The sequence below is a fragment of the Pseudopipra pipra genome, chromosome 14 (genome assembly GCF_036250125.1).
Source record: "Pseudopipra pipra isolate bDixPip1 chromosome 14, bDixPip1.hap1, whole genome shotgun sequence".
Lineage (NCBI taxonomy): Eukaryota > Metazoa > Chordata > Aves > Passeriformes > Pipridae > Pseudopipra > Pseudopipra pipra.
Window position 1 is genome coordinate 13,176,755 of NC_087562.1, and position 72,089 is coordinate 13,248,843.

A 72,089-nucleotide genomic window follows, 5' to 3' on the forward strand; every position below is an offset into this window, starting at 1 on the left:
GTGTGTCTTTTGGAGGTCAAGCTCCACAAGATACGTGTCAACAGGCAAGAAAAGCACAGCTTTATTTCAGCCTCTGGGTAGACAAAGTATGTAGAAAATATAAGACAAAAAGAGCATGAGTAATTTAATATGTAAAGTTACTTGAGATACACCAATTATGTTAAATTCATTTATAACTAGGCATACTTCTGCATTTGGGGTCTATTTAAAACCTTATTAAGAGCACAGGACACAGAAGAAACAGTCTGTTTGATCTGTTTTGAAGCTATGGTAATAGGAAACAAGTTTTCCTGCAACGTCTCTCAGGACCATCAAACAGTCCTTTTTTTTTTTTTTGACAAGAATAAATACAGAGCCATATTTGAAACCCTTAACCTAATGCTCACAAAGAAATCTCCCTTGTAGACACAGTTGTTTATTAAGACTAACCCTAGTTCATTTTCCAGTCATATTTCAGAGATAAGCAAAAATTAAAGAAATAAAAATGTCTAGCAGGTAGTTTCATTTGCCTCTTTTATTACAAATCCATATTCAGATATGTTAATATAAAGATGTACAATATTACATAAAGGGCACAAAACCTGACATCATGACACTGGTGGCTGAACAGCTCGCTTATTGTAGCCGCTCTTATTCAGCTATTTTCTAGTGCTCTCATCAGTCTTTTGTGTGAAAGTCTTTGGTGAGAGTCAAGTCTGAACTGATAAGGCCTTGGAGACATAATCACTGGCCCTCATTTTCCATTGACAGCCCCACACAGCCAATTCACAAACATTTTCATATTAATATTGAGCAATTTCCCTACATTCTAATCCATCAAAGTAGGCTATTAATCCTTCCCCCTTGCTCTTCTCTATTCAAATGCTAACAATTTTCTTCTCACAAGCTAAAACATTCGTCCTACAGCCCCTCACACAAAGACACTGTATTGTCAGCAGTGATTGATCAGAGTATTAATATGAGGGATGCGATGTACATTGTATCAATGATACCACACGGATGTTGGGAAAAAGGTCTTTTTTAAAGGATAAATCAAATGCAAAATGTAATAATTTCTCAAGGAATGCTTTAAAGTGTTTTGCCTCGTGTATTTTATGGAAATTTATTAAGATTTTCAGAGGTGTAAAATGCTTTTGAGTTTGGAATGCAAAATAAATGTCAGGGATGCCTTGTGTGCAGGGACATGGTGGGGAACAGCCTGCAGCTGGGACTGGCTGGGGACAAACAGGCAAACAGCAGCAAAACTACCACAAGCCACTTGCTCTCCAATGCCATGTTTTATACAACTGGGGTGAGGAGGAAATAAAAAAAAAAAAAAAAAAAACCACCAAAATGAGGTGAGGATAACTCTTCAAAGAAAAAAACCTTTCATCTCTTGAGATGGAAAAACTAAAAAAGGCCAGAAAGCAGTTTCAGCCCTTGCCTTGTGGGTCCTCTGATACAGGGCCACCTGGAAATTCCCACATCCTCAAGGATGGCCAGGAGCTCTCCTCAGACGGTGGGAAAGAGAAAAGGCATCCGATGAATGATTTTTTGCACCCTAGTTTCAAATGATTTGGGGTTATTTACTAAAAGAGGGATGCTCAACCTTAAGATGCTTTATGTGAAGTCTTAACCTGCTTTAACCTTCCTTGTAAAAACACAACTCAACCAGCAGCTTCTGCTGCAACTGCAGGAGATGAGCCCAGAAAGCAGCGGCAAAAGGGGGACAGTCTGTACGAGATGCGGTTGTAGGAAGGCGAACGTGGTGCCTGCCACCAGAGCAGAGCCCCGGGCTCCTGGAGGTGGGAAAGAGGGAGGCTGTGGGTGCACAGAGCTCTTACATAGCTGATACACCCTGGCACAAATTAGAGCAATTTCAGGCAGGCTGTAATTTACGGCAGGTTACAGTGGTTCTTGGCACAGAGCTCAGCCCTCTGCAGACAGAGCCCCCCCACATCTAAACACGTGTCCTCCTCCTCACAGGGTGTGGGTGGAGGGAGAGACAGTGCCAGGTGCTGTCAGCAAGTCAAAGCCATCAAGTTCAGCCTCAAGCCCGCCCTAGGATCACTTAGCTGGAGCTGCACGAAGCAATTTAGAAGAACATGCAGCTGGACAACAGAGAAATCCAGACCTCCTCAGACATCCAGCATCCATTCATCCATAAAAACAAGCAATTTGCTCACTTCCAGTAGCACACACTATGGGGGGTGGGTGTGGGTGTGCACACATGTGGTTAAATAATCTCAAAATAAGATGAACAAACACAACTGCTTCATAAGCTGAAAAATTCAGCACATTTCAATGCAAGTTTGAGAATGTTTCATGCTGGAGGTATAAGAGATTGACTATATTTAAGCATGTGCAGATGACAGCTAAGCATCTAGTGATATTAAGAACCATAAACTTCAATTTATGTATATCATTCCACTAAACTTCATTTTAATTTCCTCTTATATGGTCTTTCCTTCCCTGAAGAAACAAAGCAAATCTAAAATTAGCAGAGATATAAACTCAGCCCAGCAATGCAATACCCTAGATAGGCAGAGTCTAATGACCATATGAAATTTTATCACTGGATTTAACCCACATCTCAAAGGAAACCATTCCAGCTCTGAGCACGCTGTGCCATCATACTGGCACCCACGTCTGAGCACCTGTGTGGCTCTTATGCACCAGGGAGATGGCACAAGGGGTCCCTGGTAGTTGTTAAAGTGATTAATTGACCTAAAAACCCAATTTGTTCAGCAACCTATGTAGAAAAGACAGAAAAATAACCAAACCAAAACAATTTGGAAAACAGCTCTTTTTTTTTCAGTATCTAAAATATGATGAACTCTCAGAGGCCTGAAAGCTACTATTGCTTCCCAGGATAAACTTGCTCTGGGCACAACCACAGCCCTTTTTAAAGAGCCTCAGTTTCTGTGCCACAACATCCTGTTTCTACACCACTTACCTTTGGTACATTATATCTTTACAATGAGTAATTAAAAATATTTGTACTTTGAAGCCACTTATGAGATCTTCCAATTACTTATATTAGCATTCTGGCAAACAGTCAAGCCTTTTTAATGTTGAGTCAGACCCCTGAGCCTGCATCAAAAAGCTCTCCAAAGAGCTATTTTGATTTTCTCTTCTTCCAGACAACTGAAAGGGCTACCTCATGCTCTCCTGCTGCCTCACCAGAATCTTTCCTGGGGGAGACGATGTTCAGGGCTAAAACTGCAAAGCACCATGTCCCACTTCCCAGCACCTATAAAAGGTCCTCAAGCCTAGGAGACAGGGCAAGAGGCTGAGGAAGGAAGATGTTCTCATTTATGCCTGAGGCCAGAAGATCCACAGGATAATACTGGAGAGGGGTCCAAGGAGCAACCCAACTGCCTGCACAGCAGAGCTGATGACTCAGTGCCTCAGCACTGCGGCAGCAGTGAGTCAGTGTCCCAGGGAGCAGGGAGGGTGTGTGCTGGATAGGCACTCTGTGGGATGAGTTCTGAAACAACAGCTCCGGCCATTTCGTGTTGTTGAACGTCTCACAGCAATTTTATATAAATAAGGGTGTTAACTCTACTTGAAATATGGCCAAGGCATCAAGGTTAAGCTTCCACTGATATAAATTAAATTGGATAAAGTATTAGTCATTTCCTGTCCCAAGCTGTTATGCATTGTGATGTACATTATGAAATAGCAATTTTAAACCCAGAAATAGATTGACTTCAGTTTTAATTGAAATAATCTTTATTTTGTAATTAAGCTATTATGTGCCAGAAGAATGATTTGCTTGGGGTTCACGCATGAGCGTTACAATCTTTATAAAATCCCAAGCTGGATAATGTTTGCTAAAGTTGTTCTCATGCAAAAAATAAAACCCAGAATTATATAATTATAAAATTAATTTGCTAACATATTAAACAGAAACAACTGAACTAACAGATACCATCTACTGAAGGGTTTATTTTCAAAACTAAGGCACATGCACAAATGCATCCACAGATCTAGTAACTCAGAGACCTTAAAATTTTAATGAATTTCACTTAGAAGGCCACATGAAGAACATGAAAACCTCGATCTAGGGATTTGTATTTGAAAACTTTCCCTCTGTGCCTTCCACCATCACCTCAGACAGCAGGACAGTTTTTCCTAACTGCTCTCCCCCATCCAACAGCAGGTCTCCACACCACACCGCCGTATCTCCTCCCTGGCAAGCTTTTGTCCAAGGTTAGCAAGTTTCAGATCATGCTCCAGACATTTCCTTAAACTAAACTTCCATCAAACACTGTTTTACTTGGTTTTTTTTTTTAAACACAGAACTGGTTCTATTTTAAACAGTTTAATGTGTTAAAAATTGTTTCCAGCTACACTGCAAGTGTTCTAAGCCAAAGCAAGTGGAATTTGCAATCATCTCTGGAGAAAGACTGCCATTAGGAATAAAGCATGGGTTTATCCATTTTTCATATGTAAGTCAGATTCACTTTGTCAGTCTTGAGATTTGACAGAGTATAATTCGGAACGATTCAAGCTCACCTTCCGCTGGACTGAGTAATCAGATCAGACGAGGGAACATACCCATGGCTCTCCAGAACTTACTGCAGTACTCCTTAGGAACCTCACAGCCTATGTGCCACTTTATTTCCTCGGTAATACACGGCTGTCATATATAATTGCGTATACAAGACCTACAGTAACATCTCACAAATTTCCAGGAGCAGAAACTTGCAATTTAGAAAGGGAAGCTGTTGAGTATTAACCTTGCTAGTGTTTCTAGAGGCCATGGAGTCGTTGCATGGGCTATGGAACAGCGAGTGGAGGTGTGCAGGGCTGTGTGAGTGCCCCAGCACACAGACAGCAGCTGGTGTCATCTTCCTTGACCCTTCTGTTGGCAGCATTGTTCCTAAAAGACACTGCCTCTAAGGTGATGTCTCAGCACTGCATTCTTAATTACTTGATTTTTTTGACAGTGGTGCTGCTTCTTAGATATAATACAGTAGATGAAAGACCTTTAAAGGTACTGTGTGTGACACGGTTTAATTTGGCTAAAAGATAAGAATTTTTAAAGAAAACTGACAAGCGTATGAATGCATTGAGTAGTATGGGAGGTAGAATGGCAATTAAAAACAAGTCAGAAAGAAAGCAAAGGTTTATTTTAAAGTTAAATTTCTTTGAAAAATATTCATATTCTCTTTTCTACAAGGATACCACCATAGATTTTAGCCTAAAAATTAGCATACTATGATGAGAGAATACAAATGCAATCCACTGCAAAGGAATACTCATGCACTGATATTTTTTGCCTGGATTTTTTTTTTTGTTTTCATTTGTACTTTTCCCTAAACCTATGTTCAAATGTATTTTTGCATCACACATTAAAATATGATAACCTTTCTGATAAAAAAGAACTATCCTCTTATGTGAGTTAATGTAATTCTGAGAAGAATGACTTTGACCAATTGGTGTAGTGGCTCACTGCACAAGTGAACAAGGGTTTCTGCATCCAGCGGTCCACAGTCTGAATGCTATGCAGGCTGAATAAGGAGATGAATTTCAAATGTGTAAATGACAAGTCTGAAACTTGACTGAGTCAGACAAAAGATGCTATATTTAACACTTCGCCTTCTAATTTTAGATCACTTTTTTTTTTTTAGTCAGTTGAACAGAATATTTACAAGTGACTTACAATTGTCCTCGAGCTGTTCAATTTTTCCTGGGTCTAAAACTGAAAACATTAAGAAGTGGGTGATGATAATTAAGATAAAAATATATTTAAATATACTGTAGGAAGATTCTTAATTAATGACAAGATAGAAAGGGTAAAAATTAATGGAACGAAGTTTTGAAGAACAGCATATGAAAATGTAATTTACACAATTTTATAGAAGGCTAATCAAATATTACTCAGTTTATCTTTGATCCTTCTGATATACTCCTTAGGGCCTGCTCAGTACAGTACATCAGTCACCTTCTTGCTTGACTAAGGGGGACTGTGGCCTTTTTATTTTATTTATATTTTAAAATATAGAAAATATCACACCACAATAAAGCAATCAACCAATAGCCTATATGCTCCAGTAGCTGGAAAAGATAGAAAGTCAGTGAGTAGATAATTATTCAAGGTCAAACCTTTCTAGTGTGGTGCCAGAAAAAAGCAAACAGTGAGGGTTAGCCAATACTTCACAAACACTTGTTTAAGGATTTCCTAATTACTATAAGTGGTTCCTCTGGCCCTGGCACTTAAAAAGGCAGCTGTGTATGCATGATGTCATCCCTTCTGCCCATTATCTCTGCAGTAAATTTAGAGGATTAAGAAGCAAGCAAGACTGAATAGTCAAAATAATGATGATTTTTCATGTTTCCTACCATTAAAATTAATTACAGAAAAAAAGACAAAGTAAAACATGGATGCATTTAACTACTAAAACATGTTTGAACATTTTTGTCCAAAAATTAAAAAAAAAAGTTTAAAGACCTCATGCGTACAGCATGGCCTCATCATAGCACAGTTACTGTTAACTTAGAGTATTAAAGATATAGAGATAATCACTATCTGATCAGCAAAAAATAAACTCAAGTGCTTTAAATGTCCTGGAGCAAACTGAACAGGTAATATTCACTGTCCTGGCACATCTGTGACAGTGCATGTTGCTGTTCATGGACTGGAATACAAAATCCACAGAGTTTGTAGCCAGGATGTTGTGAGAGATGCAACAAAGTCACTGTAATATTTGCTTACTGGGATGCTGAAATTAATACACCTGCTGACACAATCAGGGATTGTTCCTTCAAGTGGAAGCTGCCCCTGCCATGGCAGGGGGGGTAGGGTGGTGGAACTAGATGATCTTTAAGGTCCCTTCCAACCAAAAGCATTCTATGATTAACTCCCCTGTATGGCCCCTGATCAGTGGCATCATGCCAAAACAGATGACAAGTTTTGAGTGCCTCCACAGCAATCTGGCACTTCTGGTTAGTAATCTCAGTCCCCCTCTCCTTTATTTGCAACTCTGCCCTGCCCTTCTCCTTGAGATCATCAGACCAGACCTCTCATTCCTGGCGGGCGATTATCATTTCCGCGAGTTTCAGGATCCGCTCTTTACCCACTAGAATTTCCTCCCATATTCCATAGGTTCTATGTCATCTATGTGTGTGAGAATGTCCCCAGTGCTCAGACTGGATATGGGTCATGCTCAAGGCTCAGTCAGGTCACCTGTCAGCACACAAACTAATTTCTCCTTCATTTCTTTCTATGTGCTGGGGAACCTAACATGGGAGCTACTTCAAAGAACATGACCTGACGTAGGTATAGCACTGTATAAAACAGTATGTCCAATCAAATCACTGTTTGTAAGCTGTTCCATAATCAAAACACAGCTCCTCAAATATTTCCTTTCCTTTCTAGTTTCTAGGAATACTCATTAACATTTTTTACAATTTTTAAAAAATTATTTTATCAGGTGCCACAATGTAGAGCCCAGATATGGGTTCATCACACACAGTCACTCTCCAAGTCCTGCTCTCTGTCTGTGTGGGAAGTTCCAAAAAATTAACTTTTCTGCTACCATCCCTATCTCTTATTTTCTGTTAGTGGAAGCTGCTCCTCAGCACTGGTCATTTCTATGTTCACTTTCTATTTGCTCTTGAAAAGGGAGCCAGTGAAACAGTGGTCCTGATTTGATATTGTCAACTTAAGTCTTAGACAGCCTCGGTCTTTGGCATGATTATTGCACGGTCATTCTCTTCTTTATTTTTTTCCTCCTGTTTCCCCTCAATTGACAACTACATTCCAGGTTACCATTTCAGCCTGTTTCCCTGTTAAAATTCCTCTCCCACCTGTCCACTTCTAGCAGAAGTATCTGAATGCTGCCAAGAATACTCTGTTTTAATAACACATCAGAAGTTCATGTCAACATTATAAGTCAATTTATTATGCAGTGATGTCTAGCTCAAGCTGGATTTGTCCTGTTGTCTGAAGTTTCAGGTATCAATTTTATTTCTTTACTACGTTTCCTACCTAGAGAAAAAGCGCTGACTGTTACTCTTGGATCAAACTTATTTTACATCCTGAAACTAACAATATAATTTCCCAGTTGCCACTGTCTCCAAGCATAAGGACAGATCTGGGTAGCTTCTACCACAATCTCTTTTAAGCAGATCCCCTTCCACCTATCCACAGAAGTCCTGTGAGCACCCTCCACTGCAGCACAAAGAAGAGAAAAAGCAATGAAAGTTGTGGCTACATGTTTGCCAGATTCACTGAAGCCACTGGAATCTTTTCTGTTATCTTCCAGGAGTTATGGATCAAACTAGAAATTAATTTCTAAATATGAAAGAAATGAGACTCCTGGCTCAGGAGTAAGCTTTCAAAAACAACCCAAACAAGTCTGTCTTTATTCCTTCTTACAGTAAAAGCCATTTTGCTTCCCCAGATATCAGCACACACAACTTTTGCAAACCCCTGCCAACCACCCAAACACACTGCTGTGCACACAGTAACTTGGCAAAAAGGAAACAAAGGGAAATAAATGCTGCCATGTTTAGTATGAAAACTAAATGTCTTGCACAGATGCACATGCCATAAGGGAATGTTAGACCTAGTCTGACCTCCTGCACCAGAGAGACCATAAAACATCATCCAGTTTCCTTGTTCCCTGTTTTGATGAGATGCATGTACAAATCCAAATGGGAAAACACTTACATATAAGCTTTAGGACATGTTATGCACCGAAGGACTCCTGCTTTTTATGCTCTTTCAACATACGAAACTGTCTCTGCAAGAAAAAGTCATACTTCCTAAGCGGTCAGAAAACATATTTCTAATAGTAAATATTCTTCCTATGGAGAAGATGTAGGATATATGTATTTAACAGTTTCATGGTTCCAGTGCCCACCCAGTCTCCACCTTTGATGTCATTGCTGCTACTTCTCTGTCTCCAGGATCCCACTCTGGTCAGACAGCTCTGGAGGTAGACACTGCACTAGAAAAGGACCCTGTGCAGTTGCCGAGAACTAAAGGTGAATCAACAAACCCTTCCCCATTGTGGCAGGGTGGTGACAAACAGAAAACCGAAGGAGTAAGAGAGAAGGAGGCAGCGATCCCTGCTGAGCTCTGCTCAGAGAGCTGCAGCACAGGATCCTTGTATGTAGACAATGCCTGAAAAGTAAATACTGATGGAGAAAACAGAAAATACGGGGAAAATTGACGCAAGGGAAAGCCAGGCGTGCAAGAAGGAACAGGAGATGAAACAGCTTTGTGGATAAGAGAAACTTAACTGAAACTAAGCACAGGACATGGAAACTACTCCACATATAAAAAAGGGACAAGGGGGAAATGTGGTATCAATCAATATCGTCTATCCCTAAATAGACACATTTAGGGGATACAATTTCAGGTTGAACAACATAAGAACATTCAAGCACACAAAAATACAGAATAAGTTGTTCCTGCTCTAAGGAAAATACAAATTACTCAGTCTGGTGCAGTTCTGTTCAGACACATCTAAGGCAGAGGAAGGATCTACCCATGTACTACCCCTCACCACCTCTCTGCTCAATTCGTCCTTATACAACCATGATGGTCCTGCTAATGGAGTGAAACCTTGCCAAAAGCATTAACAGGTGAACAATAAGGGGGCAAAGCAAGCATATTAACACAGAGAGGTGGCATTAGGAAAAACCAGATCTTTCCCTGTGATTTGGTGTGGGTTATGCCTCAGAAAAAAGTAAGTTTCCTGGTGTATGGAACTGCTTTAGCCATCGCTCAGAGGTCAAGAACAGTGCAATCAAACACATAAACCAGCACAGCAAGGATGACTTTTATGGTGCATAAACAGAAAGACTAAGATTCCATGCCTCCTCACAGAGAATAAGAAAGAGAAAGTTTTATGCTATAATCAGCCTTTGCAAAGTGACATGTTTTCAATCCAAAATCCAAAATATTTAGCTTTTCCCATTGCCTTCCCTGGCTTTGGATCTCTGTGTTGTACTATCTCTAATATCTTAATGGATGCCTTTTTGGCAGAAAACAATTCACTCTGAAAAAATTCCTCACCAGCATTAGCTTAGCTGAAAAATAACCGCTTAAAAAAAAACCACATCACGTGAAATAAGCAGATTTTTAAATTATACAGTTCATGCTATAACAGCAATAAAATAGCAAAATTAAGGGCCTTTTTTTATTTATAAGTAACTGCTTTCTTCTACCTTTTATAATGTCCACCTCTTAGCATAACAAAGCTTTTCATAGCTTACTAATGGCTCCCTGTCACTAGTGCTGAGAACTATTATCACTGCTCTGCCCCTTCACATGGGCCTTTCAAACATCACTGTTTCACTTAATTCTTTCACCTCCTTCAGTTCAAATGCAATAAAAACCTTTCACTGGCTGACAACTAGAAAGGCAGAACAGCCTCCAACTGCTGTATAATTCAGGAGGGCTCTTTCTCATTTTAATTGGCTGCCTAATTGGAATGTTTATGGGTTCTGCGATAGCTTGGGATGAAAAGGCAGGGTGAGCAATTATGTGCTCAGCATTCCTATCTGGCAGAGTTAATAGTTTTTTTTTTAGAAAAAGCTAAAGTTCACTGGAATGCCATGTTTTTGTTCTCGAAGAAATACCTTGATTTGAAACAATGTAATCCCCAAGTCAGAAATTATGTCAAGCTGTGCTTATCCAGTAGCAAGTTGGAGCTTTTGGAAGCGTCTTTGCGCCTTTTTGATGTTAGCATAACATGAAGAACAGGAGGCTATCTGGTGGCTGTCAAGTTTTTAACTGCTTGCTCTCTCACTGGCTGGAGATAAGATGTAAGCAGAGCACTTGATGGACTTGATTAATTCTCTGGAACGAAGGTTTGTCTTTCTTGGCTCAATGAATGACTTCATTCTAGTAGATGAGGTCACCCAAGTCAAGGCAATAAAGTTTCTGATATTCACATGAAAGCTAGTTTTCAAAGCTGCCAGCCCCTAAGAAGAGAAGCACAAGTGTTTTCTCATTTACCTACACTCTAGTGGGAACATCCAGCCTGCTGCCCTATCTATCCTCTCCAGCACAGGACTGTGCTTCAGCTGGAGAGCAGTTCTAACACAAGACAAGATTTAAAGGAAAGAGAAAAAAAAAAAAAAGACACATTTAGTTTGAAGAAACAAAGATTTTTGTCAAGTGATTTGTCAAAATGCCAACAGGAAGAGAAAAATTACTTTCCAGCTTTTTAGCCTGACCAGTACAGTTTAATTTTCCTCCCCTCCCCTCCCACACCACGTCTGTGTCATTCCAGTTGCAAACCTCCGGGGCCAAAGAGCAGCTTTGTGGTCCCCTTACAGTGCACGGTGCAATTGCACTTAGTGTTTTAGAGCGAGAGAACCCAAGTGCTGCAAACACGAGGAGCAAACATGGAAGGAGGCTGTGCTCTTTGTGATACTCTTGCATGCTTTGAGCTCTAAGAGTGGGTTTATAGGCTGTCCTTCACGAAACAGACCAATTTTCTCTGTCTTTCCTTTCTCTCTTTTAATAAATACCATTTAGTTTAAAAATGGTGAAAATTTACAAATTGATTTGTAAATTTCCAAATTCTCACAACAGTTTATTCAAAGAGCTCTATTAATCTTGTACTTTTTGCTTTTCAAACCCATGCAAATGATAAGTAGTCTCTCCAGCACTCACTACAGCCTAGTAAATGTAGTAACAACCCATACAAGAGGATTCAGTCTAGTCTGATGCCTGGATTTGTTTTTTCAGATAAACTGAAAGTCCTTTGTATAGTACGAGGGACTCTAACTCATTCTATGCTCCTTCTTGCCGGTTAAAATCGTCCTTACCTCTAAGTAAAAGAGCACTCATAGTCCTGTGGATTATTAGGGCTGTTATTCTAGCATTTGAAACTTCTTTCTGGATCAGTCTCCTAACCTATACTTTAGTTCCTGTGCTGCAGTTCTCCAGCAAGTGCAGTTACACTTGGAGCATGGGGATGGACAGGAGCATCCATCTCTGGCACAAATGCAAACAAAATGCCAACCAAAGCAGATATGCCAGATTTCTGCCAGCTGGTGATACCACACAAGAAAAAGGGCTGCAAGCTACAGAGGTTTTGGGGCGCTGTGGTCTTTTTCTAAATGCTTTCATAGGTACCACAGAGAAATTAGAAGCGGTTCACATGTTCCCATTAAACTATGGAGGTAGAGTTTTACCCCAGCTTTTATTGCCATCTGGAGCCTGGAAACCTGTGGAAGCAGTGCCTTGTTTGGGAGGTCAGGAGCCTGTACCACATCAGAGAGCCCAGCTCTGCCTAGAACATACTTAGGAAATGTTGACTTGGCGCATGCCAGGAGGTATTTCTGGCCGCAATAGCTCCTCAGAAATTCTCTCCAAAAGACTCATTTTCAGATTCACATACATAAGTTTGGCATCCAAATGATACAAAAATAAAATATGACAAGTCATATCCTTGCCAGTATAGATGTAGTTAACCTGTAAGAAGCCAATATAGCAATTAAATAAAAACCACTTTTAAATAAGCTGTCGAATAAACAACACCCATTCTTAAACTAATGTTTGTTCACATTTACCTAAAGATTGTGACTTGCAGATATTAAGAATATCAGAGGAAAAATCTGATTGCTCAAGATGTCCATTTCATTTTATGGGCAAAGGCGATTCAGAAAAACCCATATGTTTGGTAAGTGTCCAAACATGTGGACGCTTATGCAAACCAACAATTCTTTGAAGTACACTGCTTTCTAAAGCCCAGGCTGAAACCTAAAATTTAATAATCAACAAAACAGGCAGAGCTAAGGCAGGAACTCTTTGCTAAACTCTGCAGGACTGGGATATGAGAGGAGGCGTCTCTCTGAAGTGACATTATAGGCCCAGATGCGTTGTAAGAGAATAAGAGTCTGTCTTAAGATGGCCTGTAGACCCTGTGAACTTCCTTGTTTCGTGACTTTAAAGCAAGAAGAAAAATAAATAATGAAACATATTAAAGTCATTATTGTAGCTGTGTGCGCCTTCTGAAGGTTTGGGTTTTTAAAAGCTCCAACCTTTGAAAAAAGTGCTCAGTGAAATTAAAGGCAGCAAATCTATACTGAAATGTATTTTTATATACTACCAAATTTACATGTGGAACTCATTGTCACAAGATATTATTAAAGCCAAGAGCTTAGCAGGATTCAAAAAGGCTTAGACATTTATGTGAATAATAAGAACATCTACAGTTAGACCAGAAAGGAAAAAGACATTTATAAGTGACATTAAAACTCAGACTTGAGGGCATAAGCCAATTCCTAGATGCATTGGGTTAGGGAGAAAATCCCCAATTGACACTTTTTCCATAGCTGTCCATTATAGGTTTCTTTGTACCTTTCTGTAAGCATCTGGTGCAGACCAATGTCAGAGAGTCCATCCAAATCTCAGCCAGTCCAGCAGGTGTTATGTTCTTAATGTAAAAGTCTTTTTAATGTAAAGCTGTCATGAAATATTTTGAAAAGACTGCTTATTCCTTGCCTAATCCTATAGCATTTGGCAGCTCTTAAAAAGGGTGATGGATATTCCACCGTACTTCATACAGCCACCAAGAAGAGAGCAGTTATTCACAATATTTTCTTATGTCTTGTGCCAGGACCTTTTCCCCTCTAAGTGGCATCAGACTACGTGGGTCTGTATGTACATTCCACCCCAAAAAAAACCCTCTTCTGCAAAACCTCCAGAGTTTCACAACACAACTGAAAGTACCACAATGCAGAGCATGACATGCCACTCCCAAATACCAACAGAGTCCAGAGAGTGGGATTGCTCAAGGAATCTGCAATTGTAAGCAAAGCTACGGATCAACACTACAAAAAAGGTCGAATGAGTGCTGTGAGGCAGTGAAATTATTCACTTTCCTCAATTAAACACCTGAGAGGTATTTATATTGCTAATGATCTGGAAATACATATTGACACAAATATAGCATTTGCTACTAGTAAGTGTGTGTGTGTTTGTAGGAAGAAAATTGTGGCCTCTCTCTTTTCTCCATAAACTTTGCCCGCCTTATTCTAGCCATCAGAGTTTGATCTTTGCTGATGTTTATTAAGTTTAATATCAAATAAAGTTATTTTTCTGCTTGGAATAAAATATCAGGAATGTGATAACATATTCAGAAGAAAAGTCAAAATGACCCTTAAAAAAGGAATGCATAAACTCCTAGGATTGAATTTATGCTACTTAGCATCACATTAAAAATATTCAAAATATAAATCAAAATTCAAGGGTATAACTTATATTCAATTTCAAATTTATGGCATTTTAAAATAGGATGATTTCCTTAAATGTGCAATAAATTTGGTTTTGTGGAATTGCACATGCCACCTTATCATGACAGTTGCTTTATCTACACAGTCCACTGAAGCCTAGTCACTTTATATAATCTGAATTCACAAATCAACTGTCGTCTTCACTTCACTGATTCATTGCTGATGGGCCTTTCACAAGGTAAAAAATCCTTTCCAAGTTGACAAGAGTAATAAATGGAGAGGTGAGAGCTGCCTCTCCATCCTGCTGTTCTATTGTGCTGCCGATAGTGACACATGGCAGAATAAGCTCATAAACCAACCTCATCTTTTGACCTCTGCAGAGCAAACGGAAACAGAGGGGCGTTTATGATGATGACTGTATTTAAAGACCAATAATGACTAGATAAACCTCTGAAATCTAACTAGCCCAAGCAAAGCTTGAAAAAATGTGATGGTTTTCTGTACTTAATATGATGAAAAAGTGCTGAAAATACAGCTATGAAACTTTTGGAATAACCTACAGTACAACTGAGCTGCCCCAGTTTATAAGATGCTTACAACAACCATATGCACACAAGAGCAATCTTGGAAAGATTAATGAAACTGTAATTGGACTTTTTAAAAAATGTTCCAGATTAAGGAGAAACAACACATAAACCAACAACTGAACCAGAACAGGATGGCATTCTAGGAATAACCAAACCATTTTAATTTATGAGACTTTTTTTGACCAATACTGCACAAGAGAGGAAGGACAGGTGAACTAAAAATGAATGTGGGGTTGTAGTATCTGTAGCAAGCACTGTAGTACTGAATTTTGATTTATTAAGGATATGCATTTTTAGGAAAAAACATTAGTGATTCAACTTCAACCTCATCATTTGCCTTCTCTTCCAAGGGCAGAAGTTTTGTGCAGTCTAACAAAGAACCTGTGGCAAAACTTGGGAGCTGTGAGCTCAGCCTGTGCTATTGCCTCCTCTGCAGTATCAGCTGGGTCCCCAGGTTAGAGAGTGCCAGCACTCTGGAAAGTAGTGTGATAACCCATCAGCAATGCCAATTTCAAGTCCTAGAATACATATAGTTCATCTTGACTCTACTTTTAGTAGTAGAAAACTTTTCACTCGTACGCAAAAATAAACAGTGATTCATTCCAGTCAAAACAATGAAGGCACACCATACCTGGGGCTCCTGGTTCCCCCAACTCACACTCCCCTGTCACACAGCCTGGCCACCAGGCCATTTTGTCCCCTCTTGGGATTGCATTGCACCCATGGGAGCACAAGAGTCCTTACAGGACTTCCATGAAGACAATGGCAAGCGTTACCTTTATTTAAGCATCAGAGGCAACAGAGGAACTACAGAACTGTGTTTCTGCACAGTTCAGCTACAGCCACATTCAAATCCAACATTTCTCTGAACAGTGGAGACCTTCCCTATTCCCAGCATGCAGGTTACTGGTAACAACCTCATTGCTCGAAATTAAAAATGCAGTACATTGTACTGTTTTGCTCATGCACTACTTTCCATTCCCAGAAACATTAAAATATTTAAACTAGGCGTCCACCCCCTCACTAGTAATGCATTTCTACACAAGACAAGAAAGTATCCTGGAAGGTGAAATGGTACAACTGGTCAAAGTCTACAGCATACATTTGTAGGACATGAGAAATTAATAAAAGACACATGCAGACTGAGTTTGCTGTGACATTGCAGAGTCAAGAATAAGCAGCTACACAAAGGGAGGTGGTTTGTCTCCCCAGGTATTGTATCCTAATCTTCTCTGGATCCAGTCAAATGCTATTGTATGAACCTGTGCAGACTTAGGGCAATACTTATAGCAGAAATTAAATTCAAAATTTTATATACATCAGGTTGCAAGTTGGTAAAGTGACCAGTGCTGTCTGTATTTGTTGGATAGCAGTACTGGAATTGCAAAACAAGATTCCTAACTCAGAGAAGCTGTTGGTATCACCTGTTCCACCCTGATTGTGCTGCATGATTTTGGGTATATATTTGATTATATTAAAGCATTACAAACTATAGTACCATCTGAACATGCCTGGGAATGCAGAAAAAACTGAATAAAATCTATTACACCTTATTTACTCAGCAACACTGACTTCTATTAGCATGTTATTACGGGGTGATGTGCTCCTCACGGAGTCCATCTCAAAAGCCTCACAAACACTACCACTTCTATTCTTATTTTGATAAAGGTCTGTAGAAGCTGTGTTTCGACCTGGCTCAGGTTTCTTGTAGAGCTCAGGGTCCGAGTTACAAGCAATATCCAGGCTAGAAGTCAGGCTCGAATTAGGTAGTTCTGAAAACCTCATGAACTCAGGACAGTGAATTACCAAACAAACCCCTGAATTCATGGTATTTTCACCGTCAACCGCAATTTCCCTATCATAATTTGTTGTGGCAAAGTTTAATTTCACCACCCAGCTCTGAGTTTTCCCTCATCAAATGCCACTATTTGCCACGCCAGGTCACTTCACAAGAAAGTTTGTAAGGTGAAGTCCTTTATAAGGAAAAAAAATAAAAAGGGAGAGATTGTTTTGTTTGGGGGGATTGGTTTTCCCCCCCCCAAAAAAGGCACTTGTCTTTACAGGAATATGTAAAAGTCAGTTGTTCATGCTGATTATCTCAGGCAGTATCAGTTGGCTTAGTTTGAAAGTCAGGTGTACTGTTTCATAATTAAATTATTCAACAAAACCTTGACTATAAAGCATTCTGCTAAAACCTAATTAAGACTATGATTTGATAAAAGCACATTCTGCAGTTTTAGTTTACATTCCCATATGAGTGGGAGCATCATTATTTCATGCTTTACACATTTTGGACTTCACAGGGTTGGTATTTTTGTTTGTTTGGGGTTTTTTTCTACCTTTCCATTTCCAAAGCTGATTTTGAATTATATAAAGAAGTACTCCAGTCTTAGATCATATCAATTCATTAACTGTTGGCAACATTCAGTTCTGATTAAAAGAAAAAAAAAAACAACAAAACAAAACAGAAAAAAACAGACAAACCCATAAAAAAAACCCCAAACAAACGAAAACCCCAACAAAATCAAAAAATCCACAGCACCCTGAAAAACACTCAACAAATAAACCTACCCTCAACAAAAGTAAAAGAAAGGTATCATGAAAAGAGCACTATTTCAAAAGTTGGCCCTTGTTCAAGCTGCATATGGTCACATAATCTTTTAAAACGCGCGATTCAAGTCTCAATTTAATTATGTAATAGCACAAATGGAATTACACTGCAGATGAAGTGCAGTATTTCAGCTCAAACACACACTGGAGTTGTGTGACTGACCCAAGCTTATTTCATTTGGCCATTGTATTAGAGGGCTTAATCTGAATGCAAGCACACGTAGCAAACAACAATTTCAATGCAACACCTCCTCCTCTTGATCTAAATTTTAATACTGGCTGGGCTGGGTTATAAAGATAATTTGTCAGGCAGTTTGCAAAGATTATGATGATCCAGTATTAGCAGGTATTTTTCTTGTTTTATTTGCCACATATACTCGTGTGTCTGCTTAAAAATGCAGATACACCTTTTGCCCATGTATGTATTTGTGTGTGTGTGACCCTTAAGTGGCAAACAGTTAGAGTAATGTCTTGGGGAGCAACTGGAAAAACAAGAATTTTCTCTTTCAACAAACTGGAAATGCAAAATCATAATTAGCCCATTCCTCAAGACTTGTATACTTTTTGTGCTGCAACAATGTGTACTTTTCCCACCCCTCAATACTGTATCCTCATTTCCCCTCCAAATGGTTTTGCTAGAGGCCTGTAAAAACTGTGGGTAGGAAGCAAGGATGGACTGATTCATCAGCACATGACACTATATTCTAAATTATGTCCCTCTTCAACAGAGAGTCTGAGTACAACCAGAGGTTTTCCACATTGGAAATCAACTCCATACTTGCCATATTCTCAGAAAATCCTTCTGACACTTTAACCCCTGCCCCAAATTTTATTGCAACCTACGAATTTTGAGAAAATTAGTATAATATTATAGAGCAAAACATTGCACCAATAACACTTCACATTTGTTTGGTAACTTTAGAAAACAACTATAGTCTCTGTAACTAATTGTTATTATAAAAAACCTAAACATAATCTTATTAGGCTTTTATGATGTACATGCACATCATAGCTTGCATAAGCATTCCTGCCAACCACATCAAGGTGAAAGACAAAGCAGCACAAGAGCTTGTTAGATTAAGAACCTGATTCTACACTGTATAAAGAAAGGTTCCTCTCATAGAGACAGCACAGTACAGATCTCAATAGACAGGGCACAGCAACCTCATCAGCAACACCGAGTGCTGACCTGGTCACTCATGTTCTGAAATAGGCTCCAACTAGAACAGCTGAGCAAGATCAAGAAAAAAGTCCAGAGTCAGAGAAGAACAAGGTTCTTCTTTTTTTAGGCTACCAAAACAGATCAGGGTGGATAGCATCTGTAAATACCAGTGGGGAGAGAGGTGTAAGCAGAAATGAGACTCTAGGGAGGAAAAAGAATCACTTAATTGAAAGAACCTAGTACAGATCAGCAATTAGAAATGCCAGGAAATTGGAAATTAGAAAAAGGTCATTAACCAGCAAAGCAGTGAGATCCTGAAACAGCTGCCAATGAAGATGGGCAGAGCACAAGAAATCAACCTGAGGTTCAAGTGGAACTTGAAAAAAAGAGGAGGGGATTACATCATTCTATGGCTTTCAAACATTCAGTCTTCTCATCTTGAACTTTTGAGATATGGATTTTATTTTTGGCTCTGTCCTTGACTCTAGGAAAAGCTCTTCTCTCTTTTGTAGAAACCTCTACTTTCTTTTAATATAATTATGCAACTTTTATAGATAAAGCTCTTTTATATCTATTGCAAATTAGAAGTAGATCTAAAATTGAAAAATATTACTTTTTAAAAAAATGCATATTTTTTGTTTTCATAGCAGAATGCATATATTGCTTCCCCAACATAGACCTGATTTGGCTCCCCTCTAGGGCCTTCAGGAAATCAGACATTGGAAAGATTATGCATTTGTTCAGGTTAGAAGAGGCCTTTAATGTCACGGAGCCCACCCACTAACCCAGCACTCCCAGTTCCACCACTAAACCATGTCCCTAAATGCCACATCTACACATCTTTTAAATACTTCCAGGGACTGATAACTCAACCACTTCCCTGGGCAGCCTGTTCCAACACTTGACCAGCCTTGATGAAATCTAGAGAAGTGACACAATATTAAGGATTATAATTACACAGGTGACAGAGCAGCCAAAAGTTTTTAGTTGGAGGCTTCTCAACACGTGTCTGCAAGGCAAGACTCCACAGTATGCAAACACAGGAAGATGAACACTGTCTGTTGTCACCTTCAAGTGTTTCTTGGTGTCTTAGATCAATCTAGCTAATTTTTTCTTACACCTCTCGTGCACTTTCTTTTAGTCCAAAAATTTTTAAGTAGGTAAGATGAGGCACAGTGGAGAAAAAGTGATTTGACTAATGGCAGACAGATGGTCATTAATAAAAGAAAGAGGAAATCTCCCAGGATTGCGAACCTCTCTCCCCCTTATGTTGATGAACGTGGCACTTCCCTCATCCATGGTTTCAAAGCCACATTTAGATGTGTCATCAACAAACATAGTCTCATCATACCATCCAGATATTTAATTTCCAGATCTAGAGCCTTAAATTGAAATACCCCAAAAAAATTCGTGTAATTGACCATTTATGTAAAATGTCAGTCACAGGGAAGTTAAACCTGGGCACAGTGTCCCAGCTGATGCTTCATACAGCTTGGTAAAATAAGTGCCACTGCAGCAAAGAAATTTAAAATAATGTTCTCAAAAACTGCAAATGAAAACAACTTATTCCTGTTCAGGAACATCAATACAATCGAGTTCTCTTTGATTAAATGGGATCCTGTAATCACAGCCCTCTAAGAAATTTTTTGGCTACTTTCAAAAATGTCTGAAATTTACTCTGCGAAATTAATGCACAGGATCTGAAAATTCTACCTTAGCAAATACAAAAGACCATTTGATTAGCTACAAATAAAAGCCCCTTGAGCTAAAATGAATAAGGTTTAAGCTACTTCAAATTATTTTCCCGCCTGATAAAGCCATTATCACATTTAGAGCGTTTACAATGCAGAACTACATTCCTTTGATCATCTTATAAAATTAATTGATCTTGCTTATCTATTGTACTATTTTAAATCATTTTAATTGAGGACATTAGGAGAAGTAATGGTAACAACCAATGCATTTATTAGCCACTGACGTTCAAGGCAGCAATGTCATTTTCATAATCTGAATTTCTCTATAACAAAATTCCATTCTTAATGGAATTTACATATAGATCACCCCCAGCCACAAATAATTTACTGTTACTTTAAGTCCTAAAGGACAGGCAGAAAAACTGTGAAAAATCACTCCAGCCATACTTAATTTTAATTATTCTTTAAAATCAGATAGAGACCCTGAAGTTAAATTTCTCATAATTAAATAGAAATTAAAAGTTTCTAAAAGCCTTATTTTCAACTCCAATTTTAAATGCAAATGAACACATAAGAAAATTGTCCCATGAAGAACTGAGTAATGTTCATCTACAATGTTTTGTTCCAGAGTCCCAAAACTCCTCCCTCACCTACAGTCCTGTGTAAGTCTTCGTTTAGTTAAAGGCTACAAAAGGCTGGGTGCAAGATTCCATTATTAATCAAAGTCCTGACTATTATCAGTGCTACTCTTGCCAGTGTCTGCAGAACTGCCTGGGTTACCTTAAAAGAGTCCTGATGTTTCCATGACGGACTACAGTTTGTATGCCACTGTGCCACAGAGATCAGTTGAACACTTTTGAAAGAGAAAGATTACTTTCCTTCCTAATAAGGGAACATTCCATCACCCATTTGGCTGAAATCATTATCAATAAAAGGCGAATTTTTCCTGAGCTAAAGATCCCCTGGAAAATATGCTTCACCTTCAGCCTTAAGTTATCTGCCTGACCTGCTGGCTTCTAAAATTAAAGAATGCACACTCATATAATCAAGTGAAATGTGATTTTCAGCAGCACAAAAGTGAAGTTTAGATGTGTTGCACAAATGCACGCACAAATGACTGTGCCAGCATGCCACTGCACGCTTGGCAAACAGGTTCAGCTCTCTTTGCTATGAAGCTGTTGCACTACTGCAGGTGAATCACTTAGGTCATGTCTATGTTAACAGTGGGAATCAAACCCCTTTCAGAACCACCAGCCTTCCCTGCTACCACCTCTTTTTGTCAACCACTGGAAACTGTTTGCTTTAGCCCCAAAATATCTGATCTTTGTGAAGAAGACATACTACCTTCTTCCTCCTACCTTGTCAGGTCAGTAATTCCTGTTCCCAGCTCCTAGTCTTGCTGTAGATTCATTTCTCCACTGCCTCAAAAAACCAATTCTAGATGGAAGACAAGACATTAGACTGTGGCTCAGAAAACTGACACAAACTAGCAGCATAATCTGGGTATCTTTGACACAGTCTACAAAATACTATAAAGCATGAGGAAGACTAGTCTTATGACTGTGCTGATTGAGGAAACTAAGATTAGGATGCATGCACTATTTTTCCTTCCATGCCTCCATTTCCAAATTATAAAATGAAGGCAATAACATTTTCTGGACTGTAAACACATTACATACCAAGCTTTAGGTGCTCAGCTACATTCTGATTTTGACCATCTTTGCAAAAGTAAAGAAGCATCTATATCTAGGTGGTTTATTGTGATGATTAATTAAAGTTAAGTTCTGTTGGGTAGATGTCCCTATGTGATAGGAGCGATGCGTGAGTCTGCTGCTGTGTGACAGTGCTGAGGTTGCTATAATGAGACACAGGAACATGCTGAAGGTTTGCTTCTACCATTTCTACCAAGAAGAAGAAAGGTCTGAATGTAACAGCTGCTTATACTTTGATGATATTAAAAAAAGGGAAAAAAAAAAAAAGAAGAAGAAGAAAAAATGAAAAGTTGGGTCAGCTAGCAGCAAGATGTAAATCTGCAACTAGGTTGGAATAAGCAAACCTTATTCATGCTGATAATTAGTCTACACCAGAGGAAACAGCTCAGTAATGATTCAAAAGTGGGCTCAGAAGAGAGAACTGAGGAACCTGGTTACAAGCTGAAGAGGTGGGCACACAAACAACAGCACTATAACGTTCACCCCTTTTGTCCTTGGCCAAGACTACAGACAGCAAATGCTGTGCTGTCCCCCTGGGACTCATCAAAGAGCAAGGGGAGGAAACAAAAAGAAAAAAGAAACTGCAATAAACACTGTAAAGAGAAACTGCCTTTACTTGTTCTGATGACTAGACTTTTTTGTTTCTCTTTACATGGTTTGTAGCGAGTACAAAGCACTGGCATTCCCCTTTATAGAACGGGAAAATGACAGTTAAAAGTAAACACTTGCATTTAAACATACACAATGCAAGGACATCACCTTAATTTTGCTACAACAGCAAGTTTCTCCTAACATTATTATGAGACTATTGACTCTGAAAACTAAACTTCTTACTCATTCACTGAAGTCTGCACATTTTTGAGATGAAGGCTTTGGTTTGTTGGGTTTGGTTTTTTTAAAATCTTATTTTGTGTTTTAGCTTCACCCCCAGAGAAATTCCTGATTCAACTCCTGAGTCCCATCATGCAAGTTCCAGTTTGGAGGAAAGGACCTGTTTGCTTTCAGTCCTACTCTGAGGCCATTTTTAATGCCCACAGTCTAAAGTTCTTGGTAGGAGAGGTAAACACAGGGTAAGCAGAGTTGGAAGGCAAAAGGACGAACAAGAATACAAACACGTTCAGTGGATATGTTCTGAGGAACTGAACAGATAAGGAAATTTGAGGCAGTTTTTAACACAGAAACCAAAACCAAAACTAAAATTAAACTAACTGTGCAGCTGAGCTCTTAGGCTGTGGGGTTTTCACTTTGCTGGTAACCTCCAGTGCACCTTTCTGTCACCTTTACAAACCCAGACCTGTATTCTCCCTCTATGGCTGTGGTGCATCTGGCACACTACAGTCTGCTTCTATTTCCAAAGAGCCCATTAATAACAACAGCATGAGCTTCCAGGCTGTCAGAACTGTTTTCATTTCAGACTTTTCTCTTGTTGTAACAGAAAAGAGTCTAAAACAATGCAGCTATGTCTCCCTCTAGTTTATGGTGTGTATAGTTTGAACAGCGTAGATATGGTTAACATTTTATTACTATAATCTAAGGCAATACAGCTCTGTGTTCAAAATTTCCCAGAGTAGGTATCATTAACAATGTCTTAACACATATATGTTAATATATATTATATATTATATATTAACAATATATTCCTGAAACAGAGATTGATAAAAAACTACCATACTTCTTCAGTTAGGGAAACTTAATGCATTGTAGCTCACTGTAAAAACATGGTCAAGATAAACTACCTGTATTTTATCCACCTAAATTAGGTGAGGTCCACCACAAGTGTGCAGGTGGGCACTGATCATGCTGAGCTCTTTTGTGGTAAGTAGTTCAATTATAAAATCCATTTAGGATTTCATGGCACAATAGCCATCGTTCCTGTATCACCTCCCTGGCAATGTCCTTGGGGTGGTCAGGACCTTTCTGCCCCAAGCACCTGGTTGCTCCTGAGTGTCAGCAGGTGAATTCTCCTCTTTGTCTCCAGCTGCCTTGCAAAGTGGCAATAAATGCCACCCTCCCCTTCAATGGCCCTCTCAAACACAAAACAACATTCAAAGGTTTTTTGTAAAGACTCCCAAAATCTTAAGACACCTGTTACTCAGTGTCAGTAACCTATTAAATTAATTAGGTCTATCAGCAACAGTTCTTCACCTCTTTGGTTTGATTCTTACAGGATCCAATCCTAGCAAAATGCATCCTGGAATACAAGTCATGAGTCAATATGACCAAGAGAAATGATTTTTTTGGTAAGATTTTAAGTAAATAACATAATTGTAAGATTTTGTAAGATTTTTTGAGCAATCCATGACAGAATGCTAGGCCTTTCATACAGAAAAATGAAATGCAATTAAGACAAAGTCTCCATCTTTGGATTCCTCTAGAATCTGGAAAAATGGTATGATGGTAAATGGGGCAGCCTAAAAATCCCCCTGATCTATGGCAGGAAGTTTTACAATGACACAACCCGTCCTGATGCCTGAAGTTTTGAACATCATGCTAGAAACCTCTAACACGAATGCTTAGTCTGGATTTTTAATAAAGTCAATTTTCCAGTGGGCTGCTCAACACTAAGTATAAAAGATTTTTTTTACCTGAGAAAAAATGTACAATGGAAAGACAGTTAGGGCAACTCTGACCGCAGACCTGGTCCTCCAACAGACCATTCCTGGATTTATGGCATTACTGGTTCTTAAGTGCACACAATGAAATCCATATCACAGTCCTGGCAAACTCCTGTGAAGAAATCAACCCCAGGCTAGTAACAGTCATGACACGCCTCCAGTGGAATGTGTCTTAACACAGCCCTGATGGGGTTTCAGGCTTGCAAAGAATTAATCCTCACATGAAAAGTAGTTAGGCAGCTATTAACACACAGTTCTCTCTGACATGGCTTGACCAAGAAGCGTGGTATCAACTGAAAAAAGTGAAAGCAAAAGAGGACAAATCTGAAGTGTCCTCTTAGAACACAATTTTCTAGTGAGAAGGTTTGCTGGGATGGATGCTAAGCTGGAGGTCAGGAATGGTAATGGCAGCACTAATAAATGTTTTAGTCCTTATCTATAGACTTAAATCTTCGATATGCACCTTTGTTACATATACCAAACATCCCATTTGCAAACTATTTACTAGATAATAATTTCATGAAATCTATGAACCATATCTCCATTTTAATTTTTATTTCTTTGCTTATAAAACCATCTACAGAGGCGTCAGTTCAAGGCCAATCACTTGGACTGGGTCTCAGTTTATTTACCAAACAGTAACTTTCACCTTAGCTCAGACTAGACTTGCATGTTTGAGTATCTAATTTGTCTCACTCTGCCACCCTCTCTAAGGGTCTAAATAACTAATGGTAAGTGTCAGCCAGCGTGGATGACAGTGCAGGATACTCACTGACATCCCCACAGAGTATTTGTACAATGTGGCAAATCAAGGAAATGCTCTATCCCTGTTATGGCTGCATGGACCTTCCTCATTTGTGAAGAAAAGAATTTGAAATGCTGGAGTACAGGCAAGGACAGCAGGAAACACACCTCAAACAGACCCCTCCATGGAAACTTCCAATGCCTTACAACATTGCTGTCTGGACAATTTGGAGAGCTTCAAGGCTCTCATTTGTGTCTCAGGAACAGAATGCAGCCTAGAGTCACAGCCCCCAGCAAACTACATTTGCCCCAACCTCTTCCATCCAGATCTGACATCACTGAAGTGTCAACCGAGGCCAACCAAGGGGGTCCTCCTCAGAGCTGATGTCTTGAGGAGACATCACAGAGCAGACTGTGTTTCCAGGGGATGGTGACACTCCCTGAAGGAAACCAGTGCCAAGCACATCAGTCAATAGCACACACCTTCCAGGCATACTTGTGGCACCCTGTTGAACTTGCTGCTCAACTCGTACATGGTAGTGAGAAAGAGGAATACAAATAGCCTGAGAAAGAAAACACAAGCGAAAAGGACAGTGACCTAAACAGAAACCTGTCTATGGAAATAAAAAAGGCATTGAGAAAGACAAAAATAGTCTGCCAAACAAATCCAAACTGCCTCAAGGTCTCACACTGCCTGTGACAGACTCTAAGGATATTTCCATCTTTTCCTCAACCACAGTAAAGGTTAAAAATGTTTCAGCTCTAAGGGGAAAAAAATCTCAAAACCCAAGAGCAGGGATGACTGAAGCTGAGCAGCAAAGCCTTAAGATCCTCAAACCTGGCAGAAGGGGAGGAGGTGCAGCAGGCTGCCTCCCCACATTCCTCTCCTGCCCACTGCCACCATACATGCAAACCTCTGAAAAATACCTGTATTACAGTACAGCTCTCACCTTTTCCTTTCCATGATTATTTGGGATGACGGGGGAGACAAAAAAAAAAAAGTGTCACATGGGTAACATGACACATGCAATTCAAAAATGATCTCCCGATGAAGGAACAGCATTGACTGATCCAAAGAGGAATGTCGTAGCAGGGAAAGCACACTGTGAAGTTGTGTAAATAAAAGGGTTCCATGGAGAGGCCTCCCATGTGTCCATATGGGAAAAACACTGGTGGGGCAAACACATTCATCTTCTATTGTGATGAAAAGGGGGAAGAAATTGCATGGCAGTGTAGTTCAAGTGGAGACACATACGTATAGCCCTCTGCCACCAACACAAGTGTGGTGTTTCTACAAACACAACTGCAAATTTTGTAATAAAATGAGACTAAGAATCATAAATTATATGTAAATTGCTTGTGTATAATTTACGAATACCTAGGGCTAGATATTATTATTCCCTGCATTGATAGTTTTCTGCCAAATGCTCAGATTGCTGCTTTGTAGCTTAGAATCCTCTCTTCTCCTCTGTGACCCCACAAGTGAAGACACATATTGTCAAAGAACAATATTTACTTATAACCAAAGGGGAGAAGATCCTTGTTATACTGCAAAGCTTATATTTACCATAGGAAATAATAATAAAAAAAATCTAAATTGCTTTCCTCATAAAAATACTAAAGCAGTATGATCTCTGCCTGCCTATGTTTAAGGGTGCTTTGTAAACAGATTGTTGTTCATTTTGTGATTCAGACACCACAATATTGCAGGATCAGGGTCTGTTTTAGTCTGAAAATATTTAGCAACCCTACAAGTTAAACATGATATCTATAAATAGAACTTTCTAATTAACATTTCTCTTTTGTCTGACACTTTATTTGCTGCCTTTTTTTTAATGGATAGCAAGCACAATGACAGCACAGTATTACTCTTGAAATAAACCTGCCAAGACAAAAGCATGTGTCTTGGATTTATTTTTAACAAAAAGAACAGAGGTAGCGTCTTTTCCTGGGGTTTGCTTTTGTTCTGTCTGTAGATTGTTCTGAGAGTAGGTTGATTGTTTCAGTAAAAAACAATAAGTAGAAAATATTTTTTCTGAAGAGATATTCAGTACTTTAACCTGCCCTCTAGACCTGAGATACATGGAAGATACTTAAGGGTCATCTGTGTTATTTGACAAGTGTTACATCTAGTATGACAGACAAAGATACAACCTTAACACTCATTCGAGGGTGCCATTTTGAACCTAACTCTGGTGGCAAAATGTTATTTTTTTTTTTTTAATACAAAATGTGATAGCTTAGTGCTGAAACATGGATTTCCAGGCAGAAGGTAATACCAAAGTGACCATTTGTGATGCCTGAAATCGTAACCTCCATGTAAGGCTCAAAGACTCATTCCACGCAAGGGATACATACGTAAAACACTGCAGTCATTTATGGATGCCCTTTAGCCCAGATGTCTAAAACTATTCCAGTGAAATACAGCAACCCAAACCCAGGTTTTTGACATTTTACTGAATGATTATATATGAAACTAAAATTAGATAGCTACATGGGTGCTCCAGTCACAAGCATAGCTTTCCTCAGCTGCTGCACAGACACTTCAGCTCCACACCACTTTTGAGAGGAAAGAAATGTGGCCTCTTCAGCTTTCCCTGCCTAAGTAGACACTAACAAATTTCTCCTCCTAATCCATCTCTAAGGTGCTTTCTAGACACAGAATGTAACCCAATAACTCCTCACAAAATCCTGTGTTTCACGACTTGCCCTCTGCTCTGTGACCCCAGTCCACAAACATAAGAAAAATTCTTTTTCATGACTGGACTGAAAAAACATCTCAACGCCTCAGGAACTGTCTCCCCACTCCTTACATATCTAAGGCAATAATTAATTTTAAAAGAGGTAGCCACATGTCTTCTTTCTAATACGCCTGAGCTACAAGAATTTTTGCACATGTTGCATAGCCACAGTGGAGTAAACATGGGGACAACCAAGGACAGCCAGGACAGAGGGAAAAAGGTGCATTGCAGCCTGTGCCTGCCTACATAGCTGTATTAAGCTAAGCCACAATCTTGCCTTTAAGCTAATTAATTAACTGCTTTCAACCATAGCTGTTTCTTCACAGCTTTCTTAGTCTGGCAGTGATAAATACACAGTAATGATGTTAACAGTTCGGATTTACACAGCTGGTGTAACATACAGAATGGCATTCATATTTATGGACTTGGCAAGGTCCCGAGCCACCCTGCACTAATGTATCACCACTGAAATCACAGCAACTGGGCAGATTTACACCACTGAGTGATCCAGTGACCTACTCGGCGTATCAACTCGTATGTGGGCATTAAGCCCAAAAGCAATATTTATATATTCATAAAAGTACATACTCACCAAACAAGCTAGAGGTACTACACTGGAAATCACCTCTCTTCAATTATTGCATGTAATTTTTAATGCTGTTCAAGTTTAATTACAGTGAAGTACTTAACTGGGTTGCAGCTGATTGATCATGTTCCTGACTACTTGTCTCCTTCTCCTCACAACTGCCAGATGGAGAGATCTAGATTAGTTTACACTACATAATGAGAGCTTACTGTTGAAATATGAATGAATATTGCACAGTTCATCTTGACCCGCTTTGACAAACTTTATGTATTAAAAAAAAACCACCTCTTGCTAATCAATTCTTTTTATTTGCCTTTCACACCTTGCCAGGAATTGCTATGCATTTAGGTGTTTTATTTAAAATGGAAATGAAATCATAATATATTAATTTAGAGTCAATAACCAAATGCATAAACCATGTCAGATTTAGGTTTTGTGGTTTTTTTCTTTTTAGTGTGACCCCATTTGCACATTGGTTTATGTTCTTTAAGTCTTTTTTTTTTTTTTTTTTTTGAGGAACTCTTGAGTTCCTCAGGATACATTCTACTACAGAAAGATTACTGTAGTTATAATGTTGCTCATTTGAAGCATCTGGGACAGAGTTCAAGGAACAAGGGGAGGGAAGACCATTAAAAAGAATATGTTTCTTTCAAGTCCTAGTATACATGCTCTTTTAAAAGTATTTTTTTCTCCTATATCCCCTCCATTCAAAAACATTAAGCAAACATGTCCTTGATTTCCTCACTTCTAATAACTTGGTCACAAATGCCCGAGACAGGGCAAAAAAAATTCTTTTCAGCCTGAGCTACAAATCAATTGTTAGTCTTCAACATAAGTATCAAGGTGAGACCTTCTGCCCTAGCTCAGGAGGAACAGACAGAGAGGGAATATAGTAGGGACATTCATGACTTGTATTTCTGCTGTGATTCCAGAAGCAACCTAGAGAGTTTTGCAAGGCATAAAGTGTTAACAGCTTGTACAGCTTGAGACAAGTCATGTTAGTTGTAACATGTTTGAAATAAATTAAAAGTTAACTTCTCATCTGCAGCAGCCTAAGTGCATTACACAAGCCTACGTACATGACTTTAGCTTTGGAAAGAGCTTCATAAATTCTGGATGAAGGAGCAAGAAAAAGGTAAGCGTGGAGCTTGCTGGGAAGGAGCCACAATGAAAAATACTGAATTTAGCCTGTGGTGGCAGAGGCATGGCCACAATCCACAGCATGGAATCACTATGGAAAAGCAGAGTTAGGATGGGTGCATACAAAGTGCTGTTCTGTAAGCAGAGCAAAGCCAAGAGTGTTAAGCTTCACACTGTTGTCCCATGAACACACAGGTGAACAAGACTCCCAGGCTGATCTTTGAAAACAGATTACCACATCATTACAAGCAATATTTGGAGGTGGTGCTCTGGCTCTTACTGAACACTGCTGAAGTAATTTCATTGTCTTTACTAACATGTGTGCAGATTAATTACCAATGTAAAATACAGAATGCCTGAAGAAATGCAGTTTCATTCTTGTGTTTCATTCTTGCACCTGGTGCAATCTGGTACACTGATGCCTCCCAGACTGTTGTGTTTTACTGGATGTAACAAAGGAGACTGTAAGCAAAATTATCATTGCAAAACCTTTCAACTGCTTGGAGAAAAGAACAGGAAAGCGGTCAGCACCAGTTTTCTCACACAGTTCAGTTGCATCAAAGCATTTATTGGGAATGACTTCTATGAGACAAAATTTTCAGGAGTATAAATGTGATTTTAAAAAAAAAATTCTACATGCATGGTTGTTTCTTCTGCAAACATTATTAAAAATGAATAACTGGAAAAAAGTTTATGCATTTTGCTATATAAAACAATCAACTGCAGAACTCCAAAATACTTATAAGGAAAGCAGATTTGGCATCTGCCTGTAATTACTCATTAAATAAATGAGTAATTAGAGTGGTTGCATAAAAAGCTTTTAAACTTGTATGAAACAATAGACTACAGATAATACTAGAATAGGAGGACAATTTTATAAGGTAGGCAAGTAATTGTTTGTATGAATGCCTGTGTCTATCTGTTAGCATAACTACTGTCTGCAGAACACATGAAACAAGCTAACAGCAATAATTATCTGGAATTAACAATGAACATAAACATTTCTTTGCAGTTGCTAAATAAACAGCAACTGGAGCCCAGTATTCACCAATGGTGCAACCACAGCACGGCATTTACCATGATGAAAGGGAGTAACTATTCCAAAGAAGGCTACAGAGAAGCGGAGTCTCTCCATCAATAACAAATAGGTAATTTGGAGCTTTAATTCCACTGCTTCTGAAGCTGCATGAAAAGACTGGACCACAGCCAAAATGCAATAATCACAATGTCTGCAAATCAAATAAATAGGCCATCAAGAAACTCAAGTCTTTCTGTACAATGTAATTATCAAATGGTATAAACCCTTCTCGCTATCTAAACTTTGAAAAAAAGATCTTGTCACAAGAAGCAGCAAATGGAGCAGGATCCTACAACTGGTGAACCCTCTCTGACTCCCACCACAGCCAGACAGACTTCAAGACTCAGTTTTCCTATGCTTATTTTTGCCATTTACTAAGAAGGACGTCTTTTATGTGGAAAAGGATGAAAATACAAGGTCTTTCGTGCCTTTCCTCTATTTGCTTTAGTTCCTTCTCTATGTGGAAGTAGAGAATGTCCTGATTTGGTTTTTTCTTTGCTACAGCTGCTTGCTTTGCATTTTGCATACTGCTTGCCTATCTGATTGGAGATGAGCAGGTGTGTGCTGCATTCTCTTCCAATTTACATTTTATGTTTTAAAACAAACCATAACTTGCCATGGGCATTTGGTTCTAGGACAGAATGCCAAATACAGAACAGGAAGGTTTGCTTCTTAATTGCCTAAGTAAATAAAACTTTCTTGTGAAATATGTTACTATATAAAACATTGATGAAATACCACAGGGTATTTCTACATTTTCCAATGCCTATCTTCACAAAAATGGTAACTACTGAATTTCCCACACTATCTTAATAGCTGCAGAAGTTCTCCCTTTTGGTCAGTTACAAGCATCATAATGACCAGGAACATTTCCTGTGGGTAGTCCATGTAGATTTTATTATTTCATTTGGGGGTAGTAGGGGCACACAGAAACATATTTTGATATGTTGCAATACGGAAATTAAATGATTCATTGCCTTGATTTTTTAGAAAGTTTGTTACTGCATTTGGGGAAATGAATACCCACCACGTACATCATGAATGCTCAATGGGCAATAACCTTTAGACATGCAGCATCAATCTGTGATGTTGCTCCTATGGCCTGGTATTGATTAGAAATCAAGGTCTGATTTGGATCCTATCTCACACCCATACACCTGAGGGACAGTAATGAAGACTGCCCAGGCTCCAAGGCAATAGCTTTAGCTAACTCTAAAAGTTTAATCCCTTAGTATGATTCTAAGGCCTGCAACTCGTATATTTTAGGAGTCATGGCACTATCTGGCTTCATATACTAGTTTGACTTCCTTGACTCTATCCGCCTTGACCTTTCTTATTAAGAAAAGGTCCATAAAATCTAAATTATGCTGAGCAATATTTATAGCACAGATTTCTTCAGACTCACCTGTTAACCTACATACAATCTTCCACAGGGTTTGGAAGGCAGCAGCAAACATTCCTCATCCTGCTCTCTGCCCAACACAGGTGTCTCAGAGCACAGTATCCCACTGCCAGCAGAAATCCACAGATGTTCTGAGGGTAAAATTAGCACAGCCCAATGAACTGTGCCATCTTACATTAGCCTGAGACATTGCCTCTGGACAGTACAACAAGATCCTGAAGCAATTTTCCTATACATTTCAAAAGCATTAATCTCTCTCATTGCAAATTTGGGAAATTCAAAGGTGGGCACAAATCTAAGCACACAACAGCTTATCTCTGTTTTGTGTTTAACTTTTTTTTTCCCTTTCAAACTCTATTTTTATCTATATAATTACAAAGTTTTCAAACTTGTGCTCCTATTTCTGCCATATTCTGCAGAACAGTTTCCCTGCATTTTATTTCTGCATTTCACAGATCATCATAACAAACAAATAATCAATTATCAGTCTAACTATGTTGTTATTATTACATCATGAATAACAAATAGGATTAATCTCACCTACGTTAGTCATCTCAAATTGAAGCCTCTAGCCTTACTGGTCCCTTGAACAGCCTAGTCAACAGACAAACACCTGTAAAATTCAACTATACTGTGTTTTAGGCACCTGAAATGGGGTATTTTGCCCTGTGGAAGTAAGTCTTCCTATTGCTTGACTGTAAAGGAAGCCTTATATTTTTGCTTACTTACTCAATTTTAAGATACATAATATTAGACAATATAAATTCTATCTAATTCCTATTTAACTGATGCTTTTATTTGTACCTATACTGAAAAGTTGTTTATTCCTGCACATACAGTAAATGTTAGTACTTAGCTTCTTGAACTTCCCTGACCCGAATCAAACTGGAAAACATTGAAGTTTCTGTTGGCAGAAGTTCCCTATATTCTCATACATTCTCTCATTAAAAACCATTCAAGTATCAATTAATACCATGTAAAAATATTGCATTACCAGAAAGGAGGAATAAATTTTGAAATACATCAGTAGTTAATTCAACTATGATAACTAAAGTATTGTTGAAATGGGGATAAGTTTGGCTAAAGTGATTCTTTGTTGACAGAGATCTGTCAAAGGATTTTTCACTAGAAATAAGCCAGTGATACAAACAAACTTTTGATCTTTTTTTAAGCTTTCATGTTTTTTTCATAGTCTACCCAAATAATATAGAACAGCTTGTACAAATCATTCTACCTTTTTCAATTTGAAATGGAACTGTTTTAATAAAGATGATTTTCTGATTTAAAAAAATAAAAATTCTAAATGTTTCCAAGTAAGACATTTGTGTTTTAAAGAGACCATTAGGAATCACTAATACCACTGTTGCTCTGTGCAACTGTTATCTCTATCATAAATATGTCACAGGTTTTATTAACCAAGAGAAATGTGTAGTAGTTTTACCAGCTGTATAGGATACTGAGAAACAGTTTCAATGAACCAATTAAATCATAATGTCTTTATTCCTCAATCTAGAAGGGCTTTTCATTAAAATTATTTTCACACTTTTTTTTTTAAAGGACAAAACAAGAAGCATATACACCATCCAACATATTGCAGGTAGCTTTGACTAGAGTTTATATTTCCAAGATGCACTAAACACATTTTAACACCAGCTATGTTAACAAGAAGGATCATTCTGTACACAGCAAGAACGTCCTCTTTTCCTCCATACAGTAAGTTATAGAAGAAATTTCTTAAGAAACACGGGTAGTTTTAAGACAACATTTGGTCTTGTCTCAGTGCAAGAAATAATAAAAGAGCAGACCATATATCGTGTCTCTAATAAGGCCTGTGCAGAGCACTTTACTTTCAGAATATCAAGAAGACCTATCTAGAGACATCGGACTCACAGAACAACAAGCATGCAGTGAGAAGCTCAAGTAGTGAAAACAGTGAATAAAAACATAATCTTGTTTGAAAGAGAAGTGCAAAGATATTTTAGAGACAGCGTTTTAATCAATTGTTTTTCAAACATCTCTAACTTTGGTGCTATTACACTCTTAATTGAAACTCTTAAGCAGAATGATCCCAGAGTTATTTTCTCTCTGCCATACCAGAACAAGACTCAGATTCTGTGAAGGCTTTTGTGCAGCTGTAGTTTTACTTATTCAGCCTCAGAGGTCAATCCCATTTTGATCAGCTGGACTTCTCATGTGAGCCCAGTCACACAGACATTCCTGCAGTCACTGCACTTTGCCCTGGTGGTGGGAGCTCCTTAGGCTCTCCAGAAGAAAGATGACCAAAAATGTTGTTATTAATCTTATTGAACTCGAAATACAAAACCTAGTCTCACAAAGAAAAAGTTATTTCTTCTTAGGTGATGTTCTGACCACAGGTTTATTTTAAGCCTGATTTCTCAAAAGTGGAACAAATAACCCTCCAAAGCACATTTGTCCTTAATTATGCTCTGCAAAGCATAGAACTATGTTTATAGGAAAACAAGAAGACATACCCAATGTCACTTTAATTTTGAAAGGAAAAAGAGCAATATTCCATCTCCTTTCCTGTATTCCTTTGACATTTGAGGGCTTGTTATTTCAACACATACTCTTGGTGTTATTCCAACATTCAAAAATTCTCTATGTTATTTGAATATATAAATTTTATTAGAAAAAGCTTCCATTTGCCCTGAAGTATTACTGCATGCTGATAAATTACTGTGGGACTATAGTAATTTTTCCAAGCAGTCTCCATGTAAGTGTAAATTTAGTCAAACAAATCAAAATGTGAGTTATGTTCAACTGAAAATAATGATAACTATTGAGTGGTCAAAAAATGTGAGTAGCTATTAATAAATAATCCTCAGCACATATGGTGATGTCAATCAGCACTATTATTTTACCCATATAAGAGGAATTTAGTAAGGTAGAGCTGCACAGTTATATACAAGTTAATCATCGTCACACAGCAAGGTATTGTCAGAGCTCAAGAATGTCTTTGATCCCTCCCTCAGTTTCAGAGCATTCAGGTCACCCTTTTGCACAGCATTTAAATGTGGTGCGTGTACACTTCAGCACACACCCAGAACGAATGACTGAGCTGCACTAGGTCATGGTGTAATCGTGACATTATCAATTATATAAAAAAACCCCAACTCTGAGGAAACCAGCTACTTCACAGGTACACATAGCCTTTTTCAATATTTTTCATCAAAACTTTGAGCACACAGACATATAGTGAGCATACACGTCAGTCAAATGGATTGGAAGCACTTAGGAGGAGATGTTACGGTCTGTTGCATCCGTGATGTAGAACGAAGAAGTTTAGATAGGCCTTTGACATAATGGACTTGACAAGAAGAAAACCTGAGCAGTGAGGGCACCTGGAGAACCCCCAACAGCCCTGGCAGCCCTGTGACATTCCCATACCCAGACCTGGGCGAGACCTGAGCTCTGCCTATCACTGCAAGGGTCTCCAGCACCTCTGCCACCAAAATGTATTTCTCTTCCATGTGCCACTTGTTGAAACCACACCAGTGTGTGAAAAGGTGATGTTGCAAATCAACAGCTGGTATTTGAAAATATGGAAGAACACAGACAGGCTTAACAACTCCCTGGGAAAAGTGAGCAATCTAACCAAAAATGGCTGCAAAATTTTGGTTAAAAAAAGCACCACCCTGCTGATAAGTATATGCTCTTCAGTTGAATAAGCAATGTGCCTAAGGATGAGACTGGAAACTCATGTCTTTCAGAAATGTATCTATTTCAATTTCTAGGACAACATACAGGTGGCATCTAGATAGGTATTTTCCTGCTACTGCATGAATAACAAAATCTATTAAACACGTGTAAATCCTGCATTAATACATACTAATAAAATATATTTTTGCACTAAAATATGATTAATTCTAGACAGAGAATTATTTAATTTCTGAAATACAAAAACATAATGCAAGTTATGATGCCACCTGGTTGTACTAGGGATTTTATGTCTAGGAGTTACCAAAAGAAAAAAAAAAAATAAAGGAAAGAAGAAAAAGAAAGGTCACTCTCATAGTAAAAAGGGGAAAAAAAATCTAAAATATTCCCTTTATCATAATTGAATTGGCCACAACTTTAAGCAGCTATTTATGTTGCTTTGTAAATACAAACCCTACATTTTAATATAACTATGCTTGCTAACTTCTGGGATATTAAATGGTTCTAATCCTATTCTACTTTATGACTAGTTCAAGAAATGACCTCTAGCTAGATCTGGCCTTGTTCTATCATGCAACTAGATTTTTCTTACAGAAAATAAATTAAAAAGGTGTGACCTTGCTGAGGGCTTGCAGAGAAAATGAGGTACATCTTGTCACAAGCAGAAGAGCCTATTTGAAACACGGTTTGTTCAATTTGAAAGGCTGCTGCTTTCCTCAGATCAGAAGTTAAGATAAAGGCAGTTGGATGAAAGAGGAGAAACATTTCCAAGGGATGAAATTAAAGAGCTACACTGGAATCCCATTCAGCAACACAGTGCCTTTTTGTGTGAGGGTTTATCTGGGACGCATCAGCCACACCTTGTCCCTGCACAGGAGCAGGAGCTCTTCACCCGGCACAAAGCCTGTCGTGGAAGGAGAGGATGAGGACTGTTCACCGATGGGAATCAGAGGACACTCACTGCAGCCCTTCCTCACACAGCAGGGCTCCGCAGAAATTAAATAACCCACCCAAATGTTACACATTTTGCTCAGAAGAAAAATCTAAGCCCTTGCTCCTCTTGATCTCAGCAGCTCTCTTGTGATCTCTGTGCTTTCCATCACCAACAAATGTGGCATCAGTGGGCAGTGTTACCAGAGGCCTGACACCTCTGCACTGAAATTTCACATTTTAAGCAGGTAGTAGAACACCCCACCAAAAAATGGGGATTAAAAACCTGTCATACCTGTATGACCTGTAACTCATGCTCAATTAATTTTTAGTTTGACCTACTAAAAGCATGCAGCAATTTGTATGACACCACCTCACTAGAATAGCTTATATTTGGCATCCAAATAAATCCAGGTTATTTCATAATTTCCTTTCTAGTATTCTAAACAATTTCCTTGCTGATAATCACAAAAGGTATCAGGTAGCAAGGCTGTGAGTCAGTCGATTCCTTAAGCGCTTATCTCAGCCTAGCAGGAACTCAGTCAGGTTAGTCCTCAGCTCAGAGCTCAGCAGCAGGTCCAGCAGTGAGGACAAGCAGTACACAGGCTTATTCCTCTCCCCAGCTGCAAACCTGCAGCACCATGACCCCCATGACTGGTCCCTTCCTGCCCCTCAGCTAACACAGCCCTACAGCCTTTAAGGGCTCTGAATCACATTGCTTTACAACACACAGGCTTGCTCCCCATGACATTGAGCCCCCCCATCAGTCACCACCCCTTACCACTGCCCGCAGCAGCAGCTGCAGAGGGTGTCCCCAGCCACTGTCTCGGAGCCAGGTTGGATGTCACACCACCTGCTCTGTCCCTTCCAGACTCCAAAGCTTCTGGCAGGTGAGATGGATCTCACCCACAGCCACAGCAGCATTAATCTAGGTTGTTTCTTGCAGTTCTTGTAGTGTCTTTAATCCCAATGTGAGTGTTTTCTAATTGCAATTAGGTTCCCCTCCTTTAAGTATCATACAGAACCACAGCCTGCAAAAGATTGCCTCACAATTATCTCACACCAGCTATTTAAATAACACCCAAGCATATGTTGTGCTAATTCTTATGACCAAATACAGTTTCATTTCACTTGTTCAGAACAAACCCTGACAGCGAACAAAGCTTTTGCTGAAGTGACAAGTGGAATTCCAAATGAGTAAGACAAATATTTCCTCCAGAGGCTAAACCTACTGCAAAATATTAATCTCCTCTTCTACACATCTTCACATGTCTTTGGTGAAACACCTGTCTGGAATTGTTAATAACAAATATTTTTCAGGGTATACACTTCAAAGACAGTACTGCAATGTCAAGCAGTGTAAAACTTTTGAAGTAATTTTAGCTAAATACTTCTGTGACAACTGTCTGAATCAATTTGTCTTAGCTGACTATATTCTAGTATTATAAAAACCCAAGACCTGGTTATCAGCCGAAAAAGGTAAAAATTTGAGTGAAGTCATAACTAATAAGTTGCATGAATCAAACACAAAAAATTATAATGTTGTAGTTGATTTAGCAAATGATCAATGCCCTCTGCTTTCTTAACTTCTGATGAACAATGTTCTTTTTCCTGAAAGGATCAAATGAAAAAAATATTTCATGCACAGTAAAGGGCAATTCAATAAACCAACAAAACCACAGTAACACAGTACTAAAGAATTACAAAGTGAGAATATTATGCCCTTTTTTAGTACGGTGAAATGTTAGTCCTTAGCAGAAAAAAGATAAAGATTCAAAGTAAGACAGTGCTAAGAAGGGATAGATATTTTTAATTGCTGAACGACCTTATTTCACAGGCAAGTAATAAGGCCAAAAAAAAAATGAAATAACAAAGAAATAAGTGTGTGCATGTGCCTGGGGGAGAGAAGAAAGCAAACTGGTGCTGGAGAGTTAGAAGAAGTTCTGAGACTTACTCACAATTGTGGTAGCAAAAAAAATAAAACCATCCAACAAAGAAGGTCAAGCTGACCTCAAGATTCTAAGTCAGGCTCTTGAAATCCTAAATCATACAAAGCGCCATCACTTCAAGGCATACAAACATAAGAGGATTAAGGTAAGTGTCCCACCTAAAAGCCTGAGAAAACAAAGATTAGTTTTAAGTACTGAAAAGAAACGCAAATCATATGGATGCTCCATGCACAGGAAGGAATAATTGTTAGGATGTATTAAGAGCACAGTAAAATAAGCACTACACAACATAAGAAAAAAATCCAGGTTTGCTTCCCACCTTCTGAGTGCAAATATACTCATGTCAAAATGTAACAATTATTAAAGGCCTAAAGAACTGACTCAAAACCTATTGAAGTCAATGGTAAGTTTCTTATTGACTTCAGTTAGCCGAGACTCTCTGTTTAGAAAGATTAAGTAAAAGACAAATAAAACTATTCTTTCTAGGGGAAGGCAGTAAAATGACTGCTCTCAGTCCACTGCACCTACCTGAGTGACTTCAGTAACACACTTATCAACCCAGCCACACAGCAACAAAGGCTTCCCCTATAGGTAAACACTCAGGAGCAGTTTATGCTACTTATACTATCAGACACTTGGTCGTAGTCACATTTATGCTACATTTATGTTAGCAGCACAAAATGTGGTGTCTTTTAAAGGATGACATTAGTTCTGGACGTTATTCTACAAGTTTGAACTCTAATGGTCATGTCTTGACTTTATGACATGTGAAATGAAATTTGAGCACACGCTCCAAATTCTGTATTCATTTTCATGTCAGAGAATATTTAAAAATAGTAGTGATACAATTGTATATGCTTTTAACTAGATGGAAAGAAAAGTAATACATAGGGTTTATAGGCTGACCAGCTTTCCACCAATGCACACTATTTCAACAAGTTAGTGTTTAATTCAAGAAATTCAAGTTTGGAATAATCCCATTCATCACTTTGTTATGTACCTGCTGGAAGTAATTGCTGTCTTGTGGCATTACTTGAGTTATCCTGTCCCTCTATTTCAATGCAACTCAGTAAGACAGAAACTTGGACTAACCTATCAAATACTAATTTTTCAGATTGTTCTATTTTTTAAAATTAATACCTGCACCTTCATTCTGTACTAGTCAAAAAGCCTCTTCTGAATCCACTGAAATCTCTGCTTACTTAAATGTGTGTATGAGATCGGGGATCTGGGAAAACCCTATGCTTTTCCAAGCATTTCGTCAACTAAAATACTCCCTGACATTAAAAAAGTCACTTGCCAAGTGGTCTCTTTTAAACCCGGATGAGAAGTAGATAAGGGATTTAGAGCTGAACCAGAGGCAAAGGGCTTGGAGGGTTCCATCACATCTCAACTGTGGCCCCACCACTGCCTCCTCCACAGAAACTGTTAAACCACAACATTTCAGAGGGAAAAAGAATAGTATGACACTCAATTAAGTTCTGTCAAGTCAATAACCTTTTGTCATGAAGGCAGTTAATGGGGAAAAAAAATCCCTTTTAGTTTATATTTCATTCTTCCCACAGGTTTTTTGATGAAAAGTTACCCATCACATTATCAGGGTCATTTATAAGCAGAACTCAATTTTTTAAAGAATTAGGTACAGTCTTGGGTCAATTTTCCACAAGTAAACCAAGACAAACATGGTTCCACTGGCCAAGATGATTGTTCACTGGAAAATATAGTAATTTGTACTATAAAATCCCTTTGATAATGTTTTCAAATAGATGCAAAATTCCCTAAGAATAGCCTAAGTTAACATTATCTGCAGAATGTTGCTTTCATAACACCACTGGCTAAACAAAAATAACTACTTCATTGAATTAACCTGTTTTCTGAGCCCTTCCTACTTGTCAGATCCAGACAAAAGCTGCACTGTTCAAACCCCTCTTGGCCAGCTGTTGCACAGAAGAGTACGAAGTATGTAAGGTGGCAGTACACAAGGTCACAGTGCAGAGCAAGCACAAATTCAGAGGGCTTTTGCACTTTTTTCCTAGGAGCCTTCAGCACAGGCAGAATTTCAATCTCATTACTAGGTCACCCACTGCTCTCACTTCCTCTGTCAAAGAACTTTCCGTGCCAAAAGTGACAGCCATTCAACAGCTATATTGAGGTCTTGTTGTGTTGCAGGGAGCAGTGTAAAAACACAAGGTTGGACAAATAAATGCCTTGTTTCTTATCGGAATTGCTTCAACACCCACGGGAAGCGCAGGCGGAGCGTGAGCAGGACACCCTCCCTTTCCCCTGGTGAGAGGAATGCAGAGACTGAGCACTTGCACACTGAAGAAAAAACAGCAGCATCCCATGGACCTGCTTCCCACCAAGCATTGCAGTGAACCTCAGCCATGGCCAAGCCCAGCTGGAGAACTAACTGCAGGGTCCTGTGGGGGACACAGCTCTGCTCTCCTTCCATTACCAGGGACGCACAACTCCTGTGGTAACTTCTCATGTGATCTGTAGCCTCTGCAGGGAAACCCCTGAAGGAAATGCAGCAGCAGAGCATTGCCTATGGCGATGCTATGGAAAGAAGTGGTAGTGACAAGATGACATTGAGAGTCTGACACTGTAGATTACCCCAGAACCACATCAAAATGACTCGCAGTTATCAGATCTAGATGACAATGAGACTCCGGCATCACTGTCATCTATACTGAAAAAATAAATAAATGCTACATGCCACTAGCCACAGGAATGGATGGGGATTATAGGTATACTGTAGCAATGCTGTCTATGGTAAGGATGGTTCAAGAGCTTTGATGATTAACCTGAACTCAAACTTACACAATTTTGTCTTTTGATTAGAAGGAAAAAATTCGCATGAATGCTATGTTTAAACCAGGGATAATTCATCTTACAATCGCAAAGTGCTGGTAATTGAACAATATCAATTAGGTACCAATAAATATTGAATTAGCACTCATCATTCTGAGTGTGCAGGATGGCAAGGATGTGTGCATCAGGCTAGTAAATTGGGTACTGGGTGGAAAAACTTCCACATTCAAAATGCCCTCCTGTGAGTAGCATCTAGCAACCCTATCTGTAGGCATTAGGCACAAGACACACTAACAATCAGCAAACTCAGGCTATGTGCAAGGGCAAGCACACAGGGGCTCCCTGTTACACACAGTGTGGTACCCCCAGATCGGTTCTCTGACAGACACTGAGCAATAAGGCAAGTGGCACACAAGGGTGGCCGCAAGCAAACAGCAAGGTAAGAGGGACAGCTGCAATTATTTGGAACAGTTAACAGCAGTATCCTACAGGCAAAGAAAGAACATGCCCGTGTATGAACAGAGGAAAATAAAAACCGCTTTTGCCCCTCCCTTTTTCCCAAAGAAAATATGTTAAATACTAAGTTTCTTTTTCCATTAAAATAATTATACCAGAACGCTGTTGTAACTGCTGTCCAAAAAACCCAATTTCTCTTCCATGAAATTTTAGAAGAAAAAGCATTTAAATTTTTATTTCAAAGGAAAATGAGCTGCTTTAGACTGACCACCAACTCATTTGTCTTTTATTGCCACACTTGTTTTTCTTTTCCTTTTTCCTTTTCATTAAAGTCATACATAGAAACTACAAGCTAATGAAACAATGATGAACATCTACTTCAATAACACTGAGAATTCTCAAATGTGCTTTGTTTGTTTTGGTTTTTTCTGCAAAATTAACACATTAGAGACTATTTACCACTGTACAAAATTCCTTTCTTTATTTATGAAAGCTACATCTTTACTATCATGATGTGAAATGAAAAGCCTCCTGTACTTGTTGCATACAATTAAGCTGCAACAAAAGCCAGCCCAAGCCATTTCACATTTCATAGGGCTGCAATTATTCTTTAACTGTTAGAATATGCTGTCCCCCAGGAGCTAATTACAGAAAAGCTCTCATCACACACAAGAAACACACAAACAAATCCTTCAAGCACAAAGCAAATGTTCAACATTAAAGAGATGCATTCAGGAAGTCACACCAATCAGTTTGGTTCAGCTAATTACTAATCTGATTTCTGGAGTAGTTGCATTAGATAATTATGATGCCCATTCAGAACTTGAAAGCCAGGACGCTGACTGATTATAATAAAGATCTAGGACTTGAAATAAAAGTAAGGGCAAAGTATGAAATATACATCAGAACGGGGCTGATGGGGTATGTTTGTTTATTGCCGGCACTTCCTTCGGCTCTTCGCTTTGGAGGGCCCCATCCAGAGTTTGCTGAACCCAGCAGGAAGATTTCCATTGATTTCACTGCCATTTGGATCAGGCCCAGAATAACAAGGCATGGCTTTGCCTTGCAGATTATATTCATAAAGTGCCCAGGAACGAGCTTTTGCTGCCTGTGTTTGGTCAGGACGGTGTCCCTGCTCCCAGGCAGTCAGCGCAGGCGGCGGCAGAGCCCACCCCGCGGGCACTGCCCACCCCGCGGGCACTGCCCACCCCGCGGGCACTGCCCACCCCGCGGGCACTGCCCACCCCGCGGGCACTGCCCACCCCGCGGGCACTGCCCACCCCGCGGGCACTGCCCACCCCGCGGGCACTGCCCACCCCGCGGGCACTGCCCTCGGCCAGGCTCTCACAGCCCATCCTCCAGGGCCTGCCGACAGGCAGCCAACTTTGATAAGAACAAAATTCTTCAAAGACTTCATTGTAACCATGTTTTAACTTACATTTTGTTTGGTTTCAGCCTCTGCAGGATTTTTTTTCCTCCAGGAATTACTTTGCTGGAGTTTGAGCTTTTATAAAGCTACATGACCTTTATTATCCCAGAATACAAGTTACAATAATTCCTCTAGTTTCTGACCCAGCTGAAGCTCTATTAGTACATCTTAGTTTAGACCTGAGACTTGCAAAAATTTGCTTGCTGAAACTCTAATAATTACACTTTTTAGGAAAACATTGTTCTAATTAAATGTCTGATGAAGTAAATATACTGACTTCAGTTATCAATCCAGCCCCTGATCTCTGCTCCCTTTTAAAAGCTTTATCACAAACAAGGGAAAAAAAGTCATTGAAAGCCTAACAACCACACCTGTAACAGGGAGTAACTCATTGCAAGCGACAACACAAGTATTCCTCCACCTCAGTATCTAAAATAAGGCAGAACTGCACTACTAAATTGTTTGCACACGGTCACACTGGACACTTTTTAAAAGCATTAAGGTGAAAGGGATTCTTTGCTACTGTTAAACTACGTGAATGAGAGTTGCAAATCTATATTTCAAAGTCAATAGGCTACAATATTTACAGGGCTGCCATATGTGATAGCTTAAAATTCAAAACTGAATGAAAATTGTGTGAGGTGGAAACTAATGTTATGGAATCTGAACCAAGGCTACATTTATATTTCACTTTAATGCTCTAGCTGTTTAATCAAAATATGAATAAAAGGTCTAAAAGACCAACACGCAAAAATATCATCGTTCTGGAATTTAGCTTTAGCTTCCTATTGTCAACCAATTACTGTGTAATTTTTTCCCTGTGACTGAATAACTAACTGTTAGCAAATAATGAAAAGGCAATTACAGCAGAGCTTTGTTCATATTACCTTCTTCATTTTATTCAGGCTATAATTATTGTCAATGCTGGAGGCTTACTGTACCATGTAAGTGGCACCAGGGAAGAAAATGGAATGGGCTGGTGCATGGAAAATTGCAAATGTCACAGCTACCTTCATCATCACCGTTGGACTTCAGGGATTAAAAAAAATAAGCAGCAAAAAGCTCTCCATGTATGTTTTGCAAATTCTTTACCTCAAGCTGTTGCAATGGCTGATGAACTGGTAGAAGGGGAAAAATTCAAGTACCATGTTTGTTCTTTTTTTGTTCTTCACCTACTCTGCTATCATCCTACCCCTCACCCCACCCTCCATTTTATTACTATTTAATTCTCAGGAGACACCTCCTTTTTGCCACAGTGTGCCTGGAAACAAACTGGCAGAAATATTCTTTTAGCAGCACTTCTCATTAAGGATGTCCATGCTGTTCTATAACAGAGTGGCATATAAATGATGTATTTTGTAGGGTTTGATCTTTACTTCTTTCCCACATACAGACATAACCTATGAAAAAAAATTACTACGACCTGTGTGTGCAGATTTAGTGTGCCATACTTAGACTCAGACATTGACCATTTATTTTGGCCATTGTTACTCTGGGCTTCTTGTATTTATCAGAAACAATGGATACCAATCAAAAATCTGACATGCCATTCTTACCTTTTTCAGAAATAAATAGTATTCCTGTGTATCACTCACATTGTTTTCCTCTTTGCATTGTTGTTTACAAGAAATAAACTCAATAAAACTATATTTTATGCATTTTATTCATGTGCAGTGTTGCAACTGCTTTTAAACTATGTAAATCATTATATAGCCAGTTAATTTTTAAGTATAAAGTAAGGCTGACGTACATTAAAAGACATCATACCTTGATGCTGACTTATGTTTAAACTTGCTTCCAAACTGACTGGCAAATTTTGGTTTAAATTGCCTAATATAATGCATGATAATTCTTCTGATCTATGTTAGTAAAAGAAGAAATGCATCTTTATATTTTCATAAAACTGAGCTGCTTTGTACTTTCATGGATCTTCCTGTCAGATACATGTATATTCATAATCTTTCTTTAGTCTTTTAGTGCTGGCTGTTTATCTTCTACTACTGTTGCTGAAGTAGATACTTGCCGCAAACACTGTATCCATTAACTAACATTTATAATTGTTCCTTCGCCTTGATACAGTATTTGACCATTCAGGATCCCACAGCACGGGGACATCCTCACCATTAGAGAAGTGAGGCTCTGGAGTCTGCCTCACCCAAAGAAAGCAACGTGATCTCCAGCAGGAGACTGTAAGCCTTCCATACACAGAAATATATGCACAGAAAACAGAAGCATAAGGGGAAATGGCATCAAGTGAAACCACAAAAATAGAGGATGTCTCTCCCTGGGCTCCTTTGCAGCCCTAATCCACTTTCATGCTGCCCTGTTCCTCCCAGGAGATCCTGCTCACCACAATCAGTGCCTTTCTCCAGGCAGTGGGAAGGAGAACCTTCGCCCAGGTGCCTCCCCCCCTCCCCAGGATCCTGGGCCACGGGCAGGGCTGTAAAGGTGATTACCACACTGCATTTCTGGGACCACCACCCTGCTCCTTCAGCTGATGCTCCATGCCTGGGGGCTGCTCCATCCATTGGGCTGGCTCTGGGGCTGCTGCCAGGGAAAGGCAATGGGACTTTTGGCGTTTCTTGCATTTATGGACAAGACTGGCAATTAAGCCCAGAATATAAATCACTGCCTTTCTGCTCCCGATGACTCAGAAACTACACTAAGATAATATGCTCGTCACTTTTATAGCTAATGTCTGCATTTTTTAATGATTTATTCAATTCGTTAAGCCTTTCTTAACTTTGATATCAGAAATTGCCACATTCTTGTGAAAACTATCAAAAGGCAGCATATTAGAAAAAAAAATTAACCGCTTATTTTTTGGAGGGCAGAGCAAGGAGTTACAGAAAAATTGTTTGGAGCCAACTACTTGGAAAAAGTAATTCAAATTAATGTAATTTGGTAGATACACACAGCAGTACTTTTCCCCCCAAGGTTTAGCCAGTAGAGACTACAGAAAGTGCTTTTGTTCAAACTCCCTCTTCCAGGTAAAAGAATTAACTATGAAACGTCCATGAGCCACAACAGTTCACAGAGCAGATAAAGGGATCAGGGTCCCACTTCTTGCCTTAAAATGTCTGAATTTCATAACTGTTTTTAGATGGAAAATAACTGGAAGTAAATAGAATTGGTCATCCTAGGTAAGGGACACACTGATATATGACACTCAGCCTGGAGTTCATCACCAAGAGAAAAACACCTCAGTGTATGCGATGTTGCTATCTCTGAAGGCTCTTCAGAACAGTTTCAGTATTTTGTGCCTTGCTTTAAACACCTGCTGCCAAAATCGAAACATTCCAGCCTCCTACTGAATTTTCACCCTGCAGTTTCACATGACTGCCTTTACATATTCACTCAGATTTCGTTTTGTCATGTGAGTGTGAAGTTAGTCTTACCAACTTGATTCAGGGAAAGTTAATATCATGGGTATATCATGCCTGTCTAACTTTATTACTTTAATTTAATTTCCACAGTATTAGCTAAATTTCTAAGTGTGTCTATCCTGTTGACTGCAAACAGACATCATCTCACACCAGCTACACATCCAGCCACCTGGTCCATGAGCCCTGAAAATGAAACTGGAGCCTTTTAACCCCGCTGGTTAGTGCTGCTGAGTCTGAGGGAACAGCCCCAGCCCTGCCACAGCAAAAGGCTGATATGCCAAAAACTTTTCCTATAAAGTACTTTTTAAAGCATGGATCAACATTATTCATGGAACATGCTCACACTTGTCATAACTGGCCTTTTACTTAGAAACACCGAGAGCTTTCATGATCTGATTGTGGCAAGTAGCACTTACCAAGATATATATCCCACATGCAAAACATTGCTCTATAATGAATTTATTCCATCTGAAATGCCACTGGTGTGGAGGCCCAAATTTCCAGCATGCCCCCTCCCCCTGTGATGTATTCGTAACAGCCAAACTGCAGGTATTCTCACAGGCAAACTGAACCCAAGGGGGAGTTAACTCTGGTCATTCCACAATCTCAGAAGCCTGTGTGGCACCCATGAGAAAAGCTCTGCCTCTTGATCTCCAGCTACACAACTGCAAATGCACTTATGCATCTGGGTAGTCAATTAATACCCACAAAACACCAGATGCCTTAATGAAATAATAATAATTTAGCTATCCTACAGAAGTTAAATTCAATTCTTAGTTTAATTCATGCTCCATAGACAAATCAACAGTTTACATAGTTTGTTTTTGTTTTCCTAAGTAACAGTATATCTGGGAAATGGGAATAAAATCAATTGAACACAGACAGCACAGTAAGGGCATTTCCCTTTTTATACATTTTCCCTGGCAATGCTTCTGGACTTTTGTGGTCTGTGGTCATTTTTCAGTTCTCTATGTCAACAAAAACAGACTTTTCAGCTCCAGAAGAAATGCATCATGCATTAAATCCTTACCAAATTTAAGTCTACTTTGTCATTTTTTAGATCCTGAATAATATCATAAACTTTTGGGATTACAGAAATAATAATGACCAGAGCCCAAGCAATTTAAGACTGCTGTGGTAATCACAGAGTAAAAAGTCTTTTATAATAACATCTATATGCTAGAAAAATAAAGATCTTTTAAACCACCCAAACCCCTGCTCTTTCCATTCCCTGCAACAATGCAGAGGTCACTGCTGAGATAATGACGCACATCCTCCAAGCCATTCAGTTCGTGTCCCAACACAGATGAAAAATAATCTGATCACTTTTTTTCATTTAAAAAAAAAAATCATCACTTCTTAAAACACACACACAAAAAAATCCCCTGATTTATTGAAAAACGTAGTATGATGTCAGTGTGAATTAATGTTTCCCATAGGCATACTAATAAGCTCCATGACATAATAACTTGTTATACTACACCAGTGGGACCTTAAAATTATTCCAAAGATAACATAACACAACACTTGAAGCAGCAGGAAACTTCCAGCATGCTTTTAGATGTTTTACAGTGTTACTAATCTTTGAATTGCTTGGAAAAACTGAAAGGAAACAGAATATTTAAAATTGGAAGCACTGCAGCTAGAAAATGACTCCATTCCAAATTCCAAATGTGCACAGGAGATTAATGTCAATGTAAAAAAAAAAAAAGGCAACAGAAGGGGGGAAGTTATTAAATGCACTTTCTAGGTTGGATATTTGCCTTTTGGTAGGCCGGTAAAAATCTGTTTTTATTTGGCTGAGTTATGAGGGTTTAAAAGAACAGGCTTGCACACATACCAATTTCTTATTAATGAGAAGTTGGGTTTATTTATTTATTTATTTGCAAATGAAATTTAAGTTAATGTTTGCCCAGCAACAACATCAGGACATGCTTGAGAAAAGAAGCAGAGATTGCTTTTTCTGTAGCACATAAGGATACCATCTAACGTCAAAAAACCCTATGAAGTCAAACTAGAAATTAGTGTAGTGTAAGCTAATAACTCTGCATGGTGCAGCAGTATGCTCTCCAGGGCTAATCACTCCAAGCACACAAAAAAAATAATAATTAAGTGGTATGGTTTAGTTCACTAAACTGTCACAATATGTATTTTACTCTCGACATTCAAACCATTTATGGAACCAAGTCACTTGAGATGTAAGGGAGGAACCATAAATCTCTCAAAGAAAACCCACTGAGTGAGTGCTTAAGCAAAGATCTGTGTGTCCACCCGATGAGGACACAGTCTTCCTGTCCTGAGATGGAGGTGCCCTGGGGGGTGGGACCCTCCATAGGTGCACGGGAACAATGCTAAGCAAAAGCTGCTACACAGCCGAGTGGGTGGTGACACTGCTCCAGCTGCCTGGGGAAGCTGACCTTCCCACTCCACCCCGGGCTTGCTCACCTCAGTGAGCACACACAGCAGGGATTGATGGAGGGGCAGATCCCTGCCCAGGTAAAACACGAGCACAGACTCCGTAAGTCTGCATGAGCCACGCTCTGCTGGACTGGGCCGTGCAGAGTTCTGGCCTTTGACTTGTGTGTCTTAGATGGAGACACTCTTCCCTTCTTCCTTTTCTGTGTGCCTCCCTTCACCTTTGCTGCATCATCTCTTTGAACCAGCTTCCTTTCTGTCTGGTTTAATTTCACCACCATTTCTTCTTGGCCTTGCTAAGTCATGTGCTGTGATTCTCTGCTTGGCATTACTTACATTCATTTCTTAAAGGATAACGCAACCCCGACCGCTGCTTCCAGCTAAACCGTACAGTGTTCGACCAAAGCTAAAAATGAATATTCCATGCAAGAAATGTTAACCTTTGATCCAGACACATCTCTGGAGTAAGTGATCCTGTTGTGCCACAACCCTTTGATCACTCGCACAAAAATTGGAACCATTTGCAAAAGTAAAGCTTGTGATTTGCACATAAACCAGACCTGATGGGATGGTTTACATAAGGCTGTAGTATCCGAACATTACACTGGGAATGCTTGTCCAGTCCTAATATGGTGATGGCGCACTAAAACCATTCCTATCATAGGTCTAGCGTGGGTTAAACCCAAGTTTCTACTCAAAGCTTCCTGAAGAAGGAAGCATGATGGTGTGTCTAAAACAATAAATCGCCCCAAACTCAATGTGGTAAGTGATCTCACATTACGAGGTATTGCAGGACGGAGCAGCAAGAGCAGCTATGAAAGCTACATCAGCCATGAAAGATTTGGTTTCCTATTCATTCACTCAACTGTTTCAACATCATGGGAATCTACAACAACCGTGTGAAAGCGTTTTCCACAGTGAACCTAGAACACCTGGTGAGCTCTTTGTAGTCTCTGCCAAGCAGCTATCTTTAAAAGGAAGGATAAACTGTAATCTGAAAATGTCAGATACAGACCACTACTGGTACAATAGCAAGGCACAGTCAAGCAGAGAGAAGGGGTGCAGTAGGATGGATGCTTTGGCCTAGATAAAGAATAAGAGGGAAATAAATGTAGAGAACTATATGGAAAAGGAAGTATTTTAAGAGTATGCAAAGGTTTGAACAAACACAGCAGCAGAGATGAACAGAAAGTGATACAAGAGTAATTTTGAAATTACTAATATTCCCACGATCCACAACAGAGAACAGGAAAAAAAAAAAAAAAAAAAAGTATGAGCTGGAAAAGTTTTTTTCCCCCCATACATAGAAGATTATGAACCTGATATGCCATTGAAAAAAATGTGGGAGCCCTGTACCCATTTCTAACTGATGACATTATCTTAACCTCAACAACTCATAATCCAAGGAAAATAAAAATCTATACTGAAATCTATTTTAACTTCCTTTATCACTTAAAATGGACTTGGAGGTGGGGAAAATGGTGAAAAAAAATTTACTTGAGGAATTCAGTGTTTATTTTAGAAAAACAACACAAATTTAATTTCTTTCACTGAAAAAAAAATGTAGTCTGTTTAAGAGTTTCAGACTTCAGAGATAACTCTATATAAAATTCTGTTTAATTTCTAATATTTAGCATGACAAACAAGTTTAAACACACAGGAAAGACTCTCTTTAAGACCAACTTTTTGTCCATATCCAAACATCCCTAAACAAGACTCCCACCTTGGTGGAGACCCTGCACAGAAAAGTTCTACAGCAATCTTTTTTTCCTTGTAAAATGGATGCACCTAGACAAAATCCAAGTTTCTGATATTCTTTTTGCTAAACATTTCAAATCAACCAAGTCTTCAGAGATACTTAGATATGCTGCCTGTGCTGCTTACAGAAGTTTTTACTGACTAATATTAAATTAAAACCATTAACATTAAAATATTTTCTCTATTGTTTTCATATATAATATATGATATATTATTTATTAACAATACGTTAATTGAAATTAAAATAATTTTTATGTAAAAGTGGCCAAAGCACATTTAATGCCAGTTAACCTCCCAGAACACACTTCTACACCAGCTTGGTGCACCCATCGTTCACTAAAAATCTGATCACGAACAGAATCTATCAACAGGCACAGGGCAAAAATTCAGCCAGGAAAATGGGTGAGATTAAACTGGTGGAGAGTGCCAATTCCATCACCTGGTTCATTTTACCCCAGTTTATGAACATTTATTTATTATCTATTTTATTTCTTTAAAAACACAATCCATGAAAACTCACAATCACACTTGTAGTGTAGTTGAGAGGGTGTAGTTTGTTCATCAGTCAGTAGATATGTTACTAGAGCCTAATATAAGCTTGATCTGATTGGACTTTTGAGATTGACTCCAACAGACCATATAGTGAGACCACCAGCAATACATTCTATCAATATGCATTCCCATAATTGCAAGTCTTTTATTCTCATCAAAGCTTATTTTTTCATGGCAAAATGACATGACTTGGTTATTAGGAGGACCAAATAAAAAGCAAGTGACAATTAAAATTTAAGTGTAAGTTAATTACATGCCTGGCTATTGTCAACTGCATTAAAAGGGTGTTGATGAATGAGGAATCATGCCATCTAATCATGAGAAAAATTGAAGTTATGGTCTGTGTTAAACATCAAGGCTCTGTAATGCAGGTGGCTTATCTCAAAATAGTGTTTCTGTGGGCCTGTTCCTCTCATGTCAGACACAAGCACCAACACAGTTTGATACAGAAGATGATAGGTAATCTCACAGGCTGCTTTAATTTCTCATCATTGATTTTCTGTAGGGTACACAGGAAGCATCTTCAGGATTTAGATGATTCCCATTTGCAAATATTTTCAGATAAAATAGTCATAAGCAATTATAGATCCAACTTCTCAGAAACAAACCCGTCTTGCAGTCCAGTGAAAAAACATTCATTTTCATGATATAAAGTCATGGGTAAGAGAATAAAACATACTAGACAGTCTCTTGGTACATCTTGTCACATTTTTAGAGACTGATGCTTTAAGGGTCTCATTCAAAACTCATTGATGCTGGTGCAGTTTTTTCTATGGACGTCAGCAGATTTCAGAATGAAATAAGACCTTACGACGCAAAACTTCTGAGGGATCCTTGCAGATGTGGCAATGGCAGCCTTAAAAATAAAGTTCTTATCTGAGGCAAACTTCTGTTGTCTGAAGACTGGGACTGAGACCAGAGGAATCCACTTTCTTAGGACTACTGACACTCATAAACTGCTTTCCCCCCCCCCCCAAATGGTCTTATCATTATCAGTATAAACATACACTTCTCTCTCTCAATGTACCATCTCAAATGCTCTTTATATTCCTCTTTGCTTTGTGTTTCAGGAAAGTTGCCATGCATGTAACAAGCAAAGTAACCATTGCCCTTGAAGTATCTTCTATGTGTATCACAAACACATAGAGAAGAGAGAAGAGAGAGAAAAAAGAGAAAAGAGAAAAGAGAAAGGAAAATATTCGAAGGATATATATCAAGGACACAAGTATCTCCCTAGAAAAGCAGTAGCTAGAAAAAGAAAACTGGCCACAGGGTCTGTAAGGATTTCTTACATTTCAGTAGTAGCAGTATCAAAATTTATATCCTTCTATACCAAGCTGTTGAAAGATAGGCAGGAATGTTATACACTGCTGTAAGGTAAGACAGATTCCAGATCCAAGGCAGTGGATTAGCTTAAAGCCATTGCTGAGGCTGGACTCTCAGGCATTTCAACTTATTCCATGCTCAAAACAACCTTAAAACAGCAGGAGGGTTAGATGATGACAAGGTAAGGCAAATGTAGTAACCCAAAGTCCTTCGAACCTCATGAGCAACCCCTTGGCTCTAACTGCTTGAGATGGTTGTGTCAGTGAGCATAAGCAGTTAATGGGGCTGATAAATCTTTAAGACAAAAACTGTCACAAATTATGCTTCTGCACATTTTATTAGAACAAATCCAACCTTAATCTGAATCTATTCTACCTCAAGACCCAAGCAAGTCCCTGGGAAACTATGTCAAACAGAATGAGAAACCATTTAAGAAATACTGGCAGCTGCAAAGAAATATTTAACTTTAGATGTCATAGACTTCTCCATTACTTTATTACACTTCCACCACAGCAAAAGGAAGCAACTACAGAAGCTGAAGCAGAGAGCACATACTCTGAATATCTCAGTCAGATATCCCTGTCATGATTACCTGCAATTTAGCAGAAGTAACAGATTAACTTGGTTGTGTCTCCATCTTCACACTGGGCTTAAAAAGAAAAAAGACAGGAATATCTGTAGACCAAATTAAAGAACTCTGTAAACAAAATAACTACCAAGTCTTAGACACCACATATAAGAAAAATTTTCTGAATGTCATTTTGAGGAAGCATCTGACCTCATGCTAATGAAAAAGCAGAGCTTGAACCACATCCATCCATCTCCCAACAACAGAGCCTGTAAGGAGACCTGAACCCCAGTTTCACACTTCAAGCTCCCAGTTATAAGCACTGGGCATTGTGCAGAACAGTGCACTGGTAGCCCACTCTTCACAAGCACTTGAGTTAAAAGTCATGTGAAAATAATTATATAAACCCTGGTTATTAGTGCCAAATTATTCAAAAATAGCTTGGATGTGTGGGTCAAGTTTCCAGGTAAAATAAATCCTCATACCCTTTGCTATGGGTGATGCATAGACATTAACATAAATTAGTTGAGGACCTGTCACATCTGACTTCTTATACATAGCAACCTTAGCTCCATCACTATTTTGATGTTCGTCTTCTGAAGGTATTAACCCCAAAATCACTTGTTCTGACCATATGGTGGAAAATACTTGATACTGTAGCTGACATGACATAGAAGGTGAGCAGTGGAAGTGATGTGACTGGAAGAGTGCAACACTTATGTGTATAGTAGGAAACTGTAGGAAACTTAAAGCTGTTCCCTCAGCTATCTCCACCAATATCCTGATGGTTATGCTCTGTCTCACCAGGAAATGATGTCACAGGCTTTGTCACACAGAAAAAGAAATAACACACTTTTTTTTCAAAAATGTCACCAGAAACAGACCATGGTTTCAGTACTCTCAGGAACTTTTATGCCTCTACTCTAAGAACACAAACTTCTCAAACCACCAGTATGCTTTAGAAGCTGACCACAACCTATGTGCTGGATCACATCATGAAGTTGCATGAACCAGACCCCTTTTGGATGAAATTAAACCAGAAGATGCCTCAAAGGATCAACCTAATGCGCTCCAGCCCCACAGGAATTCAGTGCATGGGACAAGCAAGAACCCACTGAAATGTACAGCATGGACTTGGTGTCCAAGGCTCCAGCTGCTTTGCTCTACAGATCCACAACCTGATTCACATTACTAGCAAACACATGCACAACCCCAGAAAAAGTACATATAAGTAGATGCTAAGTTATAGTTCAACTCAATATGAGACACCTTTCGCAAAACAATACTTGAGAAGAACAAAGTGTGTAAATTGATTTTAGTACATATAAGAATTGTGCCTTTCCTACAAATAAATTGATGTTAGTATTTGAAGCCTGTGGTGTATAATTAAAAATGTCTAATTCACCCACAACAAGACTGTCTCCGCAAAAGCCTGTCACCTTCTATATGGGAAAGACATGCATTATGTATTTTTTGCACTGATTTATCTTTGTTATGCATGAGGTATATTTTGGCAATATATGGGAAACATGCATTCTGCTTCTGTGATTTAGAGTTGCTACAATTAGCAGAAGTTAATTTTTGACAGCTACTTTCCAAAAAGCAACAAGGAGGATTTGAGAATAAGCATCCTTAATTCAACAGACAAAATAGAGTTTCTTATGCTCATCTGTTATGAGAAAAATCTACCGCCATTCCTTGTTAAATTGTGTAGGTGAAGAATTCACATTTTTAGAACTCAACTTTGAAGGAGCATGTAGCTTGTAAAAAATTACAGTAATAAAATAAGAATTTATAAACAGCTTCTAGTTCAAAATGTGTACTAAAGGAGACAGAAAGAGTTCATTGTATACCTAAGCTCTTTCATGTTATTATTCACAAAAATGAACAAAATATGAAATGGGGATCTGCAAGAAAATGGTCAAAATTTATAAACGAAACAACAGTAGTCTGAGAAACTGGTTTCACTGTGTGTCTTTAGTTAGGTCTTCCATTTAATGGAGCAGGCATTGATCCAGTGCACCAAGTTGCAGATTATTATTCTGGTTAGATGGCTATGGAGGCCCAAAAGTGATGTGAGACAAGATAATCATGTCTTTTTCCTTAAGGCACATAAAGGTCACAAAATAACATTTAATAATCCACTCTTCTAACATTTATAAGAGAGTAAATCAGAACTATTCCAGAGTGAATATCTAGGAATCAACAATGAATCAAAACATAAATGGCAATTATTTCATGTATCTGAATAAAAAACTAAAATAACTTTCTACCAGAGGAAATCAAATCCCCTTCCACATACTCCAATTGGCCTTGGTATTTTGCAAAAATACTGCTGCAACCAGTTTGCTGCAATTTAACATGATTAAAAAAAACCCAAGTCCTCTGTCTCCCTGTGGACTAACCATATTAATATTCCTAAAAGATATGAGTAACATTTGGTACCAGTATGTTTCACTTCTATAACACATTGTGCTTCAAAGGCTTGCCAGGAGATAAAAAGTCCAACAATTTAGAGTTAGTACCTACTCAGATAGTGGTTTGCAGTTCTATTGCTTGAAGAAATACTAAGAATTGGGAAGGTATCTGCAACGTGAACTTCAGGCAGAAGGAAATGGTGGTGATGAGATATGACTTCAAGAAAGGCTGCTGGTTCTCATACAGTTGACATCAAAGCACTGAGATTTCCCAAAAAAAGAGACTGAACCAAAAAATCTTATCTTGTTCCAGAAAGCTGTACATTGGCAGCCATTACCTTCATTCCTCTTAAACTATCACAGAATCTTATATGTTGATTTAATGATGAGCATTTAGAACAACAGACACCAAAGACACCTTTTCCCCACATTATACAAATATCTTGGAAAGCACCTGAGGAAGAAGGGAGTTATTGAATCAGTATAGCCAAAGCAGCAAAATATTTTGGAGAAAATATCAACACGGGAGCTAGTTTCCCTTCTCTTGGAATATCATGAGACTTTTAAAATTCTCTGTTGTCAAACCACCATTTCCCTTTTACCATTTCCCTACTAATTCTGATCACAGTTTCAAGCATTCAGCCCTCATCAAAACCGAGAAAAGCTGAGCGTTCTTATCTATAGGCAGACCAGACTGTCTGGAAAATATCCATAAGAAAGCAGTGATCACTGAGTGATGACAGCTTAATTCACAGCTAAGGTGCTACTAAAACAGCTTCCAGTGCTTCCAAAGATGTTCCAAAAATCAACTGTCATAACCCCCGCCATGATACCTGGTCATGACAGTAAGAGAATGACCACATAATCCCTGTACTCTTCCTTTAAACATAGAGGATTAGCAGATCATGTATTTCTGTAAATCTTCATTGTACCAGACAGTTAGAAGTCATGATAAGAGAGAACCATGCTCGTAGTCATGACTAATAAAGCAGAGATTGTCACTGCTGTCGGGGTCACCAGAGCTGGATTAAGCCTATCTAGCTTCCTTTAAAAAGGTATATAGGATACATTTTAAAATGTAAATGACCACTTCAGACTGTGTAAAATTAACTGAAGAGGTACCTGAAATGCGTTTATTATCCCAATAATACTGCTATTCAAGTATTTATTGCATTTAAACCAAGACCCATCTCTTATAGCACCGCAGGGAGAAGCCTGGGTTACAGGACCAAGCAGTAAAACCAGCTCTCTAAATGGACTAGAGATCTCTGGGAAGAAGGCACACTTAGTGTTTACGTAATTTGTTGTTTCACCATATAGTTCTACCTGAAGGGTAGAAAGTTCAAGCAGAGATGAGTAACAAAGAAGTCTCTAAGCTAATGTCTGGGCATCCCTTATGTCCAGAACAATGGGCATCAGTGTCTGTAAAAGTTCTGGGGTACAAACCTAAGTACAGCCCTGAGCAGAGGTATCACACAGCTTCACTTAATTCTCTTCAGTTTATAGCTACTCCAACAAGTGGTTTGAGAACAGCTACCAGCTACATCAAGGCTACTTGTACCTGTAAAACATTGTCTATGAATTAAGGAAACAATCAGATGTCACCACAAGCCTCTGGAAGATGGGACCCCAAGCAAATGAATCCCAACTCCCCCGGAGACTCTGGTTGATTTTTGCAAAGGCAGAGTCAAGCAGAGACCATGTCATGAAAAACATCTGCACAAACCCCAGTGAGTGGCATCTGCTGTTGAAAACAGAGTGCTCAGAAGAGCATCATTGCTTTCTTCCTCCCTTGTCATGCAAGCCCAGTCAGTGAAAGGATTGTTTTGCAGACCTGGGGGTTAAACTGAGGAACTCTCCTCAGAACTGGTGAATGAGGAGCTGGACACCACTGTTGGCTCCCTGGAGCACTGAGAGCTGTGGTTTAATCTTCAAACATGCTCCAGGCAAGGTCATTTTTTTAATCCTGGGAACAAGACATCACACAACTGATTGGAAAAATCTTTCTGGAACTGCATCAATTCACAAAGAATTTTCCGACACTTAGCCGTAGTTAAAAGAATAGTAGCTATAACTGATTTGGAGAGATTAAAAGGATAAATCACCGAGGATGTTGGGGAAGATAAAGCCAGTAAAGTGAATAAATGTTCTGGGTGTGGAAGGAGACAGGCTGGTTTATCAGCCAACAGCACCGAGTCTCAAACCTAAGGCTGTTCGGATTAACGTTTCTCTGTCCTTTAAAAACCCTCTAATGCATTCAGTAAAATGAAAGAGGAAGAATGTGCCTGAAGTGAGGGAATGTCGTGACAGCCTTGGTCTGAGAGCCCTGGAAATGCTGGAACCAAATCCTTCAATTTGGCAGCATGAAAAGTCAAGAGGCAGCGTGATTGTTGATGATCTGGAGAAACACTCTTGACACTGTTCCACTTTTTAAAATTACTCTAGTCTGAGTAGTCAGTTGTCCAGGTACAGAATTATTTCTTTTTGCCTCCAGAGATTAGTTTTGGCATTATCAACAAAATCAGCAGAAAGTTTTGTGGACATGAGTGTTGAAAGGGCTACACAAGTTGTCTGACTGTTTTTGGGGGTTTTTTTAATGTTAGAACATGCAAGTAAAAAAACTTAAAATTCCAAATTTGTGTTATGTTTCAAATCTATTGATAAAAGGAAATTACTTGCTTTCTGTCTTCAATACAGGGAAGAAATTCCAGCACACATCCCTTTCTGGAAAATAGATACATTTGTAGGAGATGGAGAGCCAAGACTGGCACTTCCCTTTGGTCCTGGAAAAAACATCCTTTAAAATATGATCATTTTGAGCCTCCATATATCTGGAAATTCACTAATCACCTCTGTGTGCAAGTAGCTCAGCATGAAAAAAAATACTATTACTCCCTTCCACAGCTTTAGCAAGACAGGTATCAGCATGGCATATTCATATATCTCTCTGTGGATTTATATGTAAATATGCAAACATCTTCTTGAAGGTCTCTTATTTTCTAAAGAACCCTTTTGGCAATTTGCTATTAAAGCTGCATCCGTACATATAATATTAGGCTGCCCTTTGGTCTTCACAGAGAAAAGAAGCTGTCATAAAGCTATCTTCCTTTTTCCAGAGGCTTACACAAAGCAGCAACGCTTTCAGGGCTAACAATATTCTTTTTAAAGCGACTTCTACAGATAGTAGCTACTTTTTCCACAAGTAGCTTATACAGCGCTTAAAATGGGCTCTTTATGTAGAAAGATGGAGTGTAATAAAAATACCATTCCTAATCTGAAAATCTAAGAGACACTGGATGAGCCAGTTACATGTTTTGGGGTTTCGCTGCCAGGAAAAAGCACTCCCCCTCATCTCCTGGACCACTAAGAATGATTTGGAAGACTAGTCATTATTTCCTTTTGTTTTTTTTCTCCTATTAGATCTAGTAGAGCTCCATCTTGGCATGTACAATTCCCCCCGGGTAAGCAGAGAAAGAAGCAATTAAGTACAAAATGCTAACAAGATGTCTGAGTGAGTCAACTCTGTTTCTAAAGTATCTGTGGGGTTTTGTACACCTAAAAATCATTTCTAGGTCAGAGAAAAATAAAAGTTAGGGTAAACCTAAAAAAAAGTGTCATATTAGGATATTTATATAAACTGTCATTCTTGTGTTTTCCCCAAACCTCATGTGCTCTAAGCAATCAATCAACAGCCTCCACAATCAGACTTGGAGTCCTGATGGAGTAGGAAGATGTCATCCAGGGAGGAAAACATGTGGAAAATCTGTTAGCCATGTGTGTCATTACTGATGTCAACATTTAAGTAAATATGCAAGAACTACCTTAGATTCCTACAGACCTAGTGGTTGTAACAGAAATAACTGTGAAAGCTTTGCCAGATTAAATGGTGCTGTGCTTATCTCGATCTTTTCTCCAGTTAGTGGGTTTTACACATCTGTAACACAGGTATGTTTCCCAGGAGCAGTTTGCAAACTGCTGTGGCAAATGATTCTGCAGCAAAATGTTAAATTAAGGAAAGTTTTCAGCTTTAATTACTCCCCAAAATACCTGAAAACAAATATGTATTCTAAGTATTTTCTGAATATGAGCCATTACATAAATAATTTCAAGTGGCAAAAGCAGCATTCAGATTCTAGAGATTCCCAATGCAGTTTCACAAAATGAGAGTTACAAACTGCAGATGACATCAGCAGTGATGTGGTATTCAGATCATGAAGAGATTACAGTAATTTTACAAGGAGGATGAATCAGCCACTTTTCATCAAATTATCACACCAATATTGAAGAAAGCATATTCTAGTAAGAATTAGAATTAAACTTTCAAAAATTTCACTCCTTTATGACCATGGACAAGGCAGTGGTGAATACTACAGGATGTACATTAAAAATGAGAGATTAGAAACCAGGAAAATTTGAATTAAACAAGAACAATGTCCAAGGAAGCTTGGAAGCAAGGCACTCTACACAAAGGCTTACTGCAGGCTGCATAAATCTCTGTTATGGTAAGACCCGAATGCACAGTCACTAAGTTTTTAAAATCAAACACAGAGTCCTGAGCAACCTCAAATTTTAAGCCACTAAATCTCAGTAATAGTTTTTAAGGAGAGTTCAAAAGCAAAACAGAGAAGTCAAAGTCCAAAGGTATCACAATAGCAGATCAAAGTGTGAAAAGGGATTAATGGCATCTTCCGCAAATGAAGTTTAAAATTCTAGTGTATTAGAGAAGGTCTTTTTTGAAATGGTAATAGGCTATACCTGAGCTGAAAAGACAATTAAGATAGTGTTAATTTTTTTTATGGTATCTGGCAGTAATATTTTTATCCTGTTAATTATACAGCAGACAGCAAATGTACATAATATGATAGCTCCATGCTGAGATGACATGCCTGCTGCCTAGTTAAGTGGCTACATTTATCCTATAATTAGCTTGCAGGAATGTGATTTGCATTGCATACCTAAGAGTATATATAATGTCAACTATGCCACAAAAGCCTAAAATGGAAACTGACACTCTCTTAGCTTTGACCTCTGCATATAACAAGGTGATGCCTCTCATGACCTCCTGCTCTTTGTATTCAACCACACACAAGAAACGCATTGAAGTAATGCTAAATGTATGACAAATTCAAAATGTACAGAAATTTAAAGTCAGGGCAGAAAATCAGTGCTGATGCTTCAGCCTGAACTCACCCCTTTCCAGGGAATAAGGATAATGATGGATAAAAGGCAGCATCTGTGATTTATTGGCATTATCTTTGAGTATGTTTGCTCTTGAAGGTAGAATTACAGGAGCATTTCCTGTATATATATTTAACTGGCCTAGGAAATATGTAGCTTTTCTATGTAACTACATATATATATATACATGTTACTAAAACTATGTTACTGTCTTCTGTATTTTCTGAAAATTCTGTACAGGGGGAGGGTGCAGAGGACTTCATTGCTTCAGATACTGCACATCTGGGTGAGCAAACACCTGGAATGAAATCTTAACCCTCTGGTTGAAGACACCCTTGTCAGCAATTGCATTTCTGCTGTCAGTGAGGGACAGATTCCGTTACTCTCATTTCAAGGAAGCTATCATCCTGTCCTGAGTTATTCCACTAATTTCAAACTATTTGTCCTTATGTCACAACTCTCTGTTTCTGATCCAAGAACACACAGCATCACATTGTTCTGAAAAGGAAAGGGAAACCAAGTTACTACAACTCTGAGGCTTCGTTGGGTGGCTTAAAGCCTTATCCAGGCTTGGTACACTGTGAATTCTAGTTAGCTTTGTATTCCTGCAGTATCATTAGAGGCTTCAATCTCTTGGGGGCCTATTTGCAGCTGTCCTTATCCCCTCCCACTGTTGGGAGAAGATAGGAAAGCTGTAACTTAGGTTGGTTACCTCACCAGCCAGACTCCAGCCTAACAGTAGCCATGGAGGGAGAGAACCTGAGGGTTTTCTGCCCTTGAAACATGGCCAGAAATGTGAATCTTTGCAGACAGAAAAGTCACCAAATCTGAAATAGCAAAGCCGGGTGGTAGACACCATCTCAGAAGAACACACAGAGGAAGGAGGGAGGAACACAGAATAGGCTCAGGGACTGTAGGACTGGACGAGGAAGAAATCTGGATGAAAACAAGAAGTCAGGGAGGCTGAGAAACCCAACGACGAGCAAAATGCAGAAGGGACCTGAGAGACCTACAGCCCAACCACTCTTCTAGACAGAAGCCTTTCTGTGAAGTGCCACAAACAGTGGTCCTGCTCAGGAGCCCAGACTTCTGAGTCAATGCTAGAGGGGCTGCTACTGATAACAAGAACTGCATAATATTAACATATGCGAGAAGATATTTACTTGTATTTATTTACTTGATATTTTTCTGTACAAATAGTTACTTGTGATTCCAGCAAACCCATTCCCTAAATTTTTCTTTACTTCTCCACCAAAACAGTGGCAGCACCTACATCTTAACACAAGGTGTCATTCGACTGAAACTAAGTTACTTATGATTCCTCACACCAGAACTTCAGCCTTTGCTGCAAGCTGAGCTCACTGCATTTTAACGAAGTTGCCTCACAGGTTTTGATGCCATGTGAAAATTTACAAAGCACTCTCCATTAAATATTTCATCTCTCATTAACATTTGCATTCTTGCTTGCACAAATACTCCAACATGTGCCTTAAGAGTTTGGCAGCTTCTCAAAAATCTTTTATATAACTGCATCTCATGAATCTTTGCTTCATGAAACCGCTTACCTTGGTATGGTAGGTCTTCTCCAGTCAAGTGTAGTGTAGCTCCCAGGACTTGGTCTGATACAAAATTCAGGGCAGTTCTTACACTCTTCCTTAAAATTTGGCCTTTTGAAATAAGCTTATTATTCTGTCTCTTTCTTTTTGTCCATGATGAAATGATACCCTAAACTTCTCTGATTAAAGTACATAGCATGCTCTCAAGTATGTGTTATTACATCTGTTTGCCTTATTGAACAGCTGAAAAGCATTTAAACTGTTATTCACTTTTTTATTGCTATTCAGTACATTTCTGTGTATGTTCTGGCCAGTATTTTTTTTTTTTTAATAATAATGTTGATTGCTACAACACCACCTGGTGCTGCTGGCAACTGTGTTCTTAGGACAAATCTGGAAATAGCTGGGGTTTCATTTAAAACCCCAGTTCCTGGAGGCATGTGATCAGATAAGAATTTTTTTGGTTTGGTTTGTTTTCTAAGGGGTGGGAGGTGTTTGTTTAAAAAAAAAAAAAAAAGGTAAAAAATTTAGTCTTCTGAAAAAAACCTTCTAAATGTGACCCCAGTGTATCCCCAAAATATCAGAAACAAAAGACCTCATTGTTTTCCTGTTTTTCATTTCAGACTTGACTGACCATTTCAGTACATCCTCAGACATGGAACATTTCCACGAAATGCACATACATGCTTAGACATGCAGACACACAACCTTTGCACACGATTTGACAGGCTATTAAAACAGGAATTTAGCAATCGTCACCAAAAGAATGTTTATAATATAAATTTTACTCTCACCTTCTCCGTCACCTCAGCAGCTCCTTTGAACCAGCAATATTTTCTAAGCGTAAAGGAAAACCAAGATGCTACTGTGAACATTTCTACTGACACTTTACCAGCTTCAGCAAGTGATCCAGGAGCATGCATGGAACCACTGCATACATGTTATTTTTTTGCTGACAGGCAAATGCATAAGAAGTGACACCCTTGAAGAATGCCTCAAGATCGAAAAAAAAAATAAATAAATCCATGATGTACACAATGCTACAATTCCCCCAGTGTATCCAACAGGACCAGGTACTGAACTGCAGCCCCAGTTCAACATGACAGGCAACAAAGTTTCCAGTAACTTCATTACATTCAACGCAAATCACATACAGAAGAATCAGTGGTTTTTCATATTCTCTTAGGACTTTGTTGTTTTAAAATACAACTCTATTTTTTCACATCCATAGCTGTTTAATATTCTAATTTGCAGCTTTAAACAGCACCCTCCCATTAACCTGATAGACAAAGCTTTTCCAAAATCCCACGACATTGCTAAGTAAGGATCAAACAGCAGGATGCTAGAGGAGCTGTTTAAACAATAGCTATTTCGTGTCTTGATGAAGCACCTCATTTTACTATATGTTGAAACACAAGCATCTTGATTAATCTTAGTGGGTACTAAAGAATGTAGGACTATTTCTACCCTATGTGAAAGCATTTGTGCCAGGTGGTAGAAACATTCACTCTGGAGACAAAGGGATGACTTTCAATAATGTTATTTTTCCTCTAGACCTGCAAGAAAAGCGGACAATCCTTCAGTTCTGAATTTGGTTTTCAGGTTGTTGAAGTCAGTCTATCTGGGAAAAAACCCCACAGCAAACCAAACCTTCGGGTTTACCTCAATGACCTGAATTAAGCACAGCCATCCAACTATACAGAGGCCTTTTTTCTGTCTTGTACACAGTGTTGTGTGTCCTCATATCTACAGGCAGCCCCTAAGTATACAGCTCCTTCTCTTCAGTGAGGTTCTGCTGGCAACATTGGAACCTTCAAACAAAAAGAGCAGTCTCCAAGTTCCATTAATTTCTCAGTTACTCACCAACCAGCTATTTGCTCTGCCACCATCCTAGGGCAGTGACAAACATTCCATGGAATATTTCCCCCTGACTTTAATTGATAAGCTTCTCAGTCCTCTGCTCTCTCTCAAAGTCCCCATTTGGCCATTAAAATGTTTTAGGAAGAGCAACATTTCCGCAAAGCCAGTCTTGATATGTATAAAGAATGCTGCCTGTCACTGCCAAGGTGAGGTACCTACATGTGGAGTTCAAATGGGGATGTCATGGGTAAACATCACCAAAAAGAGCTTTTTCCCAGCCTGACCTTGCTTGCTCGCTGTTTTCATGAGAGTCACTTTCAGTTCAATAACAAGGAGAAAATAACGTCCAAAATTCAGTGTAATGATGTACAAAGTGCCATCCTGAGCACCTGGTTTATACTGATGGTATAATGATTTTCCACCCTTTAACTGGAAATCAACCTCACTTGATGGAGGGTGAAATGTACTTTGTACAGTAGGATACTGCCCCCAGGAAGTCTGAAAAGTAAATGCCACGTTACTGATGTGTTTCGGATACAATGTGTGCACACACTGCGTGGGTTAAGAGCGAGGAAGAGGTTACAGCAAGCTAGTCACAGTTTGTAGAGCACCTGAAAAAATGTTGGTTTTTGAAGACGACCCCAAGGGGAAAACTTGTGGGAAATCTCCTAAATGGTGTGAAAGAAACAGAGCTTTGAGATCTGCTAGTTTAAACAAACATTTTTGTTTTGTCTTTAACTGGAGTTAATGAAGTGCCCCACTTAGTCTGAATTGCTAACGGGTTAGAACAACTAATACCAACATAGCCTTAGGTAAAGAAGCGTGAGCTCAGCGACTACCTTTTAGTATTCAAGAGCTGCTGCAAAACAAGCACCGAAATCCATTGAAGCTGAAGAAATAGATCCACCATCAGCTCCAGTTTGAATTCGTCCCTGTTTACTGAAGAAACAGGAGAGAGTGGGAGCTTCGATTTATCACAGCAAACACTCCACTCATTTAGGCAGCTGATCCTGAGATAGGTAAACAATGCTTGAGATTCCAACTCCTGTGTGTATATAGGCATACACATTATACACCCAATAAACACATTTTACCAGTATTAAGCAATCAAACAATTTTCTAAATAATTGGTCTTTTTTCATTAGATAACCTGGATATTATCCTGGAGAAGCAAAACAAGTGAAGAGACACCTATAGAAGAAAACCCTCAGGACAAAAATCGCAAGCAGTTCACATTTTAAAGATGTTAATATGTTATTCCAGTGTGAAGCTGAGGAGTAGCACTGAACCTGCTTTTGCATTAAAAGTCAGATGCAGTTTGCCTTCCTTACACAACAAATACCATTAAGAAAGAAGAACAGTTCTATTTCTTTCTCCCAGAGAAAGTTTCTAGCAGTCACCTCTAACTGATGAAAGATAGATACTCCAAGACCAGCTTTGTCTTTTGTTACCAAACATGAGGTGTCCCCCATTATGAATTATATTAACATAATATTAGGTATCCATTTAATATTTTTCCCTGCATGCATATACTCATATCAAAGTCTGATATTAAAAGCTGCTTTTAGAGCTTGATGTGCAGGAAATCATTTGTGATCACTTGTTGGATCTGAAGGTATGGAGCAGGCAGGGATCCTAAGGCAGCATTCCTACTGATACCTACAGGCTGTACATTGCTTGCTAGCAGAATTAGTGTTACCAGGACAATCCCAGCATGTTGTCTAGAGGTCTCCTCAACCCTCCAGTGTTGTGAAATATTCTCCCTCATTGCATTTTTTAGTTTGGAGCAAAAGGTGAGGACAATCAGGCTTTGCTCAGAATTTATTTAACTACAGCTTAACAAACAACATTTCATTAGCTCAACTGAAAAAAAAAAAAAAAGTTGTATTTGCTCTACAAAGTCATACCATCACCCAAAGGAGACAAAATGAAGATAGGACAGTTCACTTCTAATATCAGGACTGAAAAGTCAGTGTAACACCAGGAGAACTGCAACATGATGATGGAGGACTTGGCAAACTAACCGTGCACTCTTCCCTAGATGAGCACAATATACACATGTAATTGAGAAAGCTTCATATAGATTGGTTTCTGCTGCAAAAAATACCCAAATCTTTACTTTTCTATTATTTAAGAGGAGCACTTCCCTTTATCCAGTTTACTGGTACCAATAAATACAACTCCATCAACTAGAAATTCCTGCTGCCTCCCAGGTGTGTTGGCCATAATCTACCAGGAAACACAGGCAGTTAATTTTTTTTTTTTCCAAAATTTGTCTCAAGGCTACCAGCCTATTTTATGTTTTTCCACATAAGAAAAACAATTTCATTAAAAGCAAGTATAGTTACTCATGCACAAGATGAGCAAAACTCCAGACACCATTAACAGGGCAGAGCGAGGGCACCCTGGGCACAAATTTCAGTGGCAGCACGTGGCACACTCAGGGATGTGCAGGTGGTGAGTGGGCACTGCCACATGGAGAAGGCACTGACAGAATGAAGCACTGCAAAAGCCTAATTCTGGGCTGGCTGTGTTTGTGTCTGGGAAGTGGAGACATGCCTAAATACTGTGTTTTTTTCAGACTTCACCAATAGGCAGCACATAAAACGCTAGAAATGCCTTTGATCTTGGCAAAATTAGGAGATAGGACTGTATTTGGGTCAACTGCTCCTTCCTTTTGCACCCTTGTAGAAGAAAAAAAATGCTGAAGGAAGAGCAGCACAACAAAGACAGAATTGCTCCTTTGAATAGAGACAATAGAAGCAAGTATCTCTAAAATAGAGATATTGTGATTAGGTTATACACTCCTTTTTTTAAGACCTGCATTAATTTTGATTTATATTTAAATAAAAATGATTAAATTTTATCTTCTAAGATGGAAATGTTGTGATAAATACTGGCCCATGGCCAAACTAATCTCTAAAGCCTACAGCTTACAGCCCCTGTTGTCTTGTATGGATATTTGAATGGCAATGGGTTTTATCAGTATTTCTAAAGGCACTCATTTAATTATGTGGTTGTAAGAATTTTCAAAACCCCAAAGAATTAACACTACCAATACATATTCATATTTCTCAAATTAATTCAACCTGAACATTTGAAAATATTAATTTAAAAAACACACTCATTTATTTTTATTTCTGTAAACACTCAGAGCTCTTTTCTGGTCTTGTTTATGCACTCATTTTATTTTTGTATAATTACGAAAAAATGATGTAGTGAGCTCTCTTTCTTTATGTTACATAATGCTGGCAATTGATCTATTTACAATGGGGCACATTATCCAAAGGAAAAGAACCTGAGACAGAAGGAAGTTGGTAGCCCACAACAAAGGGCAAGTCCTGCTTGTGTCTGTGCATGGGAGACCCCCGTTCTGGTCCCACTGGTGTGCCTTCACTGACCAAATCCAGGCCAGGCAACATCACTGAGCCATTCACACATCAGTGCAAGCTTTTTAAAGGGTTAAGGTACATGGACTACTTCAGCATGCTTGCTCCTGGGAAGTTTTTCTAAAGGATGGTAATTCCCAGGGTAAGTGTAAGAATGAAGACGAGAAGGCCGAGCGTGACACTGAACTGTTCCTGCCTGACTCAAGAGTAGTTGCAGACTTCAGATTTCAAACAAGTCCATCAAGGGAAGTGCTACCTCCCAAACAAAAGTCAAACACAGCACTGTTCAGTACAATGGCCAGGTGCCTGATCACTGAATTCCAAACTGTAACCCCTGTAACTGCGTGTTTGGCCACAGGGAAATGTTACCAACACACGGGTGCCCACCTTGGCTGTGCACAGCAAGAGCTGATGGCTCACCAGGCTGGGGACCACAGCCTTAGGCTGTGTGGGATATGACTTAATGTACAGGCTGGCTCTGCTGCACCAACAGAGACAATCCTCTGCTTAGCATTGCAAAACAACTTGTTTGGTTCACTGAACGCTATTTAAAACACAAACAAACCTCCCAAACAAATAAAAAACTAACAGCAAGAAAAAAAAACAAGGATGGTCAGCCCAAACAGCTTTTTGGGGGTTATGTGTATGTTTGATTTTTGAATGGGAAAAAAAAAAAAAAAAGAAAGAAAGAAGAAAACCTTCAACATAAAACAAAGCTTTGTTGTGATTTGAAAAACTGAATGTTGTGAAGGGCCTGGAGGTTTATACATAAATGAAACAGCTTTTTAAATGAAAAATATTCTCACCAAACAAAAGAGTCGAAGTGTTTTACTCAAAAAACATTAAAATAAACCACGACGATCTGAAAATTGGGGGGGTTAACTTTTGCCAAATTGTTTACTCTGTACAATTAATTTTGATTTCCCATGTTCTACCCATAGCCTATAGCAATGATTACCAAGTAGGAGCCGCAACACCACCCTTCAGAGGGCCCTCTACACAACGGCACACTTTTAGAAAGCTGATATCTTAGCAAAACCAAACTTTTCTGCTTGAGCAATTATCAGTCTGACATCACACTCCAGGTATGCAATGTTGTGTCATTTGACAACTGTTTGCCCAGTTTGACAGGGCACACAGGTACCTTAATTAGGACTCTTTCTTCTCTACAAGCTCATGTACAATTATTATGGCATCATTCTAACATATTTACTACACACAGGAGAGAAAATGACATTATGGCTCTTTAGCTGTCACTTAAACTAAACATTTCACAGGTATATATGGTTATTTCTAGGAAAAGTATTACCATTTCTATTAGCAAGCAGGAAAACAGCAAGATTAAACATTTTAAGAAACACAAAATCTGCCCTATTCCTTAGGCATCTCCCCTATTTCAAGAGTACGTCAGATAACTGATTTTTTTAGGCTTCTTATAACCCCCATACTTCTATCAGTTTAACATAAGTAATAACAAAACTAAATTCCCTATACTACCACTAAGGCTGCTTAAAGGACTTGCTTTGCTGCAGAAGCCATGACATAGGGGACTGAAATCTCTAATGAAATGCCGCGTATGTTGATTTATGCAGCTTTAGTGGTACCATTAACTGAAAATTGTTCTTTTCATGGGCTTATAGAGAACCTGGTGGCTGTCATTGTTCATGATTCAGTGAGAAGACTGAGTCTAAAATTACCACTGCATTTGGGTGGATATGTGAAGGATGGAAATCTGTCCTCATTTTGTGTTAATATTTCACATAACAACAAATATAAACCCTCTATATCTAATAACATATTAGATTCTATCACTAACACAGCTGCCATTGAGTAATCTTTTAAAAAGTATTTCTGTTTAGAATTTTTTTTTTCAGCTTAGTAAGATATATTTTTGGGAAAAAATACATACATACACACACATATGTATTTATATAGACACGTATACACACACACACACACATATATATATATATATTTGTAAGAATAACCAGGCAGTAAGCATTTAAAATTGTATTTCAGACACTAATGCAAGCAGCTAATCCTATTTACATTCATATTAGCCCTGGGTATCTTTTTCCCTAAGATTTACACATTTGTATGCTTGCATGAGTTGAAGTGCTTTTTGCATGATATCAGTACTTTTGTAATTTAAATCTATAAAAGGCAATTTCTTTTAAATATACTTCCTAACAGTGGGTGAAAGAAGCACTAAACTTATTTGAGGGCTGTACACATCAGTAAACATGTGCACTGAACTCCAGGCAATGTGCTGTGAGAGAATTAATCTTATACTGTATTAGCTAAACAGAAAGATTCTGGGACTCCAAGTAACAAGCATAGAAAATGTCCAAACGTTTTCTTCCTATTACCTAGAAAATATGTATTTTTTAGGATTATGATTTTAAAAATCCAAGCCTTTTTTTTTTTTTTCAGTGAGTGGTTAATTTGATATTTCCTTACTTTACTCATTTCAAAATTTGCAAGGTAGTCCATAAATACCCCAATTAATTTTACTGATCTCTAATTTTGACTACCTTCCTCTAATCTATTGCCTTAATTCTGAGCAACAGCACAGGGGCCATAATTTTATTTAAAAGCCTATCATCTGTTTGCAATCCCTACAAATATATAAAGGCCAAAGTCAAGGATATTCTTCTCAGTGAAATTATCAAGAATTAGAGAGAAATCTTTTGGTAAGAGACATGAAAATCAAAGCATTTGTATGAGGAAGTCTTCAGATACACTTGAGTAGGACACTACTAGAGTTGCAAGACTTGAAATGTATTCTGTGCAGTAACTGATAATGCCTTTTTAACTATTTCTTTAATTTTATAAGTTATTTTAATATGAAACAACAAAATTCAAGTGTGGAGGAAAAGACTGATTTTCAAAACCCTTTCTAAAATGGTCAGTAAAATGAATTTTCATCCCTGTTGATTTGTTCCCCTAAGGCTGGTGAATACCATATTTCTGTCTTTCTTATGTAGGTGAAGTCCATCTACTGCCCCCAGTTATCTTTTACTGCCTTACACTCCTTCCTTTCTCCTTCCCAGATCCCAAACTCTTCTGCCCAAGCACCCCTGCACTCTACCCACTTTGCCACATTTACATGAACCTCCTGGCATGCCCTCTCTTGCCTTTGACTTTTGGAGCCTCTCTTACATGCCTCCTTCTGCCTTGCCCATCTTGCTTGTCAATGCCATTTGGACACAATGCCTTTAGAACTGTTACTGTGATTATTCACGCATAAAAAGATGTTGGGAACACGTTGAAGACAAGTATTCTCAGATTCCTTATGCCCTTTCTGAAATAAACAGCCGTTTGCAAAAGACAGGAGGAAGTGGTGAGGATTTATTGCTCCTCCAGCTCTAAATTTTGCCAGTACACCCAGTGCTCAAAACAAGCCAGTGTATATTTTTCTCTGACATAATCTATCTGTTGCTACACATAGATGTGCATGTGCTTCTATTTCTGTGCACTTAAAAAAAAAAGAGATCATGTCACCTAGAAGAGTACAGCCAACAAACTTAATAAATGAATGAATAGTCTAAAAGTAAACGTAAATTGCACGTGTTGCCTCCTCATAATCTTCAAAAGATTGGACACACATGCCATCAGCAGTGACAGGGACATGGGTGGCAGCTGCAAGTCTCAAGAACTGCATTTAACCTGAGCAGTACTGAATTATTTCATGTCCCTTTTTGCCTCACATCTAAAGGAGTCAAGGGTGTGTTTCTGAAAAGCAATTCATACATTAAGGAGGGCTCTTGTAGGTGGTCTTTGAGGAACAGTCTCTCCCATAAGATACAGCCAGGGCTGGTTTAACTTGACTTGCTTTCTACCCACCCTTTAGGAAACAGCTGTGCAGAGCAGTTCTTTTATTTTAGTCCTACCACTTCAGATTGGAAAACTGCATGCAAATATTGTTTTAGTGATTCCCCAATCACCCAAATGGGATCAACCAGAATTGATCCCTGCTCTTTGAAATCAGTAGGTCTTACACAATCTTCCTTTTGTGCCAGACATTTTTTTTTGTTGTTGTTCCTGCTTTTTTAGGGTGGGGAGGGAGCTGAAGAGGAGGAGCGATGAAGGGCAAACTGGCAAACAACGGGCAGCAGTGGAAAGGGACTGTATTGCTAGTTTTAAGCATCTAGGTTTGCTCCAGCCTGT